The 64,258-nt window shown below is 36.7% G+C and overlaps 3 long non-coding RNA genes, 1 other non-coding gene and 1 pseudogene across 6 annotated transcripts; 3 read left to right on the plus strand and 2 right to left on the minus strand.

The window, feature by feature from the left end:
- Window positions 1-16,572: 16,572 nt before the first annotated feature.
- On the minus strand, window positions 16,573-16,645 carry TRNAR-CCU. The gene has a single exon. It is a non-coding gene; the product is annotated as a tRNA-Arg (tRNA).
- An 8,828-nt stretch (window positions 16,646-25,473) lies between these two features.
- On the plus strand, window positions 25,474-25,958 carry LOC116033647. Its single transcript, XR_004100884.1, has 2 exons — window positions 25,474-25,740; window positions 25,897-25,958. It is a non-coding gene; the product is annotated as an uncharacterized LOC116033647 (long non-coding RNA).
- A 1,201-nt stretch (window positions 25,959-27,159) lies between these two features.
- On the plus strand, window positions 27,160-38,038 carry LOC116032942. 2 transcript variants are annotated; one of them, XR_004100808.1, is made up of 4 exons: window positions 27,160-27,191; window positions 27,286-27,416; window positions 34,253-34,449; window positions 37,638-38,038. It is a non-coding gene; the product is annotated as an uncharacterized LOC116032942 (long non-coding RNA). The 2 variants fall into 2 exon arrangements; XR_004100807.1 differs by lacking the exon at window positions 37,638-38,038 and adding an exon at window positions 35,072-36,083.
- A 1,135-nt stretch (window positions 38,039-39,173) lies between these two features.
- LOC116033136 lies at window positions 39,174-41,946 on the minus strand (annotated as a pseudogene).
- Window positions 41,947-43,441: 1,495 nt separating this feature from the next.
- Window positions 43,442-44,710, plus strand: LOC116032896. 2 transcript variants are annotated; one of them, XR_004100803.1, is made up of 3 exons: window positions 43,442-44,071; window positions 44,144-44,255; window positions 44,332-44,710. It is a non-coding gene; the product is annotated as an uncharacterized LOC116032896 (long non-coding RNA). The 2 variants fall into 2 exon arrangements; XR_004100802.1 differs by having other exon boundaries at window positions 43,442-44,255.
- Window positions 44,711-64,258: the final 19,548 nt, after the last annotated feature.

The following is a 64,258-nucleotide window of genomic DNA, read 5'->3' on the forward strand; positions in this document are numbered from 1 at the left end:
CTAGATTTGACTTTCAAACGAAACAGATCAACGATTACCATTTGGAGAGTGGGAATCAAGCAACTCGAGATTTAGTGGTGTCACCCGGTGCTAGCGGTGTATAACCTGGATTGGAGGCAGATGAGTCAGTAGGATGGTGCGAGGGCCCTGCAGGTGCAGCAGAGTCCCATAATAGTGAGGACAAGAAAGCATTAATAATCTTTTCTCTAGCTTGTAGCATTTCTTGTTGATCAGCAATCCATTTCAATTCTTCGTGAAGGAAACTAATAATTCGATGACTCATAGGAAACGATGTTGTAAACTTCGTAACTCCAATGTCCTCGGGATGATCATGGACTAGTAAGCGTGAGTCCACTTTAATTGGTACGGCCTCCGTCTCAAAACAATCATCTTTATTGACTTAGAATCCCTGCATAACAAGCAAATTAAAAATCATGTTAGGTAAAATGAGTTCCTTTCTCCTTTGTTTGCCATCCCGAGCGTCAAGCACTTGATCAAACAAAAGCTTCCCTAAGTTAATTTTTACGCCATTTGCAATTTTGTGCAAAAACACAGCTAATGACGCTTTGACATAGCTTTTGTGTTTTGTTGGCATCCAATTATGCAGGGCAACTTTATGCAACAATGCATATGTCGGAGTGAGAATGGCTGATTGCACAGTATCTTTAGTTGTCCACAAATGCTTGATCCCACCCATCAATTCATATGCCACGATGTCTAAATCCTCTTGATAGTCATCATTTATATTTGGTGAATCAAATAGGGAATTAATCACGGTCGGATTAAAATCATAAAACCTTCCTCGTAGAAAAACCTTCCCTTGTTGAACCAATTCCGGTACTAGGTTTGTGTAAAATTCACATACCACTATTTTCACAAACCTATCAATTCTGACAATAGTCTGCGACAGACCAACTTTTTCAAGTAACCCTGTGACTCCAGGGTGTAGGCTAAACTCATCCAGAAGAAGTTTCCGTTGGCAGATAAATTTTTTTTGTATCATGAGATCGAACACAGGTTTTAGGTCATCATTTTTTTGTATCATGAGATCGAACACAGGTTTTAGGTCATCAGTGAAAAAAATTCTTGATGCATCTGAAACGGAGTAGTTGACCGGGATGGATTTTCTTGATGCATCTGAAACGGAGTAGTTGACCGGGATGGATTTTAATAATGCATCTGAAACGGAGTAGTTGACCGGGATGGATTTTAATAATGCTTCCTGATGGCGCTTGGTGGCAGACCGAGTCATTCGGTGAGGATAGACAGGAATACTTAGTCGTTGTTCTTCGGCTTTGGCAGCATGCACATCCGGTAGATTTTCCTTGGGAAAGGATGAATAGTTTTCAACCGCTTTGTATGTGGGTTTCGGGCTGTACGCAAACGGATCAAAGGTTTGAGAGATTGAACCACCTGTGATTTTGTCATTGGTAGTAGTGGCGGTTTCCTTCCCAGAGTTACTCTCATTTGTTTTTTCTGTGTTTATGTTTCCCAGGCTGAGTTGTAGGTTAGGAGCCATGGAAGAGAAGAGTAATCTGTTTTAAACAACTATCAAGAAAGAAAACGATTTGTACATACTCATGAATGTGGGTTAGATTTAAATAGTAATGAAAAGAGAATGAAAGGCCTAAAATAAAGCAAAAAAGTCTAACAAACAAACTAATATAGATATATATATGTATATCAAAGGGAGAGAATCTGTCAAAAGAAAAGATAATAAATTAAAGAAAACTAAAAGGAATAGAAGCAAAAAAAATACCGTGAACCATTTTTTTGTTTTATAACATTAAAAACTAAATACCGTGAACCATTTTTTTGTTTTATAACATTAAAAACTAAAAGGAATAAAAGATTTTTTTGTTTTATAACATTAAAAACTAAAAGGAATAAAAGCTATTTTAGATCCTAACAAAAACTAAACATACTGTACACTAATAACTAAAAGGAATTAACACAATATATTAATGTGAAAGTTAGTGCGATATGTAGAAAAAGAGTAGAAAAAGAGATGTTTGAGAGGAAAAAAAACAATAAACGAAAAGGATTTTTTTTTAAACCCCTTTTTTTTTTTTAAATATGAATTAACATAATGTACACAATCCCAGTTTGTGCCTGAGAGTTTCAAACCTGTTGCCATCCAAGGCTTTTGTGAAAATATCAGCAAGTTGGTTTTCTGTATGAACATATTCCAGGCAAATGATTTTGTCTTCTACAAGCTCCCGAATGAAATGATGCCGAATGTCTATGTGTTTTGTTCTGGAGTGTAATACGGGATTTTTTGTGATGCTGATAGCGCTCGAATTATCACAGTATAATGCAATGACTTCCTGTGAAAGACCATAATCTGCCAGCATTTGTTTCATCCAGAGTAATTGAGCACAACTACTCCCTGAAGCTATATATTCTGCTTCTGCAGTTGACAAGGATATGGAGTTTTGTTTTTTGCTTAACCAAGATATTAAATTTGAACCTAGGTAAAAACAACCTCCTGATGTACTTTTCCGGTCATCTATATTTCCAGCCCAGTCTGCATCTGTAAAACCAACAAGTTGAGTGTTTGATCTATTTGAGTACCAAATACCTAAATTTACAGTGCCTTTTACGTATTTTATGATACGTTTTACAGCAATCAGGTGTGATTCCTTGGGATCTGCTTGATATCGAGCACAGGCTCCAACACTGAAGCTAATGTCGGGGCGACTTGCAGTTAGATATAACAGACTGCCTATCATGCTCCGATATAGACTTGTGTCAACACTTTTACCTACTTCATCTCTCTGCAGTTTCGTGTGTGTGGGAAATGGAGTTCGTACACATTTAGAAGTGTCGAGTCCAAATCGTTTTACAAGATTGTTAGCGTATTTCGTTTGTGAGACAAACATACCTTCAAAAGTTTGTTTGATCTGCAGACCTAGAAAGTAGGCCAGTTCACCTACCAAGCTCATTTCAAATTCTTCTTGCATGAGATTCACAAAACTGTTAGCATGACTTGCAGATGTTGATCCAAACACAATATCATCAACATAAACTTGAGCAATTATAATATCAGAATCATACCTTTTGATGAACAGTGTCTTATCGACACTTCCCCTTGTATATCCTTTCTTGATTAGGTACTCAGTAAGCCTTTCATACCATGCCCTGGGTGCTTGCTTTAGTCCATAAAGAGCTTTCTTTAGCTTGTACACATGGTCTGGATGTTTTGAGCTTTCAAACCCTTTAGGTTGTGCAACATATACTTCTTCTTTGAGATATCCGTTTAGGAACGCTGTCTTGACATCCATTTGTTGTAATTTGAACCCTAGTGAACATGCGATGGAGATGAGAAGTCTGATAGATTCTAGTCTTGCCACTGGTGCAAATGTTTCTTCGAAATCAATGCCTTCCATATGTGAATACCCTTGTGCTACCAAACGAGCTTTATTTCTGACGACTATTCCATTTTCGTCTGATTTGTTCCTGAAAATCCATTTAGTACCAATGACATTTACATTCTCAGGTCTCGGTACTAAGTCCCATACCTCATTCCTTTCGAATTGGAGTAGTTCCTCTTGCATGGTATGTATCCAGCACTCATCTTTAAGGGCTTCACACACATTTTTTTGTTCTATCATTGAGATGTAGCACGAGTAGCCTATCATCTCACGATAGTTTTTCTTCTCTTTGCCCCTTGTTCTAACCCCTGATGTGATTTCACCAATCACATTGTCAATTGGGTGATTTTTCTGAATTCTTGTGGATGGAATTATGTCTGAGCTGTCTTTGTGTTCCATATTTTCGGTTGACGATGCATTTTCTTCTGCCTTTTCTGATGTTTCTCTCAAGCATGCTGTCTGTTCATGTGCTTCTTCATCATCGTCATCATGTTTATTGCTCACATGATCATCAACCACCACATTTGTTGATTCCATGATGGACTTGGTTTTCTTGTTAAATACTCTATAGGCTTTGCTATGTGTTGAGTATCCTAAGAAAATTCCTTCGTCGCTTTTAGCATCAAACTTGCCTCTTTGTTCCCTGTCATTCAAAATATAACATGTACTTCCAAACACATGAAAATACTTTAGATTCGGGGTTCTCCCTTTCCACAGTTCATAGGGGGTAAGTTTAGTACCTGATCTTAAAACTACCCTGTTTGTGATGTGACATGCTGTACTCATTGCTTCAGCCCAGAATCTCTGAGAGATGTTTTTAGTGAGTAGCATTACTCTTGCCATCTCTTGTAGCGTTCTATTTTTTCTTTCCACTACCCCGTTCTGTTGCGGTGTTTTAGGAGCAGAAAATTCATGTTGTATGCCAGTTTTGTCACAGAAGTTACTAAAAGAATTATTTTCAAATTCCCTACCGTGGTCACTTTTTATCCTGATGATTTTCACAATCTGTGCCTCCTTTTCTCTTTGTAATCTCAAACAGATTTTTTCAAAGGCAGTAAAAGTGTCAGATTTTTCTTTTAAGAAGTCAATCCATGTAAAGCGTGAAAAATCATCCACACATACCAACACATATTTTTTCCTCCTAGACTCTCTACTTGAGTTGGACCAATTAGGTCCATGTGTAGTAGTTCAAGAATTCTAGTAGTAGAAATGTGTACTAACCTTTTATGATGCACTCTGGTTTGCTTGCCTTCTTGACATGGTCCACACAGTTGAGATTTCTTCGTGATTGTGAGGTTTGGAAGTCCTCTGACTGCCCCAGCTTTAACTAACTTTTCCATGTCATGATAATTTAAATGCCCAAGTTTGTAATGCCAATTTGTGCATTCATTGGTTGTGACACTATTACACATGAGCACAGATTTGATCATATAACAATTATCAGCTGTTCTAATCCCTTCCATAACACATGTTTGTTGAGTATCAAACACTTTGCATTTTTTCTTGGTAAAACTAACAAGCAAGTTTTGATCACATAATTGACTTATGCTAATTAGGTTGGCTTTTAGACCTTCTACCAAAAAGACATTTTCAAGTTTAGGCATACCTTCTGTGTCGAGCGTTCCTCGTCCAATGATTTCTCCTTTCTCTCCGTCACCGAAAGTGACATGGCCAGCATGTGCATATGTTACATTTGTCAAATACCCTTTGTGTCCAATCATGTGTCTGGAGCACCCGCTGTCGAAGTACCATGTTGATGACACGCTAGCTGACATTGAAATTTTTGTTGACATACATGTGATCTTGGGTCTCCACACTTTTTTTAGTTTTAGTTCTAGTGCTTTACACCACCTCCAACTATGCCCTCGTTTGTTACATCTAAAACAACTTTTATTGTAAAGATGATTAGTGTTTTTCCTTACCTCTATTGTCTTTTCTCTCAACCAGGTAGTCTTTGACTGATTGGTTCTTCCTTCAACATATCCCAACCCTATTTTGGTCAAAGATTGTCCATCTGTTCTTAGTATCTCCTCTAACTTGTCGGTACCCGTGTTCAGCATCCGGACTTGTTTCCTCAAATGCTCCAGTTCCTTTTGTAAAGATCTTTCACTAGAATCTTTTGTTCTTATCTCGTTTTCAAGAACTTTTACCGAAGATTTCAGTTTCAGATTTTCTTCTTCAAGATTCTTAGCATCTTTAAGCAAAGAACGATTTAATTTACTTACCTCAAACCAACTTAGGCACAATTCTTCATATGCTTTTGCTAGACCATCTTCATCTTCTGATTGAGAGTCATCCTCGTGACATGACACTTCCTTGAGCTCTGGTTCTTCTTGATCTGCACACTTGAAGAATTTTTCAAAGTTAGCTCGTTCTTCTATATCGTTTGGGTGATATATATTACCATGAAATGCCACAAAGTTGGTTTGTTGCTCCTCTTGTGTATCTTTGTCGGAGTCATCTGTATCACTCCAAGTGAGAGTAAAGGATTTCTTTCCTTTGTTGTTAGCACAGTCTGCTTGCACGTGCCCATAGCCTCCACATTCGTAGCACTGAATTCCCTTCTGTTTGTAGTCGACACCCACAGTTTTTGGTTTTTGATTGCTTCCTTCATTTCTAGAGTTTGATCCTCTCGTCTTTCCTCGACCTCTAGCCTTCTTCAGAAACTATGTAAATTTCTTGGTTAACAGTGCCATGGCCTCATCAGATTCAGAATCTGAGCCAGTATTCTGTGTAGTTACACCAAAAGCTACTCCCTTGTTTTTCTTCGAATACTTGTCTTCCTCGTCTAATTCCATCTCGAAGGTTTGAAGATTGCCCATCAACGCATCTAGTGTGAGTGTTTTTAGGTCTGTAGATTGTTTAATAGCAATTGCTTGCATTTTAAACTTTGGAGGTAGAGACCGCAACACCTTACGAACCATCCTTTCTTCATCAAATGGATCCCCTAGGTTGAAAGCATTGTTTGCAAGGCTTTTGACACGTTCCCCTAGGTTGAAAGCATTGTTTGCAAGGCTTTTGACACGTGCCCCTAGGTTGAAAGCATTGTTTGCAAGGCTTTTGACACGTGCACTGAACTCTGAGACAGTTTCTGTTTCCTCCATCCGTAGACTCTCATATTGGGATATGAGCATCTGTATTTTGGATACTTTCACAGACCCAGTACCTTCAAAGTGAGTTTCTAGTGCGTCCCATGCATCCTTTGCCCGATCTGTGGCGAATATAAGCATAAATTGGTCTGAACTCATGGCACTATGAATTGCATTCAAGGCTCTGTTGTTTGCTGATGATGGCCTTTTCTCCTCAAATGTCCAACTGATCACTGGTTTTTTCTGCCTTTTCTCCTCAAATGTCCAACTGATCACTGGTTTTTTCTTTATCTCATTTTGTTCGATGAAACTGATCACTGGTTTTTTCTTTATCTCATTTTGTTCGATGATCGTTGGTGGTGGTTTTTTCTTTATCTCATTTTGTTCGATGATCGTTGGTGGGGTCCAACCATTTTCTATAGAGTCCCAGCATTCCTCATCAAGCGACTTTATGAACACCCTCATTCTCGCCTTCCAAAAGGCATAATTGCTGACACCTTTCAATAATGGAGGCCTCGAAATTGATGCCCCCTCTTCCATCCTGCAAAATATAACTAGAGTATCCCTAGGATCTCGCTAGTAATTTGAGCGACACTGCTCTGATACCAATTGTTAGTTTATAATGCACGGATGTACGTTCACTACCGAATTTAAATATCACAAAAACCGATCTCGATCAAGAATAATATTTGGAAGGTATAGCAGAATAAGAGACAAATAATTATAAGCACAGATATTTGATAACGCAGTTGAAGACTGCCTTCTATTCTGCGGGGCCACGCCCAAAATACTTTTCAGCCAAGTGCAACTCTAAGTTTTTACACTTTACAAGATTCAATGAATTACACAAACTAGGACTAACACCTATTTGAACCACTAATCTTGTAAGTAACTTTCTGAAAAATAACGAATTACAAATTTGGATAATTCTACAAATTACACAAATTGTAACGAACCTGATTTTCCAAACTTAATCGTTGAAGTCGTGCCACTTCGAATTTTCCTCCGTTCAGCTTGTTGAAGTTTTCTTCTAAGTAGAATGTTATTTCAATAGTGTCTGGAAACTTCGAATTGATTGCTATTACACAACGCCAATTTATAGGAAAAAAACTCCTGAGAATTAGGATCATAATTATATGGACGTGTGGCTGTAGCTCCACTTGATTTCTTCCACATTTGTAGCCTCATTTCAACCTTCCACGTACTGAAATTGAATGTATGAACATGTGGCTTTGAATATGTCATCTGATCTCAACCAATATGTCATCCCATCCTTTTAATTTATGCAGTGCAGTAGACTAAGCTTCATTTACATGCATTACATTTATTTGCATGTATTAAACTCATCTCATATACTTCATACGTGTAGGTCCATGCATTACATTTATTTGCATGCATTAAGCTCTTCTCATATACCTCATACGTGTAGGTCCAAAAAGACCTCATACGTGTAGGTCCAAAAAGACTAATCTTCATGTAATTCATGTACTGGACTCATAATTAATTTATCAACATTTAGCCAACATGCTATTTACAGTATCACAAAACCGAATGGTTTAATTTTTTTAAAACCGAAAAACCGAAACCGAAACCGAAAAAACCGAACTGAAAACCGAAATGCCCACCCCTACTTTGTAGGTTGAGCAGCCGAAGTCTCTAAAATCTGGGTTTAATCTATTCAGCTTTTATCTCTCACTTTTTCTTTGAAACACTGGTCGCTAAAACACTTAGAGGTTTAGAACACTTAAGAAATTTTGAAAATGACCAGCACCTACCTCAGTCTTTGATGACGGTATTTATAGGCACGTTGAAATAGTTTTATTGGAGGAAGAACAAATTTCAAACGCCTATGGTCCAGCGTGTAGAGACCGATGGGTAATCTTGAGGGCAGGTAGCTTGTCAGATTTTCCAGCCGTTAAAGACTATTTTGAATAGTACTCAGGGTAGATGGTGTTCCTTGAGTATTGTTTTTTTCCTCATGAAGCATTTGAACTTCCTGATAAACATAGCAAATTGTTCATGAGTTAAAAAATCAGAATGGTTAGAGTTTGACCTAGATGAAGTTGAGGGTTGTTGGTCAGCAACCAACGTTGCGGTCCTTGGTTCCTCTTCATCCGCCTTTGGCTCCCTTTCATACTCATAGGCCTTCAAATTGCTGAAGATTTGAGAAGTCTATATTGCCTTGAGGTCTCTATGGTCAAGCATGGCTATGACCTTCATCTCCCATGAATTGGGAAGTCCTCGGAGGAATTGGGAAGTCCTCGAAGGATCTTCAGGTTTATCTCCTTCTGACTCAGTTCCTTACCTAAGTTTGTTACTTCGCTAAGAAACTTCATTAACCGAGTCTCCATCTTGGCTATAGATTCGTCATTGACCATTCGAAAGTCTTCAAACTTCTTCATGGCTATGGTGAGCTTGTTTTCCTTCTCTTGTTCATCCCCTTCTCTAATCTGCATGAGAATGTTCTATATCTCTTTAGTTGTTTTGCACTTTCGAATCCTAGGCAAAAGCGTCTCATCCATTGTTTTAAACAATATGTATTATTTGTTAGTATGTTCAAAATTTTAGGAAATGTTCACATTCAAGGGTCTAAAACCGAATCGAAACCAAACCGTTTTAGACCGAACCGAAACTGAAACGAATGCTAATGTTAAACCGAATGGTTTAATTTTTTTAAAACCGAAAACCGAAATGACACCCCTAGGTTCTGAGACCTCCGAGTCCCTATTATTGGGTCATTTCCAATATATCCATCATTGTGTTTCTAGTTTGATCATCTTTTCTATTTCAAGTCATCTTCTTGCTTTTCAAAAAAAAAAGTCATCTTCTTGGTCCCCGAGCAATGAGTTGGTCGGAGAACTAATAATAATAATAATAATATAATAATAATAACAATAATAATATCATCATCATCATCATCATCATCATCATCATCATCATCATCATCTGTTTTACCGCACAAGCAGATTCCTTTTGATCTTGCATTTATGATCTCAAGAACAATATCTCAGGGTTCCATGGAACAAAAAAAGTTGGGGTACGGTGGTGCTATGCGGCGAACTGCAATTAATTGAAGATGAGTAGGAAGAGACCCTGTTGCATGCTTATGCTGCATTCAGACATTTTCCAAGATGAATGATCCACTATTTGCCCCCATATACATCCTGACTTCTTCATCATCCTTAACTAAATGTCTTATCTACTCTACTACTTTGCACTTTTTCCTTAAATCATCCTCTTGGTTTAAAATAGCTAACAAATCATCATATCTTTCAATGACATTAGACTGGAATTCATCGTCAAGTGCAGAAGAATCTACTTCGTTCCCTTCGGCCTCCTCAATGATACCACTATCCTCTAAAGGGACCACCTTAATACCCTTGAGCTTGCAGGAGCTAATGTTTTCAATTGATTGGGAATTTGCGGATTCACTTTGAGAAAATGCCAACCTCCAGTACTTGAGGTCAAGAGACTCGGGTGGGCTATCTGGAATAGGAACTCCATTGTGTTCACATCAACTACCAACCAAACCTTTTCTTCATTCGAGAACATCGTCTGACCCAATCGGCTCAGTGAAAGCAAGTAGTGACAAAGGAGAAGAGAGAAGCTCTGAACACAGATATGACGATGGGCAACGTAGCGAAGGCATCGCTAGCTATAGCATGGCCTGGTGCATGGGTAGCAGCAGCAGGGGTGGTGGTGGTGGCGACAGCCTTAGGAGCCATGGCCACACTCATGGACGCGGTGGCGGCGAGGGCGATGCATGCGATCCTCTTCATCTCCACTGGAGGTATGAAGGCTTGATAGGCAACAACACAAAGCGAGGCAGAGACGAGAGATTGAGGCTACAGATATGAGATTGGAATTTTCTATTAATTAGGGTGGTTGCCCATCCCTGCCAACTGATGATTTCGTTATTCAAAGAAAACCCCACAGCCCACTTTCTCTTTGAGAAATAATATATATTACTCATCATATATGTACATGCATATACACAAACACATGCATGGGTTTTTGAGACTGAGTGGTCGGCCTTCGAGTTTTGATTGGGTGGTCGACTACCGAGCCGATTGGAGCGTCGGTCAATCTTTCCCTCTCTCCCCCCTCCATCGAATAATAGTAAAATGAGCGCATAACAAACTTTTGCTACTTTATTATGAAGTGAGACTCAAGGGGTCGGACCACCTTACATGTAATAAGTCAATAATAGTCTCTTCTGTGAGGGTGATGCCTGTACCACCGCTAGGGAATGCCAAGGTCTGGGTCGGTGCACACGACCGCGACCATAGATTGATTACTTTGCTTAGCGTTTAGCGAGGGCGAACCTCATAACGTCACTAGGGAGAACCAATGCCGATGCTAATTAAGACCGAGCTACCCTTGAAAATAACCAGATGTTTGGAAGTGCATGCATGCATGCTAATGTCTTTGATTCTAAACTATTATTCACTCCCTATTTTAGTTGTTTTTTATATTAATTGCCTAATTTTTACTAGGAAATTGATACTCTTTTATATATTTGGTGTCTACAGGTGCAACTACCTAAAATGAGTAGCAAAGGAGGGATTTTGGCATGTTTTGGATCAATTTTGGAAGCTGCCTCATGGCCCAAGGCCCATCTCTCTGCTATATATTTTGTATATTTTCTACAATTTAAGGGGTTCCCTTACTTGGTTCCCAACCCTAGTTAGTTTTAGGTTATTTTTCTTCTTCTCTTTAGATTTCCCTAGCATAGTTTAGATTAGTTTTACATTAGATTATTTAATTTCAAGCTTGGAATCTTGGATTGGAGTTGAATTTGTTCTTCATTACTAGTAAATTTCTCTTATTCCTTTATTTATTTTCTTTTCAGATTTCTTGCTATATTTATGGTTATTAATTATTGCTTTGTTTTGTTTACTTTTATGATGCATGGGTAGTTAGCTTTTGGGTTTGGATTAGAGTTCTATTGCTTTTCTTGATGCGAGGTTTATGATTATTACATAAAGGAGATAATTAATTAACCTAGGATTTTTATGTTTGAATTGAATTATAAATTGCTCTTATTGATAATTGGTGCGCATCTTTTATTGATTTGCTTTGGAAAGGATTTCATCACAACGAAAGTTGGGTGAAATCGACTCGAGCCTTACCAATTTCAACCCAATTTTTCTTACTATGAGAATAGGGGTAATTTGGGGGCTTATAATGCTTTTGTGTTTTAAGGTTAAGATTGATGCATCACGAAAGTGGAGCAATCCTAGCCTAATTCTAGTTTATTGATTACGAAAGTACCTGAACTGAATTCTTGAGTGCATTGCCAATAATCCCTTGGTTAATTGTTTTCCCCTAATTTTGAGATTGTTAGAGTATCAAGATTGCAATACCCTTAATCTGGCTCATTCTTTTATCATATAGTTTATTCCTTTTTTAATTTTCATTCTTTTTATTTACCATACTCAGTCATAATTTGCTTGGATCCTTCTGAATTCCAATACATTAGTGTCTAGAATCTTACAATTCATACAAGTACGTGCCACAGTCCCAATCCTCAGCGGAATGACATTTACACCTTCTTTTTACTATCACCATTTTACTTATCACAATTTTGGCGTCATTGCAGGGGATTGGTATATGTTCCATCTTTATCTCCTCTGTCACTAGCATGGAAAATATTTCTTCTGGAAATGGAGCATCTAAATGAGCAATGAATTAGTTTACATATAATGGGGCTTGTGAATGAGCAAAGGACAACATTAGGATCAACTGTGTCGCCCCCCAAATTGACAAATTAAGGCATGCGATCATCGTTAGCCGTTTTTGGTAACTTTCTTCCTCCCTAGCTCTCTTAGGATTGGTTACCATAAAAAAAAAAATCTTTCGAAACACATCCCGAAGACTGGAGTGCACATAGACATGAATGTTTCTGTCTTCATGTAACATTGGTTTGCCAATACATCCATTAACTCCAACAACCATATTAATATCTAGAATATCAGCATCAAGAACATCAACATCGACTGCGGAAGGATCTTGACATGGACCTTGCTAATTGAGATTTTGAGGTTTCCAAAATGATCTCAGCCAAAAATTTCCAGCAGCGGGATTTCCTCCAAGCTTTGATCTCGATAGTGCTTCAAGGGTGGCAAATTATGCCTCCTGCAAGACATTGTAAACATGGACACCATTTTATTTGTTGCAGAACACATGGGTTCAACATGGTTACAAGCAGCATTATGGCCCCTCCCCAAGGTAGCAGACCGATGTGATCTTCATGATGTAAATGGAGTCATTACCTAGAATGTGTACATTTTGAGGAGACAAGACAATTGTGTGCATTATTTTAAACCTAGACTATTTAGTGTAAAGTACTCGTAGGAGTACCGTTTTATGAATTCGAATTTCCATAGGATGGTACTGCCATTACCTTTCTTTCATACTTTCTCTTTCTTTTTCTTTAATCGGAAACCCCTCTCAATTTCTTTTAATTGAAAAAAAAAAACCAATAATGGCGTTGCCTTCTTTCCTTATTTATTTCTTAAATATTATTAATTATTATATTTATTTATTAAATATTAAATAATATCAATAAAATAAAATAATTGTTGAATTTAAACTATTTTAAAAATTAATAAATGACCACAGTTTGATTCGAACCGAACAAGGCACTGTAGCAACCAAACCGAAACAGTAGGCAAATATTAAATATATATATGCTAGACCTATACGCCTATAGGCTAGGCTTTAAACATATAGGCCTAGGCTTATTTAGTTAAATAGTTCTCAAAATAGGCCTAAGTATTGGCTTCTTTACTAAACTAGATATGCCCAAATGTTGATCAATGGAACAAAGTTTATAATTTATTTTGAGCACATTTCACTTTTAGTCATCGATTATTGTGGCATCGATACATTTAGTCCTATTGTTTTAATTTTGCCATATTACATCTCTGACTTTGAACTGTTAGGAACATCATGTAATAGGTTTTGATGATACCAACTGTTAAGTAGAAATCCCCAAGTCTCGATACATAGGCAAAACGCTGTAAGTTCGACAAGTAACTTTGAGCTCAACTCGGAAAATATTTAAGCTTGAGGTAAATTTGTTTGAACATCTTAGAAGTCTCGTGTGTTGTAATCATATAGACAGATCAGAAGAAAGCATGGGACAACACTGGAGGAATAAGGGTCTGCGAGACATCAACTAAGTCTCGAGACATAAGCAGAGTTCGAGAGGTAGGACCTCTCGATACAGTTATCCAGTTCGAGACATAAACAGAGTTCGAGAGATAGACCTCTCGATATTTGAGTTCGAGACATCAAGCAATCAAGATATCAACCTTGGTCTCGATACACTAACAATTCTCTAACAAAGCTGAATGACGGTCAGGAAGCATACTTAAAGTTTGGAGAAGAAGAATATCATGGAGATGGAATAATGAAGAGGTTCCGAACGTGAAGATTTCAAAATGGGCGGAAATGGATGACACGTCAGATTTCCACCACAAACGGTCAAAAGGTGCACCAATGCTGAAGTGGTCTGATTCCCTACAAACAAGGAACAATGGGAATATAAAAAGAGTAACTTTTACCAAAAGACGAAAGTGGAGCATGGACTCAAGAAAGTGAACTATGGAATATTCACTACAAGACAAAGAGGTTCAAGTTACAAGATCACTACTCCATGAAATATGCTGAAAATATGCAAGACCCATGATCAGCATGGGAGACAAATTTCAAACGGAATAATTTTCCCTCCAACGGAATTATTCCTCTACTCTCATATATAAGGACGTGAAGACACAGAAGCAAAGATACGGTGAAGGGGTTCGAAATTCTTAAGAAGTGTCTGTCTAAAACGTTCAAGTGCAAGTGCTTAACTTGGAATATCATCCTGATATTCAAAACAGCGAGAAAACACATCTTAGTGTTTAAGAGAGTTACAAAGCTTAAACTGTTACACATCTAGAAGGTGACCGAAGCTGCTCTACATCGAAGTTGATTCAACGATAGCTTGTGGTCAGATTGGAGCCTGTTACATTCAACTGTGACAACCAAAAACACCTTGCTTTGGATTAAGCAAGAGAGGTGGAGTAACCTGGCAGCTGTCCGAGTGAAAGAAACCTGAGGCTTGATGCGGGCTTGGTGATCAAAGGTCAAGTGCTCGAGAGGTGGAGTAGCTGGAAGCGGGGAGAAAGACCTTGGAGAGGTGGAGTAACCTGGGAGCTGTCTTGTGAAGATCCTGAGGCTTGACGCGGGCTTGGTGATCAAAGGTCAAGTGCTCGAGAGGTGGAGTAACAAGAAGCGGGGCGAAAAACCTGAGGCTTGAGGCGGGCTTCGTGATCAAAGCTCAAGCGCTCGATATTGTACTAAAAAGGGAAGTTTTTAGTGCAATCCTTCCAGGGAGTTTCTGGAAGAAGAGTGGACGTAGGCGGGTTGGCCGAACCACTTAAAAATCTCTCTTGCATTTACTTACTGCTCTTATCTCTCGCTAACCTCTCGATTGCACTGCATATAAACGCACTTCTCGAACTAACTTAAACTCGTGCTAACTAAAAGGGGATAACATTTCCGCTGCGCATAAAACTTTGTCTTCACCTCGTGAGGTATCAAACCTAAACATCCTAAGTTCAATACACACGAGAGGTCGAAAAGATTTGCAAAATCTTATACAAGTCTATTCACCCCCCCCCCTCTAGACTTGTACCCCATCCCCTTGGGACCAACATGAACAACTTCCACTTTTAATCCACAACTATTGTGGCATTCCCACATTAAGTCCTATTCTTTTAATTTTGCCATATTACATCAATGGCTTTGAGCAACTTTCACTTTTAGTTCTCAAATATTATGGCATTGCCATAAAGGATGTAATATCGTAACTCATAGAAATATTAATTACGATATGTATAAGGATTTTTTTCCCTTTGTTATATGTCAATTTAAGGATATCACTGTGTTTCAATATCGTAACTCGTATTTCTAACGGTAAAATAATAAAATTTTTAACGGAAGATTAATGGTGGCAATCAAATGAAAGTCCTTGATGTAATATGACAAATTTAAAAGAATATGACTAAATGTGGCAATGTCATAATAGTCGAGGACTACAAGTGGAAGTTACTCAAAGTCATGGATGTAATATGACAAAATTAAAAGAATAGGACTAAATGTGGCAATGCTACAATAGTCGAAGACTAAAAGTGAAAGTTGTTCAAAGTTAGGGATATAATATGACAAAATTAAAAGAATAGGACTAAATGTGGCAATACCATAATAGTCGAGTACTAAAAGTAAAATTTGCTCTTTTTTTTTATTTTTTTTTATTTCTTTAGGAAGGGGTACACCCATAGAATACAATGTAGTTAATCCGACTGAATAGACATGCAACGCCAACTGGGAATGCCGACGCGGTCATCTTCCAGCAATCTTTCCACCACTTCGGGTGGTTCAAGTAGGATATGAGTGTCACTCCAGCAATCAAAATTTGCTCTTTTAATTATACAGATACTTTTCTCTTAGTATCCAATTTATCTACACGCCTACCTTAATCCTTTTCAATTTGGGGTTGTGACTTGTACGTAATGAGCAGCTAGTTTATCTTTAAAAAATATAGTTATGTATACTTTACAATATAAGTCATATCATATATAGGTATGGGTTGGGTGTGGTAGGTGATCTGTCGTTGCTTAACGAATTTATTTACTCCCATCATCCATGTGGGAGTGTTGCAGTGTCTCCCATCATCCATGTGGGAGTGTTGGAGTGTTGCTTAACGTCTCTTTAACCTTGGTGGGTAGTGCAATCAATCTCAACAAACAACTTTTCCGGGACACTATTCGCTATACTTCAGGTTCTCTTTAGCCTTGGTGGTTCTCTTTAACCTTGGTGGGTAGTGCAATCAATCTCAACAAACAACTTTTCCGGGACACTCTTTAACCTTGGTGGGTAGTGCAATCAATTTGGCAGGTACGAGGTACGATACATACTTTATTATAATAAGATATTGTTAGATTATTATATAATATTTTGAGTATTATTTATTTGCACTATTTAAATTTGATAAATAATATAATTATTGAATATATATTATTAGGTTATATATTTAATTACATGATAGGAAAGCTAAATGCATCAGGTAGGGGTTGAACCTACGACTTTCTGCTTAGGAAACAGACGCTCTATCCACTGAGCTACAAACGCATCTAATATTAAGTACCAACACTAAGTCATTATAAAGCAAAAATTGATATTAGGTACGATACATACTTTATTATAATAAGATATTGACAGAATATTATATGATATTTTGAGTATTATTTATTTGCAAGATTTAAATTTGATAAATAATATAATTATTGAATATATATTATATTATACAATCCTGGTGATAATCTAAACGCGTCAGGTAGGGGTTGAACGTACAACTTTCTACTTAGGAAACAGACGCTCTGTCCACTGAGCTACAGATGCACCTACTAGCAATAACTATATCTTTCATAGAACACAAATCACTTATTTCAGTACACTTCCAAAATTTAATTCCCCAAATTAGTACAATAGGGAAATAATACTGCGGAAATAAAATAGACATTACAAGAATACAAGTTATGTAATACGGAGTATCTGTATAATTAAAAGAGCAAATTTTACTTTTAGTACTCGACTATTATGGTATTGCCACATTTAGTCCTATTCTTTTAATTTTGTCATATTATATCCCTAACTTTGAACAACTTTCACTTTTAGTCTTCGACTATTGTAGCATTGCCACATTTAGTCCTATTCTTTTAATTTTGCCATATTACATCCATGACTTTGAGTAACTTCCACTTGTAGTCCTCGACTATTATGACATTGCCACATTTAGTCATATTCTTTTAAATTTGTCATATTACATCAAGGACTTTCATTTGATTGCCACCATTAATCTTCCGTTAAAATTTTTATTATTTTACCGTTAGAAATACGAGTTACGATATTGAAACACAGTGATATCCTTAAATTGACATATAACAAAGGGAAAAAAATCCTTATACATATCGTAACTAATATTTCTATGAGTTACGATATTACATCCTTTATGGCAATGCCATAATATTTGAGAACTAAAAGTGAAAGTTGCTCAAAGCCATTGATGTAATATGGCAAAATTAAAAGAATAGGACTTAATGTGGGAATGCCACAATAGTTGTGGATTAAAAGTGGAAGTTGTTCAAAGTCAGAGATGTAATATGGCAAAATTAAAACAATAGGACTAAATGTATCGATGGCACAATAGTCGATGACTAAAAGTGAAATTTGCTCAAAATAAATTATAAAATTTGTTCCATTGATCAACATTTTGGCATATCTAGTTTAGTAAAGAAGCCAAGTGGGAGGTCATGGGTTCGAGCCTCAGTGGGGTAATGTTGACTTTGTTGGGCTTCAGTAGGTTGAGAAAAGTATATGGACAGATACTACATGTAACAGGCTCAATAGTATTCAAAAAAAAAAAAAAAATAGGCCTAGGCCTATATATTTAAAGCCTAGCCTATAGGCGTATAGGTCTAGCATATATATATATATATATATATTTAATATTTGCCTACTGTTTCGGTTTGGTTGCTATAGTGCCTTGTTCGGTTCGAATCAAACTGTGGTCATTTATTAATTTTTAAAATAGTTTAAATTCAACAATTATTTTATTTTATTGATATTATTTAATATTTAATAAATAAATATAATAATTAATAATATTTAAGAAATAAATAAGGAAAGAAGGCAACGCCATTATTGGTTTTTTTTTTTTCAATTAAAAGAAATTGAGAGGGGTTTCCAATTAAAGAAAAAGAAAGAGAAAGTATGAAAGAAAGGTAATGGCAGTACCATTCTATGGAAATTAGTATGAAAGAAAGGTAATGGCAGTACCATTCTATGGAAATTCGAATTCATAAAACGGTACTCCTACGAGTACTTTACACTAAATAGTCTAGGTTTAAAAAAATGCACAAAATTGTCTTGTCTCCTCAAAATGTACACATTCTAGGTAATGACTCGATGTAAATGAGTTATGAAAACTGCTTCAATTTTGTGGCTCTATTTTCAATGAAGGTGGTATCATGATTCATGAATAATTTTCACGACTCAAGCTCATCATCTTAGCAAGGTAAATGTCGAAGGAGATCCAGTATTGATCTTAACTCATTCGTCCCTAGTCCATCGCCAGTTTGTTGGCTCACATCTATCGTCATTCCATGGCTCCACCGTTGTCGACAGTTTTGCACGTTGTCTGGGTGAGGTGAGGACCGTGAGGTTGGAGTCCGTGCTTAGACAAGAGAGAGGGTGTTCCAGATCGGTGCGAAGAAATGGAATACGCAGAAAATCCTCCCGCTAACAAGTACTGCATAATAATGGTTTCACGCTATGGAGTTGCGATTACGTTGGAGCCTTCCTAGTTTCGCCCGACCCAGTTTCGCCTTACTCTGTGCGGACGTCGTCGCAATGACCAGCTATCTCATTATTTAAAATCCATGTCGAGTCCAAGCTTGTCTGCTGGTGACGATGCGACCGCAGCAACGAGGTGACCGAGGTCGCAGTCGGCAGCGGCGGGTTTGACGCGAAAGAAGTAGAAATGCCCGGCGAAATGGATGCTTCTCCTCTGATGGATCGCGAGAACATTGTGATCGGCGGAAAGGTGGATTTTCGATGTGGCGTGTAACGAGGTCATATATGATCTGTCCAGATCGACCCAAATCTGGCAAAATGGGGACGATGCAGTTGCTGGTGCCAAGGGTGGTACCGAACTTGGCCGGAATGGTGGCTTTGGAGCCTTGAATTTTTTCTCGTAGAGCCCATTCTCGATCCCCTGATTTTTGCTAAGAAAAATAATTATTTAATGGAGAAATATTATGTAAATCTAAAAACATAATAAATGTGAATGGAGGTTATACCCCTCATTTATGTCCGTTTTTTCAGTTAAGTTTTTTTGTACATTATGCTATAAAAGTTGTACTACATAATATTTTGGACAAATATACCCCTACCGTTATCTTTTCCACTATTGTTATTATGCACATGCATCCACCATATATTTTCTTATCTTCTTTAATAATAATAATAATATATACACATTAAATATTAGAGTTATATGTTAGTTATTTTTTAAAATATAAATATCCAATTTATAAAAATACTAGTTTTATACGCGTATTGCGCGAATGGGTTAATGCCCAATGTTTATATTTAAATAAATATTTGAAAGTATATCAATGCAAGGTTATATAGAAGTTTATACATGGATAATTGAATGTCAACTTTTTTTATTTAAATATCTAACTCAAAGTATATGAATCCAAGATAATATTGAAAATCCATTATAATTATTACTAAAATATATGTTTGCAACCTTGTAAAATCGATAGTCTAAATATTTGGTCTAAACATGATAGTCTAAATAAATACTACTTTTAATTTGAATTTTTCTAAGTGGTTCTTAATTCTCTTTTGAGTAACATTGTCATTGTCTTCATCTTTACTATTTGTTCTCTTCCTTTTTGTTGGTAGCGTATTATTTGCAATTCGGATATTGTTGGTAGCATAGATGACAACGTCATGCAATGAGATTATGATATAGGAGCTATGGACTTTCCTTTAGGTGTTTTGCTTGGGGTTCATTTGGTTCAACCATTATTGTTGAATGAGTTATTGTGGATAAATAAATCCCTAGTTTAAGAAAAAAGATTAAATAAATTAATAAAAATTTGAAAATTTAAAATATTATGTATTTCAAAGATATTAAAAGGTAGTTTCTCGCTTCAATTTGCTGGGTAATGGGTTATTTGAGTACTTTCATTGTCAACAAATCCCCCAAGTAATTAATATGATTGGTTTCAAACTATTCTTTTTTATTTTTTTTTCATGGTATTAAAGAAATACATATGTATCATTTTTTGGTGTAACTACTAATTTATTTAATTCAATAAGAGTAAAATAAAGTGATTCTGCTTCAATTTGTTAGGTTATTATTTGAGTACTCTCTTTGTCAACCAATCCATCCCCAAGTAGTTAATATAATTAGCTTCAAATTATTTTAAATTTTTTTCATAGTATTAATAAAATACTTGGTAAATAAATATATAAAATTATTTTGTACTATAACTTTAATATTTAATTACAAGATATTGTAAAAATAAGATAATGAACAATGTAATGAATATCAATTGATAAATTTGAATGTAAAGAATCTTTGCATGAGAGAAAATAAAGACAATATAACTAATGAAATTATTTCTTTTATTTAATTTAATTTTTTTGATAATGAATAATTTTTCAAATAAAGGTATTGTAGACACATAATTATAAATTAAAGAAATACATATGTATTATTTTTTGTTGTAGCTACTAATTTATTTAATTTAATAAGAGTAAAATAGGCTGATAAACTTAATTATGTCAAATTTGATTGAGATGAGGTTCGAACCTAAGACATTTCTTATAGAAATTAATGGATAAGCTAAAAGTTAACGGAATATTAACGGAGAATAGAATATTTAACGGAAAACTTAGCGGATAATCATAAAAGTAAGAATTAGGTAATCTCTATTAATAATATTAATATAATTATCTTAACCATCTATTTGATTAAATAATTCATCTGAACCATCCATTTGATTAAATAATTGACCGCCATTTTTTCTACCCATTTTAGGCCTAACTCTCTTTGACTCTTATTAGTATACTGATTTAAAATAAAGTCCTAGGAGTCCTAGAACACCACATGACTTTATTTTAATTGGTTCTTTTTTCATAAAGAACAGGCATAGAACTTGGTGAGGAACTCATGTTAATTAGATGCAGTTTGCTTTACCTTTGGTGGCTCCGGGGCCAAGATTTGGATTGTAGCAAGTCCAGTGCCACCACTTCTCCATGCTCTATAACAGATTTTGCATAAACATGACTCACACCATTCAATCAAATTACATAGCCACTATCTGCCTGAGATCCAATTACAAGTGGTTTTTGGGCTAACATCAATGAATTGCCTGATCTTTAGAATTTAGATTAACATATCTTATTGTTCTGTCCCAGAATTTTCAACATAAATTGTCAATTTACATATTTGGAAACTCTTAAATTATTGTGTTCTCTCTGTGTGTACACTTGCCATTTGTGTATGGTGATAAAGATGAACATGCACATAATGTGATTTTGAAATGAATCTCAGGAGCAAGTTAGAAGTGGTGATGCAAGTGCTACGGAGCTTTTCGAACTTGGAGCTGTTATGCTGAGAAGAAAACTTTATCCAGCTGCAACTAAGTTCCTGCTTCAGGCTATTGAGAAATGGGATGGAGATTCAGGATCTCGCCCAGGTATGTTGTTGCTTTACAGCATCAGTTATCCTTAATTTTTGAATGAATGATATGTGATAATGAGGTTAATATACATGTTCATTTCCATGCTCATATGTTTTTCATGTCACTGGCAAAAACGTATCTTAACATCATTTCTTGATTAAGAAAGGAAAAAGGGAAAATATGACCAATAAGTGTGTTTATCTGATCAAGTAATTGGAATGATGTACTTCAAAAAAAAAAAAGTAATTGGAATGATGTTACGCCTTGGAACTCAGGTTCAGTTTGGCGGAACTTATTTAGGAGCTTATAGTTTATTTTAAATTACTAATAAGTTATGAGCTTTATTTGGCAATGTTCCTAAAATAAGCTAGTAGCTTAAAATAAGAGCTTATTTTTTAAGGCTATTTAGGTAGCGTTTCAAAATAAGCTAGTAGCTTCCTAACTTTTTTTCCATCTTTAACCTTATTATTTTAAAGAAATGACATCATTTATCCTTCTCAATTAAAAACCTTTTTGGCTAAACTTTTTTGACTTTTTTTCTTCAATATGTTTGGTTGTAATTTCAATTTGACATTTGTGTTTGAACATTGACTTTTTCAATCTTCATACAATTTTTTCCATCTTGATACAATTTTCTTACTTTATATTTTATTAAAATATATTGATTTCACTATTTTATATTTTAATATATAAACAAACATATTTAAATTTAAAACTATTTAAATTGTATGAAGATGTCCTTTTTAGTCTTTTTACATTTATCAGCTTATCAAAAAGCTAATTTTACCAAACACTTTTAATCATAACAACTAGGTTACCAGCTCTTCAGATTTCAGCTTCGAGCTTATAACTTTTCAGTTTTCAGCTACTTTTCAGCTTTCAGCTACCTTTTCAGCTCGGTTTGCCAGACACAGCTGAAAAGGTCTGGCAACCTAGGCTATGTTTGGCAAACCTAGCTGAAAAGGTAGCTGAAAGCTGAAAAGTAGCTGAAAACTGAAAAGCTATAAGCTCGAAGCTGAAATCTGAAGAGCTGTTAAGCTAGATGTTATGCTTAAAAGTGTTTGGTAAAATTAGCTTTTTGATAAGCTGATAAATGTAAAAAGACTAAAAAGGACATCTTCATACAATTTAAATAGTTTTAAATTTAAATAGGTTTGTTTATATATTAAAATATAAAATAGTGAAATCAATATATTTTAATAAAATATAAAGTAAGAACATATATTTGAAAACATATAAAGTAAAATAAAATGTTTATAATTCATAAGATTAGTTCATACAAAAATCAATGTTCAAACACAAATGTCAAATTGAAATTACAACCAAACATATTGAAGAGAAAAAGTCAAAAAGGTTTAGCCAAAAAGGTTTTAATTGGGAAAGGTAAATGATGTCATTTCTTTAAAATAATAAGGTTAAAGATGGAAAAAAGGTTAGGAAGCTACTAGCTTATTTTGAAACGCTACCTAAGATAGCGTTCAAAAATAAGCTCTTATTTGAAGATACTAGCTTATTTTAGGAACATTACCAAACAGAGCTTATAGCTTATTAGTAGCTTAAAATAAGCTATAAGCTCCTAAATAAGCTCTACCAAACAGAGCCCTAGTAGCTGAAAAGGTAGCTGAAAGCTGAAAAGTAGCTGAAAACTGAAAAGTTATAAGCTCGAAGCTGAAATCTGAAGAGCTGGTAACCTAGTTGTTATGATTAAAAGTGTTTGGTAAAATTAGCTTTTTGATAAGCTGATAAATGTAAAAAGACTAAAAAGGACATCTTCATACAATTTAAATAGTTTTAAATTTAAATATGTTTGTTTATATATTAAAATATAAAATAGTGAAATCAATATATTTTAATAAAATATAAAGTAAGAAAATATATTTGAAAACATATAAAGTAAAACAAAATGTTTATAATTCATAAGATTAGTTCATACAAAAATTAATGTTCAAACACAAATGTCAAATTGAAATTACAACCAAACATATTGAAGAGAAAAAGTCAAAAAGATTTAGCCAAAAAGGTTTTAATTGGGATGGGTAAATGATGTCATTTCTTTAAAATAATAAGGTTAAAGATGGAAAAAAAGTTAGGAAGCTACTAGCTTATTTTAAAACGTTACCTTAAGGCTCTGTTTGGCAGAGCTTATTTAGGAGCTTATAGCTTATTTTAAGCTATTAATAAGCTACAAGCTCTGTTTGGTAATGTTCTCAAAATAAGCTAGTAACTTAAAATAAGAGCTTACTTTGAAACGCTACTTGGGGTAGCTTTTCAAAATAAGCTAGTAGCTTTTTAACTTTTTTCCATCTTTATTCTTATTATTTTAAATAAATGGCATCCTTTACCTTTCTCAATTAAAACCCTTTTGACATTTTCTTTTCATTATGTTTGGTTGTAATTTCAGTTTGATATTTATATTTGAACATTAATTTTTGTATGAACTAATCTTATGAATTATAAATATTTTTTTTTACTGTATATATTTTCAAATATATGTTCTTACTTTATATTTCATTTAAATATATTGATTTCATTATTTTATATTTTAATATATAAACAAACCTATTTAAATTTAAAATTATTTAAATTATATGAATATGTTCTTTTTAGTCTTTTTATATTTATCAACTTATAAAAAGCTAATTTTACCAAACACTTTTAAGCATAACAACTAGCTTAACAGCTCTTCAGATTTCAGCTTCGAACTTATAGCTTTTCAGTTTTCAGCTACTTTTCAGCTTTCAGCTACCTTTTCAGCTAGGCTTGCCAAACATAGCCTAAGTAGCGTTCAAAAATAAGCTATTATTTTAAGCTACTAGCTTATTTTAGGAACATTACCAAACAGAGCGTATAGTTTATTAGTAGCTTAAAATAAGCTATAAGCTCCTAAATAAGCTCTGCCAAACAGAGCCTCTATCAAAAGGTTTTGTATATTAAATTGCTAAATACAGTGACTTGTTTGAATACATGAGACGAATATAATGTGAGCAATTTGTACCTCTAATTTGCAGCACTTTCTACATTGATATTGTGCTTGAAAGTTCTCTTTCTTTATCTAGACAGAGTGTAGTGACCACAAACATTTATTCATTAGGGAAAACAACACTTTTTGGCCCCTTAATTGTTTCACTTTTAGAAATTTGATCACTGTTAATTGATTTAAACATATTTAGTCCCTTAACTGTCCATTATGTTGCACTTTCGATCAGTCCCTTGTGTTATATAATTATCAAACTCCATTAGCGAACTCTTTTTATGAGGTTATGTTTGTCGTTTAGAATCAATATCTATGATAAAAGTTTCATTCTCTCCATGTGAACACCATTTTTAACAATGAATATTGATCCTAAATGATAAAAATAATATCATATGTTAATGGAGCTTGACGATTATATAATACTATGAACTAAAAGTGCAACATTATGAACAATTAAGGGGCTAAATTTATTTAAATTAATTTACCGGGACCAAATTTTCAAAAGTGAAACAATTCAAGGGTCAAAATTGTTGTTTTCCCTATTCATTATCATTGCCTCAAAAATTACTTTTCGTGTGTACATGGAGATGAAATGAATTACAACAACCTGCATGTCTTCTAAATCAACATTTTCTGGTGTTCTTTTTTTTTTTTTTTGTTTTTTCTTGAATGTTTTGGCAGGTTTACAATGCTCTGGGTGTGAGTTATGTTCGTGAAGATAAAATTGATAAGGGAATTGCCCAATTATTTGAGACTGCTGTAAAGCTTCAACCAGGTTATGTGACTGCCTGGAACAACCTTGGGGATGCCTATGAGAAAAATAAAGACATGAAGAATGCTCTTAAAGCATTTGAAGAAGTTCTACTTTTTGACCCTAACAATAAAGTAGCACGTCCTAGGCGAGATGCATTGAAGGATCAAGTAACAACGTACAAAGGAGTTTCCGTTAAGTCAAAGAAGAAATGAGTTGGCGGGCAAGTGGACAAGTGGTAGTTTCCTATAGTGTTTTGTTTTTTAGAAAACACTATAGTGTTTTTTTTTTTTTTTTTGCAAGCAAAACACTATAGTGTTTATTCTGCATTTATTCCCTCGTTTTGTGACCTTTGAGGATTTTACCTAACTTGCATGACTCTGCACTTGTACAGGGATTCTGGATCTCATGAAAGAGGATGAGTTTTGTTGGTTAATGAATCTCTCTCTATATATATTTTCATATGAGTTTATACTGGGATACTCCGAGCTGAGTATAGTGGACACTGCACGTTTTGTCTTAAACTTTCAATTTAACAACTTGTGGTTTTTCAACTTTCAAGTTACATCATCCATGGTCCTTTTAACTTTCACATTTATAATTGTCCTAACTTTGCTTTTACTTAAATTAACGGAAGGACTATAATTAGTTAAATTTGAAAATTGAAGGACCATGAGTAGTTAAATTGAAAGTTTAAAACTAAACATGATGGCGATGTGACCGATGTCACTATACTCGGAAGACACCAGGCCAATTTGTGCCAAAGGCCTTGTGGTCAAGCGGTATAATTATGGCCCTCCAAGTGAGAGGTCACAAGTTCGACTACTTCAGTAGGTTGAGAAAGTAGTATTCAAAAAAAAACTTCTCAAGCTTCCAACATTAGATTGTTACCAATTATTATTGCCACATGATCATAATAACTTGAGAATTATGGTTAGCGTCAAATGAATATACTCCAACACCCCTCTCAACCTAAGTGTTTTCAAAAAAAAAAAAAAAGTGTTTGCAAAATGGAGACTATTGGTGTCAAGAAAACTCAAAGTAAACACTGAAGCTGCTTTACACGCTAGAGGTGGACAAGTATGCCTTTGACCATCCTTATCAATTGAGTTTTTTCACGGTTTTTTAGGAGTTTTTGTAAGTGTGATTAGGAAAGAGAAAATAAAAGAGGTGGAAAAAAAATTAAAAAAAATCTAATAAATAAATAAAATAAAGAAAAAAAAGGTAAGGTTGTCACACCTCAGGCGCGACTGACTGCACGCGCCCAGCGGGCGCAATTAGTGCAGCTGAAGCGCACTTGGTTTTTGGGTGGAGATTGGAGAACGTAATAATACAGTATTATACTATTGCTTACGACTTGAAAGCCAAACAACGTTAAACAACAAGGTGAAGCTTAAGAGTTCTACACCAGAATCGACCTAGACCAGAAAAGCAATGGCTGCGAAGGCAGGTTTTACCAGCGGAGAGAGACTGGGACCCAACAACCATAGGCCACATTTGAAATGCTTTCAGAATTGAGAGCGTGAGCCCCACATATTGAGGGCATGATAGAATAGACTTTTCTCGCACCGTTGTGGTACCAAAGCAAGATGCTGCTATATATTGTCTGCCTTCCGCTTACTTTCTCCTTTCTGTTCTCTCTCTAAAGTCTCTGGTGAGTAAATCAGCCTCTGGGTATTCTTGAATCTGGTAAATATCTAATATTTGCTGTTCCAATAATATTTTCTTGAAATTTTTTTGTGTAGTTTGATTAGATTTTGATAAAAGCTCATTTTGATGAAAGGGTGTGGGTTTGTGTTTTGACGAGATCAAGATTGCAAAAACCATTGTTCAGTCAACCACTAAAACCTCCACAGATCTGTCTGAATTGCAAATGTTACTGGAAAAGTTCCAATGCACTTTGTCTCAGAAAAGGTTAGGTTATGTTCTATTAGAATAATGCTATATATGGTTATGTTTGGTAAATGGTTGTTAGCTGATTGGGTTAGAAGGTATTATTATTTGATAACATTAGCTGATTGTAGAGAGGTGTTTGGTAAATTAATTAGGTGTTAGCTGATAACTGTTTTTTTTTTTGAAAGAACAGCTAATTGAAAAAAGCTGTTTTTTGATAGCTGTTTAGTATAATATCTTTACTAAAAAAGCTAATTGAAAAAGTTGTTTTGAGTAACCTTTTGAATTGTAGTATTTTGGAGTTATAAAAAGCTTATTAACCAAATGCTTATATTAATGTTTTAACCAAATCAAACAACTAATAGTGGCCAAATAAACAAAAATTTGTATAGGCTAATTATTTACCAAACATGACCATTATATTTTTCTATTATAATCATTCTCTTTTTCTTTTTTCTTTTTTTGGCAAGATTTTAGTTGAATTTATTTGTTTGAATTACTCTTTTTTGTGTTTCTGGTTATTGGAGATATTTTAGGGGTTTGTTACTCTTTCATGTATAAATTTATCAATGGTACGGTGGAATGAAATATTATGTTCCTTTCCAAATATCTGAGTGATTAATTTTCCCTACAGGTTCCTGTAAGAATAAATAGGAAGCATATAGGATCTAACCTCCAGCCATAGTTGATTGTTTGTTGATGCCTGAACTGTTGCAGAAGAGTTTTTTTGTCTCTCACTTTCACAACCCTCTTAGATGGTGTATGAGTCTTAATGTTGTGCAGTGAGAGGATTATAGAGCCTTTATATAGATGCAGTCCATCAATGCACTATTCCAATTATTTCCTATTGTTTAACTGTTTGCACCACTTATGAACAGGAAAATGGCCTTTCATTATAATGACCTTTCAGAAATCATAGTGGGATTCAATATCTTAATAATGAGATAATGAATCCCTGATTTTAAGGGGATAGTGGATCCATGTTTTCTGCTAGTAGATCCACTTTCCTAATGAAAGTGACATTTATCTAACATTCTCCCACTTGGTGCAAACATCAAACTCAAAGTACAAGATAACACTAACCATAATGATATGTCCTCATTAGTGCGAGTAGTATCCATTATGATCAAATGTAAATTGCCTTCAAGCACTTAATTAGGAAATAAAACTTAATGAAATAAACCATATATTTATTTCTAATCCAACTGAAGTATTTCTCAATAAATTAAAGTGTACACACTTGAGAAAATTTCCAAATGCAAAAGAATTTCATTAAAACTGAATGTATATATATACAAATTACAAAGTGGACGAAAGTCCCATTTTTTCAACAAGATCCTTGAATTTAAATGGAGGCATGCCTTTAGTCAAAGGATCTGCTAGCATCAACTCAGTACTAATATGCTGAATGACCACAATTTTCTCTTTAATGCGCTCCCTGATAGCTAAAAACTTAATGTCGATGTGTTTACTTCGACTTCCACTTTTATTATTTTTAGCTAGGAAGACAGCAGCTGAGTTATCACAGTAAACTTTTAACGGCTTAGATATAGAATCCATGATTCTAAGCCCAGAGATGAAATTCTTTAGCCATACACCTTGTGAAGTTGCCTCAAAGCATGAAACAAACTCGGCTTCCATGGTAGAAGTGGCAATTAAAGTTTGTTTAACACTTCTCCATGATATAGCCCCACCGGCCATGATAAAGATGTACCCCGATGTTGATTTTCGTGAATCAACAAAACCGGCAAAGTCTGAATCAGAATACCCAATGACGTCCAATAGAGCCGTCTGCTTAAACACGAGCATATGATCTTTGGTACCCTTAAGATACCACATAACCTTCTTTGCAGCTCTCCAGTGGTCTAAACCCGGATTACTTTGATATCGACCTAGCATTCCCACAGCAAAGGCAATGTCCGTTCTGGTACAGACTTGGACATAACCAAGACTACCAACAACTGAAGCATATGGAATATCCTTCATGGATTCTCTTTGAAAATCATTCTTTGGACATTGATCCAAACTCAACTTATCTCCCTTCGAAATAGGTGCAACACTTGGTGAGCAATCTTTCATCCGAAATCTTTCTAAAATTTTGTTAATATAGGATTCTTGTGATAGACCCAAAACACCGCATGATCTATCTCTATGGATCTTTATGCCAATGACATAAGATGCCTCACCCATATCTTTCATATCAAAATTATTAGAAAGAAATTGCTTTACCTCATGTAGCATCCCTTTATCATTTGTTGCAAGTAAAATGTCGTCCACATATAAAACAAGAAAACATATTTTACTCCCACTTACCTTTTGGTATATACAATTATCTATTGGACTTTCAACAAAACCATATGAAGAAATAATCCCATCAAATTTTATATACCATTGGCGGGAGGCTTGTTTTAATCCGTAAATGGACTTCTTGAGCTTGCAAACCAAATGCTCACCTTTACTAGAAGAGAAACCTTCAGGTTGTTTCATATAAACCTCCTCTTCTAGATCACTGTTAAGGAATGCTGTTTTCACATCCATTTGTTGCAGTTCAAAATTGAAGTGTGCAACTAAAGCCAAAATGATACGAAGTGAATCTTTCTTTGACACAGGAGAAAATGTCTCTGCGTAATCGATTCCTTCTTGCTGAGTGAATCCTTTAGCAACAAGTCTAGCCTTGTATCTTTCAATGTTGCCTAATGAGTCTCTTTTGGTTTTATAGACCCATTTACAGCCAATAGCCTTGGCATCATTAGGCAACTCTACAAGGTCCCAAACATCATTGCTCCGCATGGAACTCATTTCATCTTTCATGGCTTCATACCATAAATCAGATTCCTTACAACTTATGGCTTGTGAAAAGGTTTCAGGATCATTTGTTTCTCCAACATTGCTTTCTTGTAAATACACTATATAATCACTAGGAATTGCCGATTTTCTAATTCGAGTAGATCTTCTTAATGCTGGACTACCTTCTCTTTGAAGAGTTGATGGTTCAACTTCCTCTTCAGGAATTTCCTGAATTGGTTGATCTACTGGAATAATCTCAGCATTTTGTGGAATTTCATCAATAGTTTGTTCAATACCCGTGTGATCCTGAGGGGTATTTTGATCTATTATCAACCTATCTAATGATGTAGAAGGATGGAGTTCATTATGTTCTTGAGTAGGAATTAAATCCTTGAACCGATCCCTCCCACTAATCAAATCATCTTCAAGAAATTTGGCATTTCTTGATTCCACAAACCTAGTAGAATGAGATGGACAGTAAAATCTGTAACCCTTCGAGGACTGTGCGTATCCTACAAAGAAACCACTTATAGTTCTCGGGTCCAACTTCAGACGGACATCCCCAAACACGCATATGTTGCAAACTCGGTTTCCAACCTTTAAACAATTCAAAAGGTGTCTTTGGGACAGCCTTAGTTGGAACACGGTTTAATATATACGTAGCCGTTTTCAGTGCTTCAATCCACAAGAACTTAGGAAGTTTTGAGTTGCTAAGAATACTTCTGACCTTGTCAAGAAGTGTTCGGTTTCTTCTTTCAGCAACACCATTTTGGTCCGGAGAACCAGGCATGGTGTATTGGGCAACAATTCCATGTTCTTGAAGAAACTTAGCAAAAGGACCAGGTGTTTGTCCATTTTCAGTGTATCTACCATAATATTCACCACCTCTATCTGATCTTACTATTTGTATTCGCTTTCCACATTGGTTCTCAACTTCAGCCTTAAAAGTTTTGAAGGCATCCAATGCTTCATACTTATTAGAAAGCAAATACATATATGTAAACCGTGAATAATCATCAATAAAGGTGATAAAATATTTTTGGCCTATCATGTCCATATCCGGACAACATATATCAGTATGTATGATTTCTAATATGGTAGAACTCCTTGTGGCACCTTTCTTAGACTTGTTTGTTTGCTTTCCCTTAATGCAATCTATACAAGTCTCAAAATCAGTATAATCAAGAGTACTAAGTACCCCATCATTTACTAATTTCTTAATTCTTTCAATAGAGATGTGACCTAATCTCCGATGCCATAACATATAGGAATTCTCATTAATACTTGGTCTTTTAGTGCCAGTATGAACATGTAAAGAATTATATGTAGAATTGCTTTGTAGATTAATGCGATAAAGACCATCAGACAAAGTACCATTTCCAACACAAGTTGATTTATTAAAAATCACAATAGACTTGTCTTGAAACTTAAATGAAAATCCTAATGGTACAAGCCTTGAAACAGAAATCAAGTTTCATGAGAAACTTGGTACATAAAAGGTCTTTTCTAAAATCAAAACAAAGCCACTACTTAATATTATTTTACATGTTCCTATTGCTTCAACTTGTGAGCCCATCTTGTTTCCGGATAAGATAGTCTGCTCACTTCCCACTGGCTTCCTTAAGGCTTGAAGTCCCTGTAAGGAATTTGCAATATGGATTGTTGATCCAGAATCAATCCACCAAGTATTAGTGTTAACTTCAGACATATTAGATTCATAACATACAAATGAGGATAGATTACCTTTGTTCTCAAGCCATTTCTTGAATTTGATGCAATCTATCTTAAAGTGTCCTTTCTTTTTACAGAAAAAACACATTCGCATCTTCTTTATGTCAGCTTGAGGTTGGCTTTTTCCCTTAGCCTTAGTGGTACTACGAGATTTGCCCTTTCCTTGCGGTATGGAAAGCATAACACTTTCACCCATTTCCATTGAAAGCCTTTCCTCCTCTTCAACACACATGGTCATTGAATCAACGATAGACCAATTTTCCTTATGCGTGTTATAAGAGAAATCAACGATAGACCAATTTTCCTTATGCGTGTTATAAGAGATTTTAACGATAGACCAATTTTCCTTATGCGTGTTATAAGAGATTTTAAATGGCTCATAATGATGTGGAAGTGTATTTAACACATGATGTACCACAAAGGTATCTGGCAAAACTACCCCGAGTTTTTTTAGTTGGTTTGTTATATCATGAAACTTCATAATGTATTCACATACACCCTTAACAGTGTTTAAACGAAGGGAAGAAAATTTCATAATAAGGGTGCTAGTTAAAGACTTCACTGAGCTGGCATATTGAGCGTCAAGGGCCTCAAGCAAGGGCTTGACATCTGTATATGCGTCAACAATACCACGAATTGAATCCGAAACATTAGACTTGATCAAAATTACACTGAGCCGATTGGATCTCTCCCATCGCTCATATAGTGCAATTTCATCAGGTGTACTTGAATTTGTAGGGATTTGTGGTTTATTGTTATTAACAGCATAGTCCAACTCTTTCCACCCTAAATTCAAGAGAATCCTTTCTTTCCAAACCTTATAGTTGTCACTACAGAGTTGGGGAATTTGAATGGTCAGATCAGTATGAGTAACGGGTTGAGATGCTGTAAAGACCAAAAGGTTCATATCAGTTTTGAGGCACACATAGAACCGAATTGCATACATTACCAATGTAAATGATGCATAAGATAGACTCGAATGCCATAAAAATTACCTGTGGGCTAAATTTTTACGCATAATGAATCTATCAAAACTTAATTGTGGAAACGGAATGGGTACGATTATAGTTTGATTTTCCACACATAATAACAAAACTACCAAACTGTATGCCGATACATAATTGCCTGTGGGCGAAATTATGATCACAGCTCAGTATTTTATTCCAATTAATCATACAAATGTAACAAAATTGCTTGTGGGCGAAATTTTATTATATTACGTATGATTGATCGCAATTTATGCCTAAACTTTATGTGATTTATTAAAACTTAATATACAATCTCAATTAAATTAAGGATGTTGTGGCTACTCCTTAATTAACTAAAATCGTATTATCACATCGGCATAGATTTATTTAAAGCCTAACAAACAAATTGTACTGACATATGATAAACAATTTCCAAGTATACTCCCAGGAAAGTTGGTAGGTGCTAAGGCTCCTTTAAAAACCAACTCCTTAGACAGAGTAGGGTCGCAAGGGGACTAGTAGCAATATGGCTGAAGGCACTATGGCAATTTCAGCCAGCAAGGCGTTTTAAGCCAAGGCCATAGAACTAGTGTTCCTCCCCAAGAACTTTCCCTGGTTCATGCATTCTCACATTCAATGTACAATAGTTTGGAAGTCCTATATGAATGTAAATTCACTTACAGTTAAGGCTTTAAATAGGGTACACTATCCTTTTAGGATTCTTTAATGTGCCAATAATTTGACACAATTGAAGATCGATAATATGCCTAATCTATCCTTAAAAGGCACTAATTCACCTAAAAGGCACTATACCATGCATAATAAACATTTAATTCAGACCTAAAAGGCTCTAAATTCATCCTTAAAGAACATGCTTTTCTAAATGCATAATTATAACAATCAAATAACTATTGCAATAAATATACAAAACATGCTCAAATTATGCATATTAAAAAAACTCATACTTCACAATTAAATTGCAATACTTAAACAATTTAATATACACCTTAATATTAAATCAAAATTCAAATGGCAAATGTAGAACTTAATATTTGCTACAAATTGAATAATGATTTAAATTAATGAGAGATTAGCTTGAACAAATCAGGATATATGAAAGCCTAATATGATGAAGAGAAATTTTCTTAATGGATAGGCCCAAAAGCTTTAAAATTAAATAGGCCTTGAATTTGAATTTAATCCAAATAACTCAAATAAGTCCAATTAATTTTAAAAGAAGCCCTTAGCCAAAATGGGCCAAACATAGCCCATCCTTTCAATCCCTTTCCATCAGATTCTTTAATTAGCCATATATAATGTTCAAACCATCCAAATCCAAACCTAGCTGCTCTTATTCTTCATCTTGCGCAGCCAGACAGTGAGAGAGACACAGAAGCAACCAAAAGAGATGGAAGCAATGTTTAATACTCAATCTCGTCGCAGTCATCTCACCTCGACACCACCTGTCGCCCACCGCTCCAGTCCCCAGCGTCACCACCTCCGTCACCGGTCAACGGAGAGCGACAAATCGGAGACCAAATAGGAGCAAATACGAACGGCAGTGGAAGGTTTGTTTTATGATTTTATTTCGAAAGAAATTCATGCCATATTCCAAATAAAACCTTTGGAGAAGTTTGTATATATATATATAAAGTCAAAAATTGTATATATGCATACACTGTAAATTCAATATATGTATGTCTTAGGCATATATACATACTAACTAATCAACCAAGCAGAGGTTTTATGGGCTCTGATACCAACTGTAAGAATAAATAGGAAGCATATAGGATCTAACCTCCAGCTATAGTTGATTGTTTGTTGATGCCTGAACTGCTGCAGAAGAGTTTTTTTGTCTCTCACTTTCACAACCCTCTTAGATGGTGTATGAGTCTTAATGTTGTGCAGTGAGAGGATTATAGAGCCTTTATATAGATGCAGTCCATCAATGCACTATTCCAATTATTTCCTACTGTTTAACTGTTTGCACCACTTATGAACAGGAAAATGGCCTTTCATTATAATGACCTTTCGGAAATCATAGTGGGATTCAATATCTTAATAATGAGATAATGAATCCCTGATTTTAAGGGGATAGTGGATCCATGTTTTCTGCTAGTGGATCCACTTTCCTAATGAAAGTGACATTTATCTAACAGTTCCTACTTGTGTTGGATGATGTGTGGACAGAGGAGGATGCAAAGTGGGCCCCATTTAAGAACTGCCTCAAGGTTGGACTCCCCGGGAGTAGAATCTTGGTGACCTCAAGGAGTGAGAGGGTTGCGAGAATGATGGGTAGTGTGTATCTGCATCGGGTGGAGTTAATATCTGAGTCAGATGCTTGGTTGGTGCTTAGCAAGATCGCATGTTCTGGGGGGAGGGATGACACTTATTCTGAGAAACTGGAAGAAATTGGTAAGCAAATTGCTCAAAAGTGCAAAGGACTGCCACTTGCTGTTAAGGTTATGGGAAGCCTGTTACGTAACAAAGATACTAAGGAGGAATGGCAATATGTTTTGGATGATAAATTTTGGAAGATGGAGAAAGTGGAAACATGTCTCTTTCCTCATTTGTATCTAAGCTATCATGAATCATGATCTAACCCCACAAATGAAGCGATGTTTCTCATATTGTGCTGTTTTTCCCAAGGATTGTAGAATATATGTAGATGACCTAATCAGACTTTTGGATGGCGCAAGGTTATCTCACAACAACAAATTAAATGACAGTGATCATAATCAGATTGAACAGAAAGGCTGGGAGATTTTTAAGAATTTAGCAATGCTCTCTTTTTTCCAAGATTTTGAGAATGATTACAGGGATCCGAACATCATTATATCTTGCAAAATGCATGACATAGTGCATGTTTTTGTCGAGTTTCTTACCAAAAATGAATGTTACAGTGTTGTTTGGCAGGAGGATAAGGTGAAGATTGAAATCTACGTCATCTATCATGGCTGAAAACTGGAAGGCCTATGGATCTTGCTTCCATATATGCTGTCCTTGGAAAACTTCACACCTTTTTTGCTGAAGACTTGTCTCCCGAACAACTTACTCTAAAAATATTCAATGGTCTAAAATATGTGAAAGTATTAGCTTGCATGGCTCTATGCTATGGAAACTCCTAGAGGAGATAGGAAATTTGATTCATCTCAGGTACATTGATTTACGTTCAAGCATAATATATAAGAGAATTATCAAATTTAATATGCTCTTTGGATAACTTGCAAACTCTAAATCTTCGAGGATGTGAGTGTCTTTTTAGACTTTATGAAGGGATTGGAAATTTGCATCACTTAAGCGTGATTGATTTAAGTATGAGCAAAGTTGAGGAGTTACCTGATTCAATTTGTTCTTTGGATAACTTGCAAACTCTAAATCTTCGAGGATGTGTGTGTCTTTCTAGACTTCCTTAAGCGATTGGAAATTTGCATCACTTAAGCGAGATTGATTTAAGTAGGAGCAAAGTTGAGGAGTTACCTGATTCAATTTACTCAAAGTTCTGTCTAGTAGATCTTGAGTGAAATACCCCATAAGTAGAAGATCTTAATGTGTGATAAGATTTATACTTCAGCATAAGTTATCCCATAGATCCTATAATAAACATCAAAAGACATGATTATAGTATAATTTGATAGATCGTAAATCACTTTTCGATAGAAGAACCCTTTTGAAAAATTCAAGCAAACTCTAATTTATAAAGATCGATCAATTTGGCTCATGAGCAAAATTATCAATGACATACCTTTATTTAATTTTTGTGTTGAGGTCTTCAGATAGATGGCTTAACATCCAATCATGACTAGAGTCAACAAAACTGTCAAAGGTAGGGTTTGAGAGATTTTAGCTCCTCAATGTAGCAAATTCAATGTCTACCAATTGAAGTACGTACGAAAAAAAATTAACTTAGAACTATCTGGTTGTCATATCCTACTTAAAATTAATTGGTGATATATAATTAGGTGTACATTAATTATTTAACCACATTCCTCCATGTTAAGCAACAATGTCACGTCTCGAATAAAACAGGGGCTGAACTCAGCCAACCCAACTGATACCCAACATTACTACCAATTTTCATCCATTACTTGTGTCAAAATTGATTATGTCGATCACCCCTCTGACTAAAACATGTCGAAATGTGTAATTTGTAATCATATTTTTGTCCGTTCATACATTAATGAAATTGACATATTATACATGAATGGACAAAAATACCCTTACAAATTACACAATTCGACATGTTTTAGCCAGAGGGGTGATCGATGTGATCAATTTTGGCACGAAAATAATTGTCGTGGATGAAAATTGGTATTAATTAAACATATATATGAACTAAAACTGTCAGTTTGCTAATACTTATAGGGCCAAAATTGATATTTGCTCGAATTTAAATATTAAAAATTTCTCTTTAATTTAGATATTGATTAAACCTCTCACTAGAATTCAATATAATCCCTACTTTTCTCAATATGTTTTCTTGTCATTTTTATTTTATCTTTCTTTTTAGTTCGTTGATTTTATTATTTTTGTCTTTCTTAAAATTGAAGAACTAGATTTAGAAAATATTTATTAGCCACTGCTTGATTTTATTAATCAAAATGCTACTCTATGTATATTCGACGCCCTAAAAATCTAATATTAAACTACAATAATTTTGTGCACTTGCGGATCGAGGTTGTCAAGCCATCATAGGGTAGTTGCGAAAGTATGTAGTTGGGCACCCTTATCAATGGTTTTTTGTGGACAATGTCAGATTTGATGTCATGTCACTTGAGAGAAGAGAGGAGAGAGAGGGTGGAGAGCTCCGGCAAAACATGGGAGCTTGGAACAGTGCAAAAAGAAGAAAAGGAAGGCTGATGTGCCGTTCAGCGCACAGCATGTGCCCACTCTGGCGCGTGCAGTGCACGCGTTAGGCACGCCTGACAGAGTCTTTTCTAATTTTTTATTTTTTTAATAAATTATATTTGTTTTTTTTCTCACTTCCATTTTCTTTTTTCTAATCATACTTACAAAAACTCATCAGCGAAAAAACTCCGTTGATAGGATGCTCTAACAATACTTAGTAAGTAGTAGGTAGGAGGTTCCCAAATAGGTAAGCACGCTTACAATAACAAAAACAAAGTTAAGTGTTGATAGGAATTGTAAATACTCTTTTTTTTTTTTGGGTCACACTTGTGTGAGACCGTCTCACGGATCCTTATTTGTGAGACGGGTCGGGTCGGGTCAAAGCAACATGCAAATGTATACTTATATGCTCAAATATAACATTAATCAAGAATACAATTTTTGTTACTTATAAGAGAAAAAGTAATACATTTTTCATAATAAGTAATGTTGACAATTGCCCCATACTTATAAGGGCAAATATAATACTTTTTAGGAAAAATGTAATACTTTTAAATCGAAATGTAAAAGTATTGTATTTTTCCTTAAAAGTATTACATTTACCCTTATAAGTAACAAAAATTTTATTCTTAATTAGTATTACATTTGAGCATATAAGTATGACATTTGTGCATATAAGTGTTACATTTGCATCTTAACCCGACCCGACTCACGGTGAGACGGTCTCACACAAGTTTTTGCCTTTTTTTTTTTAGTACGCAAATGCTTATATATATATATATATATATATATATATATATATATATATATATATATATATATATATATTCTAATTTTACAACATTTGAAATATATTTTTTTAAAAATCTTGTTAATATCTTTGGAAAGTATTTGTATGTGAAAAAATATAATTTAAATCATTAAATTTAAAAAGTCTTGAATAGTTTAACAATACTCTAATAATGATTAGGGTTTAATAATTTGTATCTTAATATTTCATATTTATCATTTTTTTTTATGAAAAGAATTAGCATTAAACACCATAAAAAAGAAAACAATTACACGTACATACACAACTTGCACTGCACATTGCATGCATATGTAATTATGTACATGATGGAGACAAAATAATTATATATAACCAATGATAAAATTGCAGTATAAATTATGTATCTATATTCCAACAATCAGTACTATTACAATGATTCCAACAATCAATATATTCTACCACATAACGAAAATAACAACAACAACAACAAGTATATATAGGATGTATGAATCAAAAAACCTAAAACTTAACAAGTTTGAAAGATAGATTGTTTGAAAAATATAAGAATCTTAAGGCGCCTAATCTCCTCCTCCAACTGCTCATTACTCTCCAGAAGGCTTCTGATTGTAGCTTCTGACTGCATCATTGAATCCACGAGCTTGTTCTCCAGCTCATTCATGAACTTGAGATATAGCCTGGAGGCACTGACTTCTCAAGACACGAGGAGTCGAAAGCGCCGACAACCTTAGGAGGAGGAGGAGGAGGAAGATGAGAATGGTTTTCCAGATTTGGTTGAGCGGACAGGGAGAAATTCAAGAGCCCAGATGATGGAACTGGAACATCTGTGGACAACGATGACGCTTCATCAGATGAAACACATTTGTTGCTGGGGAAAAGATCAAACTTCAACCTGTTTTTTGTGTTGCTTGAAAACCCTGCTTGTCTCACTTTCATCATCTTCCCAGTCTTCTTCATTGAATGGCCCATATACGCCACTACACGGTGGCCCCATCTCATTCTTGCAGAATATTTTACACAGCATAAACGAATCACCCTATCCAAAAAAAAAAAAAAAAAAAAAAAAAAACCATTAAAGATTCTTGTCCAGATCGAGCCCTAACACGCATCCTGATCAACAGTATAGTGAAAGGGTAAATTACGAGAGCCATAGCAATAGTTGTGTAGATTTGGCATCAATTGGATAAAAATGTGTCATTTAAAAACCCTAGACAAAAAAAAGTACCAATACCATTACCTTCTTTTCAAAACCCTATTTGAAAAGAAGGTAAAGGTAACTGGACTACCTTCTTTTTTTTTTTTTTTTTTGTTTTATCCAGAATCCCACACAAAGAAGGTAATTGCATTGCATTCTTTGTACTACTTCAAAAGAAGGCAATACTAATGCCTTCTTTTCACTCTCAATTTTTAATAAGAATTTTTTATTACTTCAAATTTGTGTTTTAAAATTTTTATTTTATTAAATACTACGTATTAATTAATAACATAAAATTTTCGGAAAAAAATAATCATATAAACAAAACTTTTAAAATTTTAAATAGTCAGATCGGCGAAAGTGGTCGTCGACTCTAACGAAATAACCTGGAATCCATGCCTCTAAGACGATGACGGCAATAACAACAATAATAATGCCACAACCAAATTCCGTACAACTACTAATTATTATTATTGTTAACAAAATAAATACCAATAATAATAATGTTACAACTAAAAGTAATATCACTAAATTGTAATAATAATAATAATAATAATAATAATAATAATAATAATAATAATAGAAACCTAATAATAATAATAATAATAATAATAATAATAATAATAATAATAATAATAATAATAAAAATAAATAAATAATAAAAATAAATAAATAAGTAAATAAATGTCGTACTAATAATTATCATAATAATACCAAATTTGTAAATAATAATAATAATAATAAAAAAAAACCATAAACACTAATTATTATTATTTAATAAAAATAAATGTTTAATTTTCTAATCAATATCATATAAACAATAAACACTAATAATAATAATTATTATTATTTTTTAAGAGATTTATTATTATTATTATTATTAGTTTATTACCTGTAGTTACTAAATGCGTGAATTGCAATATATATGTTTTTTGTTATTACTAATTGTGAGCTGCCTAGGGAATAGGGAATAGGGAATAGGGAATATGAATGACTGATTAAATGTTGCAACTGCCTTTCTCTCTCTGACACAGTAACTTTTGTCTTTTTTTTTCTTTTTTTCTTTTTTTGGTAAAGAATAAATTAGAAGAGAATGATAAAGAGAATAGTCATTAGATCCGGACATAGCCATTAAAAAAAAATCCTGCCGCCCGCTTGGCGGGCTCCGCGCTCGTTATACAATTGGTTTTTCAATGGCAAGTGCCGGTCATCGAGTGGCTGAACCAACCCCTACGGTACTAGCAGCTTTATCGGGGAATTTCTCATCTTAGTAGGAACTTTCCAAAGAAATAGCTTAGTAGCCACATTAGCCGCGCTTGGGATGATTTTAGGCGCGGCCTATCCTCATTACCTTCTTCTTGAAAACTCTAATGAGAAGAAGTTAATGAGCATAGTACTTTACACATTTTAGTCTAACTTTTTGTTCCTACACATTTTTGTCTTGCCATCTTAGTTTCTGCACAAAAAGTCAACAACCCAAATTACGATTTTGAACTTCCAGGAACTAGAAGAAAGGAGTTGAGAATATAATGGAAATTAATTAAAATAAAATTGTGAATGGAATTGAAATGGCATTATATTGCATATGTACCTGCTCGACTCCAGCCTTGTCTAACTCTGCCTCTACAAGTCTGTATTCATGCATTACCCAGTTGGTCCTCCTCCCATTAGGGGGTTTCCCCGCATGATAAACTAGTGTTTTCTTCATACCTACAATCTCACGTTTATGGCTCACCGTTTGATCCTTCTCACTCGTCTTCCAGTACCCTTTCTCGGTTGATGACTTGTTAATAAGCCTCGACCCCTTATACTTCTTCCCAAAACCCACCAAAAACTACCACTCTTGGTCTGTGGTATTCACTGCACAAAACGCTGCAAATATAATGAAACCAAATTTAATTTAGAACAATTTAATATCACGCTCACAGCACAAGAAATGCACGTACTGCATGCAACATTATTTATCTAAATTTTAAAGAATAGAATGGCAAAAGATGAGATGAAAGACAAACCATGAAGCTCCCATGGCTCATGCTTGTAGATATCGACCACAGCAATCGCCTCCACATGGAATGGCTTCCGACGGACCTTACGACGGAGGTAGTACACCACCAGCTCCTCGTCGGTGGGGTGAAATCTGAACCCAGGAGCCAACCTCGGCGTAGGCGCAGAGGGAGCCTCAAGAGCCAGATCAAGATTACCTCCTGTCAATGCTGCCGCCTCTTGTTTCTCCATTTTCCCAACAAATTAGAGACCCCTCGTGCTGCCAAACACCTTGTGCTCAGATAGTACCTCTTCTTGAGGAAATGTCCTACGATACCATCCAGATAATTGAATATTGACTTTTTGGACTTCAACAGATGAAGTATATAACAGATATTACTTTATAAGTAATACTGTTAAAGCGGCCTAGTTTTTGACAAGTCCGCCCGCCACACCCGCGAGCTAGGATTCATGCAACCCTAGCTCGCCCCACGGGAGTTGGTGGCCTGTAGGTCATGTCCATTATACCCGCTCTTTCGCGGGCCAAATTTTTTGTAGTCCTAACTCACTCTATTGTGGGGACGGGCTAGCCCACGGGCTTTGGTCCACTTTGATAGCCCTACTTGTAATAGTGTCAGTAGTACTAGCTTAATATAGGTAAAAAGGGTTTACCTCCAGTCGATTTTGGACCGATGAGATTTGAGTCGGTATTTAAAATTAGTATAGCCTAATCTATTATTGAACAGGCTGAATTTTGGAGGCTTAGGATCAACTTGGTTTAAGCCAAGAAAAATAAATATATATGTGGAGAAAGAATGAGAGGAGATGGAAGACGGAGAATATAATGGAGCAAATGGGAAGAGAGGAAGAGTGTATTTATAATGGAGAAAGTGAATGTAAGGGACAGTGCGGCAACACCCATTTTCCCGTTGTCATAGGCAAATAGATATATACACTACTAAAAAATGATCATATAAGTGTATTATTTGTGAATCCATATTGAAGAATAAAAACTTAGAGATTTGCCCGGTGTTAGTGTTGTAGATAATAAAGTGCAGTCGGATTCAAATGTAAAGAGGGTATGAACAGATATGCATCTGTTTGTCTTATATATGAATATTCAACATAGATATGCATCTTGTTGAGTTCAAGTGTAAATATATTACTCCTTATTGCATATTATAAGCTTTATAATCGGAATCCTGTGCCCAATGGACTGATGATTGATCCATATTGCTTGTGTGTTCTTATACCTTTTATGATTTATTAGATGCTGGGGGTGTTTGGCAAATAGCTGATAGTTGGTAGCTGATAGCTGATCGAGTTAGCTGGTAGTTAATAGTTGATTCTGATAGCTAGTTTGACCAACTGATTGTATTAGCTGATTATAAAAAAGTGTTTAGTAAATTAGCTGTTTATTATTAGCTTGTTGCATGTAAAATGACATATAAGGGTATGAGTGTATTGTGTTATTTTAAGATTTTTTTTTTGAAAAATTATTTTAAGTTTTAAATATAACAAAATATGTAATTTATTATTATTATTATTATTATTCTTTAATTACATTTACAATAATTATTATTATTATTTTTTTGAGTACAATAATAATAATAATAATAATAATAATTATTATTATTATTATTATTTCATAAACAACAAAACTTCACAAGCCACAACCCCCACCCGAATTATTTTAATAATAATACCCAAACCCATAGCCCATTTACCAGACAAATCCCTACCCATTTCTTCTTCCTTAATTCCCTAAATCAAAGCAAAGTTCCTCTTCCCTAAATTAGACGCAGAGATGGCGAGAAGCGGCGAGAAGCGAGAAGAAAAAGGAAGAATCAGAAGCGAAGAATAATGGGCAAGAAAAACAGAAAGAATCAGATGGCAGCTAGATGAAGATGCTCTGGTTATTCTTTTTCATTGTCGGTATTTTTTTTACTTTTAATTTGTGAACTAAAAAATATAGCTTGTATGGTCTGACTTTTGAGGATGAAGATGACTTCTGTGATGGGTTGATAGTCTTTTTCATTATTATTATTATTATTATTATTATTATTATTATTATTATTATTATTATTTTGCTTTTAATTTTTGAGTTTTGTTGTATGTTCATGGTTGCCTGTGTGTGAGGGGAAGGCCCGTGTGTGAGGGGAAGGAGAAGGGGAGAAGATGATTGAAGGGTAAAATTATCATTTATCAACTTGAGTTTGATCAGCTATCTTGAAAACACTTGTCTTGGTAGCTTTTTTAGTTTCAGCTGATTGCACCAATAAGCTAAGTGAATAAGCTGATTACCAAACACCAATTTTAGCCAAATCAACTAAAAAATGGCTGATAAGCCAATATCCAAACACCCCCGCTATTTGGAGTAATTCTCTATCCTTTTCTCTGTGGCTAAGAGTAACCCCCTCCCAAAATGATGGATTCCCGCTTGTTGCAGAAAGACTTGAACCAAACTACTAAACTGTTGGTCAGTACTGAGGAAGAACTAAGACAATGCCAATATGCCCTAAAGGAACGAGATTTTATAATATCTGAACAGAAAAAAGCTGGTATGGTTGAGCAAATTTGGGTTTTGAAGTTTGCTTTATATATTGGCTTCTAAAATTCATTATTGGGATTTTGCAGAAAATGCATTGATACATCAAGCATGCGTTTTGCGCGCTGACTTGGAGAGAGCTCTCCAAGACAATGCTGGACTATTTCTTAAAATTAGTATGTTGTTGAGCTGTTCAGTGATAACTTGCTAAGCTTGTGCTGATAATAGGTCAGTTGTAAATGGCTTCCAAGCTGAGCTTGCAAACCAGCTTGGTTCTCTTTGTAACAGAGTGGCCATGTCTATGTCCCAGCAGAGTGAACACCTTCAATGTGTGAGAAATTCTGTGGTTTTGTAAGGATATGTATGCATCCCTACATTTGTTTTTGGAAGGTTATTTCTGCTTTCTAGGGGTTTGAAACTATGACCTAGTGGTCAATGGGTGGGCACTTTGCTACTGCAGCAAACACATGACCTTGTCTCTTCTAGAATACATATCCAATTGGATATTTATATTTTAAAATAATGCTTATAATTAATAATAATAATAATAATAATAATAATAATGTAACATATTTTTATAAATTGGATATTTATATTTTAAAAAATAACTAACATATATATAACTCTAATATTTAATGTGTATATTATTATTATTATTATTGAAGAAGATAAGAAAATATATGGTGGATGCATGTATATAGTAACAATAGTAGAAAAGAAAACGGAAGTTATAACGGTAGGGGTATATTTGTCCAAAATATTATGTAGTACAACTTTTATAGCATAATGTACAAAAAAACATAACGGAAAAAACGGACATAAATATAGCATAATGTATAAAAAAACTTAACGGAAAAAATGGACATAAATGAGGAGTATAACCTTCATTGACATTTATTATGTTTTTAGATTAGATTAGAATACAAATATTACTTGGAAATACAAATAAAGTTATATGTATTTTGACAACAAGTTGCGTGCATAGGGTGAAATGTCAAAAGATATTTGTATGATAAAACGGAAAGTCTGTGACTCCCCGAGTGTCGGTCTCGAAGGAGGGACGTGGATGTATGTCAAACATTCGGGAGTTTACTTGATTGGATCATGCATAGGACTTGAGTGTGGTGAAGGATGGAATTGCAAGTGAGAGTGTAGTTCATTGGTTGGTTTGAGTGCAAAAGAGTAGTAAAGTAAAAGTGATTTTGGGAATATGTAAAAGGGGTAGGGATTGGATAGTGTTCATGAATATTGCATAGTGAGAGTGCAAGGTCATGGATTAGGATTGCTAGGATATTGACTATTCAAGAGTGTGTTGTCTTAGTCCTTTACCACCTTGTGTACTAAGGCTTCTTTGACTTAGGAGTGCCTTCAAGCATCCAAAGTTCTAAGAGGAATTTTATCAAACACTTAAGCTACACACTATCTTACTATTCTTAAGAAGTCCATAGGAACTTTGATTGTGTAAAGCTTTAAATCCTAACTCTAATCAAAGACATGAAAGAGTCAAGAGCTCAATCTCTCATCTAGATTGGCCAAATCCAAACAAGATCTCATCAAAACAACAATCAAAAGACAAGAATAGATAATCCATCAACACAAACTCATAGATCCAAGATATAGAAATAAGATCATCACAAAAGCAATATTCAATCACACAATCCAAATCCCTAGACTAAATTAGCTACTCATGATATGAAATGCAAGCAAAAGCCAATTTAATCCAAGAATAAGATTACTAAAATTATAGAAATGAAATAGAGATCACCTAGAGAGAAGAAGATCTTCAATCCAAGCTTGTTGTCTTCTACAATGGAGATTGATCTAATCTAAAAACTAAGAAAAAATGGAGAAAGTTCTCCAAAGGAAAAACTAAGAAAAGGGAAAACTAAAATTCTGGAATCCTCTCTGGAAATTCATCAAAGGGGTTTAAATAGTCTCCGAAATGACAACCCTAGCTGAAATTCGCGCATCACGCCTCCACACCTCTCACACGCGTGTGAGCGTGCGTGGGGAGCTTCTGGAAAGTTTCCACGCTTGCTCACACGCGTGTGGCCTTCCAGTTTGGTCCTCCGGGGCTCCGCTTTTGCCTGATTTGCTCTTTAAGCTCATCTTTTGGTCCTATTTGCTCCCGGGGCTCCTGTTTTACTTCTTTTAAGCTATAAGTAGCTTCTGTGCATCAGTTAGTGATTTTCAAACATTTACGCACATAATTTACCAAATAAGGATGCTATAGACGCGATAAAACACCCTAAAATGTGACTGAAATAAGGGTATTTCGGAGTCTTATCAAATTTTCCACACTTTGCTTCTTGCTTGTCCTCAAGCAAGACATTTTACTTTCTAAGCATATAAGTCTCCGAGATACTCTCCCATGCAAAATAAAGCTTTTGGCAAGTCAAAATAATGGGTGTCTAAGACTGTTGAAACGGGGGAAATCATTTGTGTTATCTATAAAGGATTTTGGTAAGATATCAGCAACTCAAGAAATATTTTCGGGAAATAAAAACCTTTCGTAGATAAAACAAATAAAACAAGGGATCACACTTCTCGCACCATACGCAAGCATGCATTTCCAAAGTTTCGGTTCACCTTTTATTTAAATAGGGCCTCTAGCCGATCCTACTAGTGGGAACGATGTGCACTAGCTAATCAACTTTCCATCCTTATACGCCAAAGCCCAACGTAAATGTAAATGAGGGTAGGGGCATGGACCACTCACCGCTTTTGGCTTAGCACGGTCCCTCTTTCTTCTCACTTCCTAGGATAACGTCATCGAGACACCCGAATTCACATGGAGATCCATGCTTTTTCAAAGGTCAGTGTAATGGGTACTCGAATCCTAGCAAAGCGGCTCAAGGTCAGTGTAATGGGTACTCGAATCCTAGCAAAGCGGCTCACCTCAGCTCTATTTTCTCATCGAATCCTAGCAAAGCGGCTCACCTCAGCTCTATTTTCTCAATTCTTGGGATCTTTGCGGCTCACCTCAGCTCTATTTTCTCAATTCTTGGGATCTTTTTATGTGAATAACCGACTCCAGATAAAGCTTTTTGCTTACCGAAGACTATGGTTTGGACACAACCCAACGAATTGGCTTCCCTCAATTTTTTAAACTCTTTTGGTGCTTGGCCTTTTGCCTTTTCGACTTCTCCTCGTGTCAACCCCTCATGCCTTTTTCTATTTAATGTTCAAGGGTTTTGTTTTCTCATTAAGCTCACCATTAGGCTCACCTTTTTCCCTATGCCCTACCAAGGTTAGTTCAATTCCGGGCCTCGCTAGTTTTATCTTTCTCAAATTAAAGAGTGCACACTCCCACTTCGAGAGATCCTTGACTAAGGTCCTACGTAAATAAGAGGTGAACATCATGCAAGCAGGCAAGAATATAAACTTATTTGGCTCTAAACTCTCTCATGGGTGCGAAAAGTAACTTCCTCAAAGATATTCCGAGAGTAAAAATTTTTGGGCATCTAGTCAAAATTCTCCCTAGATAACACAAATAATAACTCTCTTTTCAAAACTGCAAATGCACCCGCTTATCATTCCCAAGAGCTTCAAATTCTAATATTAAGCATGTAAGCATGTAAAGCACAAAGTGCGTCCTTTCCACACTTTAAAGTAAACATCGTCCTCGATGTTTCTATACGTACAGGGTAAAGGAACGAAACAGGGATTCTAAGGATAGACAATTAAAAATCCCTTTCCACACTTTGGAAATTGCTCTGGGATAAAGGGTATGCATCAAACGATCCTATTAATCATGGTAAACTTAAGTATACTCATACACAGCTATAAAGAAAATATTTCCACACTTTAAAGATCAAAACGGGGCTTAAAATTAGAAAAGGGATAAGAGGATAAACCAAGTATGCATCCCTCTTTCCACACTTTAGCTTTCAGCATAGGCCTGCTCCCGTTATAGATGCTCTATAAGAAATGGAGACATAACATACAAAAAGGGTTTTCGGAGTACTATTCAATTATTATAAACTGATAGAAATATAAAAGCAGAAACATAAATAATAAAGCATGTAAATAAGAAGAATTATTCAAATATAAATGCGGATAAGTAAAGCAGTTGGAAATTAAATAACATAAAGCAATAAAGGAAAGTAAAGCATAGAAAAGAAATAAAAGAAATAAAAGTCGGAACCCCACACATAGGGATCCTAATGTTCAGACTAGACCAGCAATCATAGTAACCAAAGTCACAGAACTCAGAATCAAGTGTTAATTAGTCAGGACCGAGAATAGTTGAGGAAGGTATCACTCATCACCGAAGGGATGAAATTGCCTGTCGAATCGAGCTTCAAGAGCGGCAATTCTTCTATCATTATTCTCCACCGCTTGTCTCATGCGGTTGAGATCCTCGGTGTGAACATCCTGTCTTGCTGAGATGGATGTGAAATGGCCTTCCTACCAAGTATGCTCCTCACGCCAATAGTTCATTTGTTCCTCATGTAGCTGTCTATGAAAATTTTGCGACGCGGTCCACTCCATTGGAGTTGGGCCTTGCTCCTGTGCAGCGTCTTCCTCCTCATTCTCTTCCTCGTCCTCATCATCATTATCAGAAGCATTTAAATCGGGTGCATCATCACCTCCAAGCCTTAGTTCTGCGGCAAAGAACTCTCCCACGGTAAAAGAAATTGAGCAACCATTAGATCTCTCCCCCATCAATCGGTCCAGTAGGCCTAACCCAATGCACAATTTAGAAACAAAAGGTCCAATAAACACAGTCTGAACCTTTGGCTTTAGCTGGGTCTGGAGCCATTTCCTAGCCTGAACGCCCATGTTGATACTGACATCATTCTCCATGCACCACATGTAGAATAAGTCCTGCTTGTATACCTTGTTTCTATTCGTGGTTCGTCCAGAGAGATTTATAGCAAAGGCTAATCTGATAGCCTTCAAAGCATTTCGGGTGATGAGCTTTGCCTTCAAGTTTGAAGAGTTGTATGGGGCATTGTTTGTGATGCTTCTCCAGTATCGTCTAGCAACTTCATCTGAATCAAAATCTTCTTTGAAATCTCTGAAATAAGGCATGGACACGCTTGTTGCATCATGAAAACCGAGTGTAACACCTAAAGTGTTAACAGACATACTGTAGTGGTTGCCGAAAGGAGTGAATGAAATAGACTCCCTTGCATCGTTGACTTCCCTTCTAATCTCTAGGGTCGCCAAGAATTCATAGGTGACAGGCGCATAGGTGGGTTCTCTCCACTGAAACAGATAGCGGAGCTGTGGGTGCCTAAGGAGCATATTCACTTCTTGCAAACAACCAAATTCTCTTAAAACATTATCCTCAAAGTGACGGCCAACAGAAAGCTGCTTTCCTTTATAGTTGTCTACTGTTGCGAGTTGAATAGGTGTCAAGTGTCGTAGTGACCTTGACCCCGGCTCCTGCGGAGCTGTAGCTTGTTGCCGTGTCCTTGATCGACTTGATTCTCCTACATCATGTTTTGATTTCTTTGCAATTTCTTTCGAGCGTCCCATCCTACAAATTATAGAAATTATCATTCATGGTAATTGGCTTTGAATAAGTCACCATTATATTTGTGTAAAATTCCTTGTCAAGATAATGGATTTCAAACATATAGGGCTAAGAATTTCCGAAAATTTTGCCATAGTTTCCCCTATATTTTGGATAATTTCAAGCATAAGAATATCAACAATATCATTCCATTATCACACACATGCATAAATTCATCATAAGATATATCAATTTGATAGTCAAATAAGAAGTCAACTACAAAAGTCAAGAATTTCAAAAAGTCAACTTCATCTTCTTCCCCAAATTCAAAATTAGGGTTTTGAAATTGAAAATTCAATTTGGGCAATGTAGCATGTGAAAAGTCAAATTGATGACATATAATAGTTCTATAGCAAGTTTACTCATCAATTCAAGCATCAATTTCATAATTTCAACAAGAAATTTAACAAACCCATTTGTTCATCAATGGTGTTCACACTTGAAGTTTAAGAATATACAACAATCCATCAATGTAACCATCAATAGTGAAAGAAAACATTAAAGGATAGTTCTATGAAGCATTATAACCAATTTAATCATTCAAAATCATTCAAAATCATGCAAGGCAATGTAAAATAAATTTCACATTCAAACTCTTCCAAACTCATGAATATTCAAGGATAAAGAGTCAAAAAGATGAAAGATTACCTTGATGTTGACGTTTTAATCTTCTTTGAATGGTAAAAAGTGAGAAGTATGTTCAAACCTTGAGTTTGGTTCTTCCTTGCGTGGAGAAGAGAAGAGAAAAATTGATTTTGGGAGCAAAATAAGGTGGGATGGCCGAACAAGGGTTTTAAACCCGTAGGGGCCTCCACGCCGGTCACACTCGTGTGACCGTGCGTGGGAGCTCTCTGCCTCGCTCCCACGCATGGCAACACGTGTGTGAGCGTGCGTGGGAGGCTACTGCCTCGTTCCCACGCACGGCTACACACGTGTGAGCCTCGTGTAGGTCCACTGCATCGTTTTCTTCTAATTTTGGGCCTTGCCTTCCATACCTATATCCAGTTTAAGCTCTTCCAAAGCAATTTCTAATCTCGAATCCTACAAATTAGTCCTCAAAACATGGTTCCATATGATTGTAGCAATTTATTAGAACAAAAACATTAAAAACGAAAGCATAGCAATAATGTAAAGCATTTTATTAAAATCTTGGGTTGCCTCCCAAGTAGCGCCACGATTTATGTCATTGGCTAGACGCATTATACCTTGGTTTGAATTCAACCAAATTCCTTGGTGGTGGGTAAGAAGCATTTTGGTACCCACGTGTTTTTCCAAGTAAGCTTATCGTTCCTTCGCTTCGGTTTTGGTTTCACTTTTGATTTGACCTTTGCCCTTTCATCGTCATCAGCTCTTTCTTTTGCCTTTTCCTTGTTATCATTCGTGGCTTGTCCTTCGAATCTCAGGGTAATTTCTCCTGAACTAACATCTATTCGTGCCCGACATGTTGCCAGAAATGGTCTTCCAAGAATTAAGGATTCATGGGGATCATCATCTCCCATCTTACAGACAATAAAATCGACAGGCATAAGAAATTTTCCTACTCTTACTATAACATCTTCCGCTAAGCCTTCAGGATACCGTGTGGTTCCGTCAGCCAAACGTAGAGTCAGCCTCGTCGGTTTCAAACGTGGTAGGTTCAATTTTTCAAAAAGATTTAAAGACATGACATTGATAGAAGCACCAAGATCAGCAAGAGCGTTTCTAGGTTCCATGTTCTGTATTGACCATGGGATTAATAAAGCTCCAGGGTCACCCTTCTTTCTGGGGTTTCCCTCAGTCAAATAAGCCGAAGATTCTTGGCTTAAACATGTAATATTATCACAAATGTCATTCTCAAACAACTCACGGCATTCTTTGCTATTGAAGAATTTTCGAATAAAAGCTTTAAATTTACCTTCTCGAGCTGTTTCCTTTTCTTTCGAGCTTTTGACGTTGTCTCTTGGTAGTTTCTTTTCTTTCGGGCCTTCTTCCGAAGTGGTTTCCTCCTTGCGTTCCTTCATTGATAAGGTGCATGAACTGTTCGCATTTTTTAATTCAAGATTAAGACTACAAGAGGTAGTCTTGTTTCTTTGGTCGTCTACCTTACATTGGCAAGTTCCACAGATAGCATCCATTAGATCACATTTCTCATGTGTTTCTTCTTTGGCATCAATGGCGTTGACTCTCTCTTTCGGGTTGTTTTCAGTGTTGCTTGGGAGTTGTCCGTAGTGTCGATCTGACATCATCTTAAACATCTGAGAGATTTGATTCTCAATTGTCTTTAGTGTAGCCTTAGACTCTTGGCGAAGACTAGAAATTTTATGTCTAATCTCTTGAGTAATTTCTTGTTTCAGATTTTCCCGATCATTTTTGAGTTCCATGATCGTCCTTGTAAGTCTTTCATCTACCTCACGGATGTCATCCCTTCTCTGTTGAGTAAAATCAAGTTGAGAGTCGTATTGTGGCCTGAACTGGGTCATTTGATTTCCATTTCCTTGGCTTTGATTGTACATCAATCTGTTCTTGTCATTTTGTCCATATGCAGGCTTGTGTCCATAATTGTACTGTCTTTGTGCTTGATATCCATCATTGTTGTTATTGTTCCAACCCTCTCCCTGTTTCCAATTGTTGTTTGATCTTTGGTTTTGTCCATAAGCATTGAAGTTGGAGTTCCTTTGATAATCTACCGCCTCAACTTGTTCAGATGCAGACGTAGAAGTGCAAATATTGGTGTCATTAGGTCCTCCACAGATATTACAATAAAGTGCTAATGCCATGCAAGGCTTGAGTTTTCCTTCTATTTTTTCTACCATAGCCTGTAGCTTTTTGATTTCGTGATTCATTGCTTCGATTTTGGCCTCACTTGCCACTCGATTATCAACTTCATAAATTCCTCCATGATCTCCTCTTCGTTCATACCAACAGGATGTGTTTTTAGATATTCTCTCGATCAGTTCCTCAGCCTCTTGCAACGCTAGGAAGACAAAGGCATCGCTAGAGGATGAGTCAAGCGACATCTTTCCTTCATCCGTCAACCCTCCATAGAATGAGCTAATCATGTCCCATGGGTGCATCAGATCTTGTGGGCACTGCCTTTTAAGAACTTTAAATCTTCGCCAAGCCTTTTCCAAACTTTCAAGTCTTCCTTGTTTGAATTCTTGTATCAGCCTTCTAATCCTCATAGTTTTTGTAATGCGAAAGAACTCGTTCATGAATTCGCGATGCAACTGTTGCCACGTTCTGAAATGATTATCGTCTTGGCTTTCCAACGATCGTGCTGCCTCTCCTATAACTGAAAATGGAAATAATTTTAGTCGAACTATTTCCTCGCTAACGCCTTCTTGTCTGTACATCCCACATGCTCGTATAAATCTTGTGATGTGTGTGTTGGGATCTTCAGATGGTAATCCCGAGTATTGACTGTTCTGAACCAGTGTAGAATAGTTGGATGCACATGAAAGTTGACATTCTCCATTGGAGGTATATAGATCGAGTTGTGTATGTTAAAATCCGGAGTCATGTAATCTGCGATTGATCTTTGTGGTTCTTGAGGGTTTCCATAATAATCCTCTTCACGAATGTTCTCTTGATTGTTTGCTCTGTTAGCCTGCGGTTCTTCAATGATTGGTTCTTCATGGTTAATTGGTACTTGTGGATTGATTGGAACTGGGGGTGGATTTGGTACTGTTGTGCCTCTTCCTTGTGGGTTTCTTGTTGCGCTTGATGAAGCCATTAGTGTTCCTTGGGTATTTTTCCTTCTAGTTGCTTTATTAATTTCAGGAATGTAGGGTAGTAGACCTTGATTTCCTTTTGCTCTCGTGTGCATTCACCTAGTAAAATTATCAATGAAACAGAAATTTCCACAATTGACTAGAAGTAGTCAATTGGGTTAGTAGCAAAACAAGTAATAATAAAACAAAATTAAGTGGAATGGATTAACATTTCTCAAATATAGCATTCATGCAATCAAAGTAAACAAAAACATATGACAACCTATTGCCCTCCCCGGCAACGGCGCTATTTTGACAACAAGTTGCGTGCATAGGGTGAAATGTTAAAAGATATTTGTATGATAAAACGGAAAGTCTGTGACTCCCCGAGTGTCGGTCTCGAAGGAGGGACGTGGAGGTATGTCAAACATTCGGGAGTTTACTTGATTGGATCATGCATAGGACTTGAGTGTGGTGAAGGGTGGAATTGCAAGTGAGAGTGTAGTTCATTGGTTGGTTTGCGTGCAAAAGGGTAGTAAAGTAAAAGTGATTTTGGGAATATGTAAAAGGGGTAGGGATTGGATAGTGTTCATGAATATTGCATAGTGAGAGTGCAAGGTCATGGATTAGGATTGCTAGGATATTGGCTATTCAAGAGTGTGTTGTCTTAGTCCTTTTCCACCTTATGTACTAAGGCTTCTTTGACTTAGGAGTGCCTTCAAGCATCCAAAGTTCTAAGAGGAATTTTATCAAACACTTAAGCTACACACTATCCTACTATTCTTAAGAAGTCCATAGGAACTTTGATTGTGTAAAGCTTTAAATCCTAACTCTAATCAAAGACATGAAAGAGTCAAGAGCTCAATCTCTCATCTAGATTTGCCAAATCCAAACAAGATCTCATCAAAACAACAATCAAAAGACAAGAATAGATAATCCATCAACACAAACTCATAGATCCAAGATATAGAAATAAGATCATCACAAAAGCAATATTCAATCACACAATCCAAATCCCTAGACTAAATTAGCAACTCATGATATGAAATGCAAGCAAAAGCCAATTTAATCCAAGAATAAGATAGCTAAAATTATAGAAATGAAATAGAGATCACCTAGAGAGAAGAAGATCTTCAATCCAAGCTTGTTGTCTTCTACAATGGAGATTGATCTAATCTAAAAACTAAGAAAAAATGGAGAAAGTTCTCCAAAGGAAAAACTAAGAAAAGGAAAAACTAAAATTCTGGAATCCTCTCTGGAAATTCANATATGAAATGCAAGCAAAAGCTAATTTAATCCAAGAACAAGATAGCTAAAATTATAGAAATGAAATAGAGATCACCTAGAGAGAAGAAGATCTTCAATCCAAGCTTGTTGTCTTCTACAATGGAGATTGATCTAATCTAAAAACTAAGAAAAAATGGAGAAAGTTCTCCAAAGGAAAAACTAAGAAAAGGAAAAACTAAAATTCTGGAATCCTCTCTGGAAATTCATCAAAGGGGTTTAAATAGTCTCCGAAATGACAACCCTAGCTGAAATTCGCGCTTCACGCCTCCACGCCTCTCACACGCGTGTGAGCGTGCGTGGGGAGCTTCTGGAAAGTTTCCACGCTTGCTCACACGCGTGTGGCCTTCCAGTTTGGTCCTCTGGGGCTCCGCTTTTGCCTGGTTTGCTCTTTAAGCTCATCTTTTGGTCCTATTTGCTCCCGGGGCTCTTGTTTTACTTCTTTTAAGCTATAAGTAGCTTCTGTGCATCAGTTAGTGATTTTCAAACATTTACGCACATAATTTACCAAATAAGGATGCTATAGACGCGATAAAACACCCTAAAATGTGCCTGAAATAAGTGTATCTCGGAGTNTATGTCAAACATTCGGGAGTTTACTTGATTGGATCATGCATAGGACTTGAGTGTGGTGAAGGGTGGAATTGCAAGTGAGAGTGTAGTTCATTGGTTGGTTTGCGTGCAAAAGGGTAGTAAAGTAAAAGTGATTTTGGGAATATGTAAAAGGGGTAGGGATTGGATAGTGTTCATGAATATTGCATAGTGAGAGTGCAAGGTCATGGATTAGGATTGCTAGGATATTGGCTATTCAAGAGTGTGTTGTCTTAGTCCTTTTCCACCTTATGTACTAAGGCTTCTTTGACTTAGGAGTGCCTTCAAGCATCCAAAGTTCTAAGAGGAATTTTATCAAACACTTAAGCTACACACTATCCTACTATTCTTAAGAAGTCCATAGGAACTTTGATTGTGTAAAGCTTTAAATCCTAACTCTAATCAAAGACATGAAAGAGTCAAGAGCTCAATCTCTCATCTAGATTTGCCAAATCCAAACAAGATCTCATCAAAACAACAATCAAAAGACAAGAATAGATAATCCATCAACACAAACTCATAGATCCAAGATATAGAAATAAGATCATCACAAAAGCAATATTCAATCACACAATCCAAATCCCTAGACTAAATTAGCAACTCATGATATGAAATGCAAGCAAAAGCCAATTTAATCCAAGAATAAGATTACTAAAATTATAGAAATGAAATAGAGATCACCTAGAGAGAAGAAGATCTTCAATCCAAGCTTGTTGTCTTCTACAATGGAGATTGATCTAATCTAAAAACTAAGAAAAAATGGAGAAAGTTCTCCAAAGGAAAAACTAAGAAAAGGAAAAACTAAAATTCTGGAATCCTCTCTGGAAATTCATCAAAGGGGTTTAAATAGTCTCCGAAATGACAACCCTAGCTGAAATTCGCGCTTCACGCCTCCACGCCTCTCACACGCGTGTGAGCGTGCGTGGGGAGCTTCTGGAAAGTTTCCACGCTTGCTCACACGCGTGTGGCCTTCCAGTTTGGTCCTCTGGGGCTCCGCTTTTGCCTGGTTTGCTCTTTAAGCTCATCTTTTGGTCCTATTTGCTCCCGGGGCTCTTGTTTTACTTCTTTTAAGCTATAAGTAGCTTCTGTGCATCAGTTAGTGATTTTCAAACATTTACGCACATAATTTACCAAATAAGGATGCTATAGACGCGATAAAACACCCTAAAATGTGCCTGAAATAAGTGTATCTCGGAGTCTTATCATATTTGTATATGTAATATATATATAAATTTAGTACATATATANAATTTTCCACACTTTGTTTCTTGCTTGTCCTCAAGCAAGACATAAGTCTCCGAGATACTTTCTCATGCAAAACAAAGCTTTTGGCAAGTCAAAATATGGGTGTCTAAGACTGTTGAAACGGGGAAATCATTTGTGTTATCTACAAAGGATTTTGGTCAGATGTCAGCAACTCAAGAAATATTTTCGGGAAATAAAAACCTTTCGTAGATAAACAATAAAACAAGGATCACACTCTCGCACCATACGCAAGCATGCATTTCCAAAGTTTTGGTTCACCTTTATTTAAATAGGGCCTCTAGCCGATCCACTAGTGGGAACGATGTGCACTAGCTAATCAACTTTCCATCCTTATACGCCAAAGCCCAACGTAAATGTAAATGAGGGTAGGGCATGGACCACTCACCGCTTTTGGCTTAGCGCGGTCCCTCTTTCTTCTCACTTCCTAGGATAACGTCATCGAGCCACCCGACTTCACATGGAGCTCCATGCTTTTTCGAAGGTCAGTGCAATGGGTACTCGAATCCTAGCGAAGCGGCTCACCTCAGCTCTATTTTCTCAATTCTTGGGATCTTTTTATGTGAACAACCGACTCCAGATATTTTTGCTTACCGAAGACTATGGTTTATTGTCATTGGTCCCAAGGGGATGGGGTACAAGTCTAGAGGGGGGGGGTGAATAGACTTGTATAAGATTTTGCAAATCTTTTCAACCTCTCGTGTGTATTGAACTTAGGATGTTTAGGTTCGATACCTCACGAGGTGAAGACAAAGTTTTATGCGCAGCGGAAAGTTATCCCCTTTTAGTTAGCACGAGTTTGAGTTAGTTCGAGAAGTGCGTTTATATGCAGTGCAATCGAGGTTAGCGAGAGATAAAAACAGTAAGTAAATGCAAGAGAGATTTTTAAGTGGTTCGGCCAACCCGCCTACGTCCACTCTTCTTCCAGAAACTCCCTGGAAGGATTGCACTAAAAACTTCCCTTTTTAGTACAATATCGAGCGCTTGAGCTTTGATCACGAAGCCCGCCTCAAGCCTCAGGTTTTTCGCCCCGCTTCTTGTTACTCCACCTCTCGAGCACTTGACCTTTGATCCAAGCCCGCGTCAAGCCTCAGGATCTTCACAAGACAGCTCCCAGGTTACTCCGCCTCTCCAAGGTCTTTCTCCCCGCTTCCAGCTACTCCACCTCTCGAGCACTTGACCTTTGATCACCAAGCCCGCGTCAAGCCTCAGGTTTCTTTCACTCGGACAGCTGCCAGGTTACTCCACCTCTCTTGCTTAATCCAAAGCAAGGTGTTTTTGGTTGTCACAGTTGAATGTAACAGGCTCCAATCTGACCACAAGCTATCGTTGAATCAACTTCGATGTAGAGCAGCTTCGGTCACCTTCTGGATGTTGTAACTCTCTTGAAACACTAAGATGTGTTTTCTCGCTGTTTTGAATATCGATGATATTCCAAGTTAAGCACTTGCACTTGAACGTTTTAGACAGACACTTCTTAAGAATTTCGAACCCCTTCACTTCACTTCCCCTTTTTTTCTTTCTGTGTCTTTACGTCCTTATATATGAGAGTAGAGGAATAATTCCGTGGAGGGAAAATTATTCTATATATATATATATATATATATATATATATATATATATATATATATATATATATATATATATATATATATATATATATATATATATATATATATATATATAGCTCTAGTTATATTATGTACCTATCATACCATCTATGTTATACGTGTATATATATCTCTCTCTCTATAATAAAGCCATATCGCCTATGACAATCAGCATTCAGCATTTTCCCGCCCATACAATGTGATGTCGTTTTGGTGGCTTATCTATGTACATAAATTTGTAATATTTATTTTTGTACATCATATTTGTTGGTCCCAAGGGGATGGGGTACAAGTCTAGAGGGGGGGGTGAATAGACTTGTATAAGATTTTGCAAATCTTTTCGACCTCTCGTGTGTATTGAACTTAGGATGTTTAGGTTCGATACCTCACGAGGTGAAGACAAAGTTTTATGCGCAGCGGAAATGTTATCCCCTTTTAGTTAGCACGAGTTTGAGTTAGTTCGAGAGGTGTGTTTATATGCAGTGCAATCGAGAGGTTAGCGAGAGATAAAAACAGTAAGTAAATGCAAGAGAGATTTTTAAGTGGTTCGGCCAACCCGCCTACGTCCACTCTTCTTCCAGAAACTCCCTGGAAGGATTGCACTAAAAACTTCCCTTTTTAGTACAATATCGAGCGCTTGAGCTTTGATCACGAAGCCCGCCTCAAGCCTCAGGTTTTTCGCCCCGCTTCTTGTTACTCCACCTCTCGAGCACTTGACCTTTGATCACCAAGCCCGCGTCAAGCCTCAGGATCTTCACAAGACAGCTCCCAGGTTACTCCGCCTCTCCAAGGTCTTTCTCCCCGCTTCCAGCTACTCCACCTCTCGAGCACTTGACCTTTGATCACCAAGCCCGCGTCAAGCCTCAGGTTTCTTTCACTCGGACAGCTGCCAGGTTACTCCACCTCTCTTGCTTAATCCAAAGCAAGGTGTTTTTGGTTGTCACAGTTGAATGTAACAGACTCCAATCTGACCACAAGCTATCGTTGAATCAACTTCGATGTAGAGCAGCTTTGGTCACCTTCTGGATGTATAACAGTTTAGCTTTGTAACTCTCTTCGAACACTAAGATGTGTTCTCTCGCTGTATTGAATATCAGGATGATATTCCAAGTTAAGCACTTTGCACTGGAACGTTTTTATCAGACACCTCTTGTTAACCTCTTGACCTCTTTCACAACCCCTTTTTCTTCTGTGTCTTTACGTCCTTATATATGAGAGTAGAAGAATAGTTCCGTTGGAGGGAAAACTATTCCGTTTGAAATTGGTCTCCCACGCCGAACATGGGTCTTTGCACAATTTCAGCATTTTTCATGGAGTAGTGGTCTTGTAACTTGAGCCTTTTGTTTTGTAGTGAATATTCCATATTCCACTTTCTTGAGTTCATGCTTCACTTGCTTCTTTTGGATAAAGTTACTCTTTTTATGTTCCCATCATTCCTTGTTTGGGGAATCTGACCACTTCAGGATTGGTGCACTTCTTGACCGTTTGTGGTGGAGGTCTGACGTGTCATCCACTTCCGTCCATTTTGAAACCTCCCGCTCAGCACCTCTTCAATATTTTATCTCCATGATATTCTTCTTCTCCAAACTTAGAGTATTTTATCTGCACATGTTGACTAACATTCAGCCTCTTGGAGAAGTGCCGGTTTATCGAGACCATAAAAGATGTCTCGACCACTTGATGTTTCAATCCCATGTATCGAGAGGTCTATCTCTCGAATATTCTTTACGTCTCGAACTCGATAGGTATATCGAGAGGTCCTTACCTCTCGAACTTGGCTTGTGTCTCGAGACTTAGTTGATGTCTCGTAGACCCTTATTCCTCCAGAGTTGTCTCGTGCCTGCTTCTGATCTATCTGTTTGCTTACAACACGAAAACTTCTAAGTTGTTCAAACAAGTTTACCTTAAGCTTAAATATTTCCCGAGTTGAGCTCAAATTACCCGGTTGTATTTTCGCTCTTAGTTTACTTATCGAACTTACATTGTTTTGCCTATGTATCGAGACTTGGGGATTCTTACTTAACAGTTGGTATCATCAAAACCTATTACATGGTGTTCCTAACAATTTCCCCCTTTTTGATGATGCCAACACTTATACTTACTTATATGGCTGATTTGAAAAAGAAAAAGCATTGATTTTATTTTCAGCGCATATGGTAAGTTTGACAACTGATCTACTAAAGCAAGAATAACCAAACTCACGCAACACCCCAACAAAAGATATATATTATCATAACAGGAGTGTTTTACAGGGCTTTAGCAGAAAAGAGAGAAGATAAAGAACAACATCAAATTCGAATGCATGTAGACATCGAGAGCTTACTGCTTATTCGCTTTCCTCTTCTCGTTTATGGCTGCTCGTGTCTTGTGGAGGTCTTCAAAGTTCACCTGCTCTAGATATTCGTTTGATATATCCAGGTGAAGGTAATTGACAAAGGCTTCACCTATGAAGTTGCCTTCAATCACCCCATCTCTCCACCATTCGATGCATTCCGGAAGAGTGAGACCGCTATGAAGAGCTAAGTCAGTTTTGGTAAGAAGACTTACTATGATTCCATGAAGATATTCGTTTGAGTCTTCTTTGGTCCCTGCCTTGTAGCTCTGTAGGAGTAGCTTGTCTCTCTTCTCTTTGGCTGTTTGTTGTTCTTGTTTCTTTCTTCTGATTTCCTTGTCTTCTTCTCTTCTTTCTCCTATTTCCAGTGAACGCTGGATCCTTAACATATCTGCTCTTTCAGCTTCCTCCATTTGTTTTCTTGTTGACTTTGGAACTTTTGGAGGAGGAGGAGGTCCAGCTGGTTCACTTGCCGCCCTCTTCTTGCTGGTTGTAGTCCCTCCCTGAGTCTTCTTTTCCCCCTTGTTGGCATCATAAGTCCCTCCCTGAGTCTTCTTTTCCCCCTTGTTGGCATCATAGCGGAGGGAAAGTAAGGAGGACAGACCGTCGAAGAGTGCATGGATTTGGGCAGGTAAGGAGGACAGACCGTCGAAGAGTGCATGGATTTGGGCAGGCATTTGGTGCGACAGGTCAGTGAGTATGGTTTGCATCACATCCTGTCGAAGTTCGCTTGAGCGTTGGTGGGCTTGAAGTTCTGCTCGTAACTCGGCGAATTCAGTTCTCATCCTTTCAGTCTCTGCTCGAGCTACCGCAGCCTCATCCGCAGCCCTTTGTGCTGCATTCTCAGCCCACACTGCTTGTTCGAGAAGTTCTTCGTGATTGGCTTGGGAGTCACCGGAGCCAGTCACAGGTATTGCAGCGTTTCGAACAACAGCAAGTACATGCTCAAGTTGAGCCATCCTCTGAGATTGATCAGCCATGAATTGACGCACCTCGCCAATGAAAGCTCGTTCGGCCTGTTGATCAAAGTCAGAAGAAGAAGGAGAAGAAGATTGAGTGGTACCTCTAGTCGGAGGGGACTTGGGTGCTTCCAGATTTCCACCCATGACTTGCATTCGTGATTCCACCTCTCGACTGACTTCCTGAGGTTCAGCAGGGACACTGGGATCAGAGCTCGAAGGTAGCTCCATATCAGGTGCTTCCCGGTTTCCACCTGAGGGATGGATCACTTCTTGCTCTTCACCTCTCGAACCTGGAGCCTCAGCTTCAGCTGCTGGTAAGGTAGGATTGGCCAAGGTGGGAGTCTCTGCATCAGATGCTTCCCGGTTTCCATCTGATTGAGGTTTCCCCTCAACACTACCTCTCGAACCAGTGCTGGGAACGTGATCATCTACTGGAGGAGTTGATTCATCGGCAGGTGCTTCCCGGTTTCCACCTTCTTGAACCTCAACTCTCGAACCAGCAGGGTTCTCCTCATTCTGCTCTTGTTGCTCACTTGTTTGCACTTCAGTATGCTCTGGTGAATCTGGAATATCTATTATCTCAGGAGCAACTGGTGCACTCCACCTTTCCCTATTAACCATATCGATGGGAAAGCCTGGGAGTTGGAGCAACAAAATTTCACCCTCTCGAACTGTCTGAGCTTCATCTGTTGCATTCGAGGGTGTGGACTCAGGTGGTGGCAGTAGTAAGACAGAGTTAGGTGCCACCTCATGTGCTTCAGAGGTCTCAGATTCACCTCTCGAAGCTACCTGGTCTTCTAGAGCAGATTCACTCACTTGGGACAAGGGGATTGCTGCAGTTGGAGTAGGAGTGTCAGCATCATCTCGAGCAACCCAGAGGTCTCTCCTGGACCTCTCGTGTGTTCTACACTTTGTCCTAAGGATATTGCTGTGGCAAGCCTGATATCCTCTCGAAATTGAGCATCTAGTTCAGGATCTTCTTCAGGCTCGGCTTCATCTTCTTGTGCATCAACAGCTATGCCCTTTCCTTTGTCAGATCGACAAGATTACTCCTGATTACTTGCATCTCATGGGCACGGTTTTTGAAGCTCGTCGGCTGGGATTTCAGTGAGATCTAACCAGTTTAGTGCAAATCGTTCCTCAGCCTCCATCTCTGCTGCTCTTGAGATCAATTGATCAAAGGGACCTGTTCTCCAGTTGATCCAGCGAAGTACTCTGGAGAAGTCGTCCAAACTCGATACATTCTCAACACTTTGATTCAATCGAGATGTGATTTCAGCATTCAGCTCATCAGAGTCAGCAGGTAGGATTTCTGTTGCTGATGCACACTCCACAGCTTGTTCAGTTATCTCTCGAACAACCGAGAGATCATGTGTCAACCCATCATTCAGAAAAGCTTGCACTGGGTTCCTGACCACAGTGCCCTGACCATCAGCAGCCACCACACAGTCTAGATCTTCAGCTGCTGGAATATCTACCTCTCGAACCACCTGTCGTGGTTCCTCAACAATACCCTGTACTGGATCACTGATCCCAGTACCTTCAACTTCTCGAGCCTCCTCTTGAGGCAAACCAACAGATTCATCAACATCCTCAGCACCATCAACAGCAAGTATATCAACACTTAAAGTTCCTGACAGGGACTTGGTAGGGGGCACTCTCTCAACCTCAGTGGCCAGTGTAGCCTGAGGTTCCCCCTGGGCTTGTGCCCTGTCCTCAAATGGTACTTGTATAGCGGACGGTGTCACCTCTCGAACCTGGGTGACAGCAGCAGTCTTGGTCCTCTTGGCCTTCCTTTTCAATTCAACCCTCTTGACTGGGGTGTCCAAAAGCTCGTCATCAGAGCGCTTCTCCTTAGCTGGGGCTTTCCTTTTGCCCCTTCCCTTAGGCTTTGAGGGTGAAGATGCATCCTTAGCACCTTTTGCCTTAGCTTGAGGTTTCGTTCTACCCATATAGGTATTCCGATGAACCTCTCGCCCTTCCCTCAGTTCGAAGCCCTTCAGTCTCAATAGAAATTGAACAACAAAGCCAAAACCAACCTTTTTGTAGATTGTCAGGTCGGAGTTGGAAACTGAGCTCTGCATTTGGTGTTTGAGGCAGTCGAAGATGATGTGAGCCCAGTCCAACTTGTTGTTGTTCCAGATGGCGTGGAGGATTTTCAGAGTGTCCAGATTGACTTCGTCTGTTCCGGACACCTTGCCGAGGATGAATTTTATGATGAGCTCGGCGGCTAGGGCAAACCTCTCCTTCAAATGAAATCTGCGGAGGGCAGAGGATGCTCTGGGTGGTGCAGTCTCCAATCGGATTTTGTCCCAAAACTCCTGCTTATCCATGTTGTAGTCCGATAGGTGCTTGACTGCCTCCTCCGACGTAGCAAAGTCGAATGCTGCTCGTAAATCACCCACAGAGATTGTTATGTCTATTTCGTTGAAGCGGCTTTCAATCTTGCCCTTCGTGACCTTGGCATGAGCGAACCATTCTGTGTAGTCGAGGTCATGAATGGTTCGGTAGTCATGCGTCATGTACCGCATTAGTCCTGCCTTCTCAAATTTCTTCAAGACTCTCTCCGCCATTGTTGGATTTGGCGAGTGGGTGATGAAGCCATCTTTGTCAAGGATGCTTCCCGCCTTGACTTGTTTAATCTGAGAGCGTATGTGGTCTAGCTCTCTCTGGTATGCACTGGAGGTTGAAGATGAAGATGAAGAAGATGATGATTCAGACGCCATTGAAGAAAGTTTGTGTGTTTTGGAGGGAATGTGTA

The sequence above is a fragment of the Ipomoea triloba genome, chromosome 10 (assembly GCF_003576645.1).
Source record: "Ipomoea triloba cultivar NCNSP0323 chromosome 10, ASM357664v1".
NCBI lineage: Eukaryota > Viridiplantae > Streptophyta > Magnoliopsida > Solanales > Convolvulaceae > Ipomoea > Ipomoea triloba.